General features: G+C 39.3%; 1 protein-coding gene and 3 long non-coding RNA genes across 7 annotated transcripts; 3 read left to right on the top strand and 1 right to left on the bottom strand.

Moving 5' to 3' along the window:
• The first annotated feature begins 16,626 nt into the window (after window positions 1-16,626).
• LOC147753632 (uncharacterized) lies at window positions 16,627-20,059 on the top strand. Of its 2 annotated transcripts, none has more exons than XR_015310598.1 (3): window positions 16,627-16,853; window positions 19,257-19,400; window positions 19,527-20,059. It is a non-coding gene; the product is annotated as an uncharacterized LOC147753632 (long non-coding RNA). The 2 variants fall into 2 exon arrangements; XR_015310599.1 differs by having other exon boundaries at window positions 19,254-19,400.
• Window positions 20,060-33,358: 13,299 nt separating this feature from the next.
• LOC111259465 (uncharacterized) lies at window positions 33,359-40,730 on the top strand. Of its 2 annotated transcripts, none has more exons than XR_002679641.2 (3): window positions 33,359-33,445; window positions 34,687-34,795; window positions 39,857-40,730. It is a non-coding gene; the product is annotated as an uncharacterized LOC111259465 (long non-coding RNA). The 2 variants fall into 2 exon arrangements; XR_002679642.2 differs by having other exon boundaries at window positions 39,852-40,730.
• Window positions 40,731-45,855: 5,125 nt separating this feature from the next.
• On the top strand, window positions 45,856-60,105 carry LOC111259466 (uncharacterized). Its single transcript, XR_002679643.2, has 3 exons — window positions 45,856-46,066; window positions 47,463-47,643; window positions 59,236-60,105. It is a non-coding gene; the product is annotated as an uncharacterized LOC111259466 (long non-coding RNA).
• Window positions 60,106-69,090: 8,985 nt separating this feature from the next.
• Window positions 69,091-71,473, bottom strand: LOC111259467 (uncharacterized). Of its 2 annotated transcripts, XM_086967917.1 has the most exons (4): window positions 71,236-71,473; window positions 70,623-70,732; window positions 69,638-69,767; window positions 69,091-69,503 (listed from the first exon to the last, which is right to left on the bottom strand). In XM_086967917.1, the coding sequence occupies exons 2-4, from the start codon at window positions 70,682-70,684 to the stop codon at window positions 69,468-69,470; spliced, it is 228 nt and encodes a 75-aa protein (XP_086824043.1). In that variant the 5' UTR covers window positions 70,685-70,732; window positions 71,236-71,473; the 3' UTR covers window positions 69,091-69,467. The 2 variants fall into 2 exon arrangements, with proteins under 2 accessions (XP_086824043.1, XP_086824042.1); XM_086967916.1 differs by lacking the exon at window positions 71,236-71,473 and having other exon boundaries at window positions 70,623-71,177.
• Between the last annotated feature and the right edge of the window lie 616 nt (window positions 71,474-72,089).

Raw genomic sequence — 72,089 nt, 5'->3', positions numbered from 1 at the left:
AAAGCTATTTGAATGCGCGTATTCAATTTCAAGATAAAGCGCTTTGAAGATGGGTGAAAACTGTGTAAAAATTCACTATATGATACGATTTTATTGTAATAAAAGCGCAGGTGCTGGCCAGGCCTAGTGGAATGTATTGCTTGTGGTCAAGATGCATCATTGGCAGAAACGGCCTAAAAATAGTCCTATTGCTTTCGTTCAGAAAGTTTCGGAGTAGAACATGCTCCTCGCAGAGGTCAACAAAACACAGAAAAATGAATGAAATTATCACGAAAGTCGAGCAAAACGAGAGTAGACACGACATCGCCAATAGACTAGATGTCTACCACAGCAAGATTTAAAACTATTCATAAAAAAAAGGTTCAATGTCTAGGGGCCACACGGAGTAACGCAGACAAATATGCTCGACCGTATTTGCATCTCCAACGTAACGATATCGAGCCATTTCTACAGCAATCGACAACGAATGCAGAGTGGATCATATAGAGCAATAATGTTTTATCCAACATTGACGTTATGGCAAAGCCCCCAGTCTGATGCTGAGGAAGATGATGCTATATCTTTGGCGGACGGGATCGTCCATCATGAGTTAGCGTCGTCCGGCAAAAGGATTGATTTACAATCTTATTGTCGAAAGTTAACAAGGGTGCAATAGCCATCGAAAAAATTGAGATTTTAGAACGTCCGCCGCACAGTCTCAATTTTGACTCACTTTGTCACACATTGAATAAGCTGCTAGGTACGCAGTGGTCAGATTTCAGCTAACGAGCGTGGCCGAGTAAAGGTGAACAAAAAAAAAAACTCAAAAATGACTTCTTGAAGAAAGACCTACTCTTCCCTGTGGACGAACTTTACGCGGGCGTGCAAAAAAAATATGAATTAAAAAAAATTATTAGAAAAACGTGCAATTGAATAAAACATGCGTTACAGTCTGAGGGAGTACAGCACCGATCGGAAACCGCTAATGTGTCAAAAGCGAAGCACTAGGTTTTAAGTAACGTTTGTCTGAAACGTTAGATTATAAGACGGGAACACAGTGCCTTTTTTCTTTCGCAGTTCCTGTATTGATTCTGGATGTGGTTGTTTATGCCCTCGGTCATTCTAGTTTTTGCACCTGTTTAGTACCTGCGGGATATTATGCTCCACCAGTCGATACGAACAATTGTACAGAGGAAGCAAAACGATAGTTCCGCTGACGTGTTGTCGAATAAATTGGAGCTTATAGAGGCTCTGGAGCCGACACTGTGGGACATAATACTACAGGCATGTTTCACACGGAACGTATCGAAAACAATGAAATACGAAATAGCTGAGGTCAACCGGATCAGCCAATGTGTTTTCCACACGAAACAAGGCACGGTAAGCCTATCCAGTACCAATAGCCGAACGTACGATTGCCTGATAGTATGACCCACTTTGTCTAGCCGGTACCGCAATCAGCTCGTACATTTTGTTAGATATGTATACATGCGGTTTGACTTTTGGAACAATTACTTTTTCTATTTAGCTCAAAGCTGCCAAAAAAATGCGTCCGTGCTCTGGCTAGTGCAAATTCCCAAAGGAGCTAAATACATATCGTTCGGGATCGCCTGCTACAGTCACTCACTCGTAGTTTAACGGGGCAGGACTCGTTCAAACAATATGATTATTGTATATATTGAAATCCTAATGTACGGCGTACGTTGCTCGAACTAATACATTCGACTCTCACTAGCTCGTCCGGAGGCGTCCAGTGCTATGTTTCATATTGCACGGGTTCCTTCATTGGCATTGTCTATTGTAGGTGTCGTGCGCTTGTTGAATATGCAACGGCTAAATGTTTAGCAGGCTCAATAGACTGTCAGCATAGGAGCCAGCTATGGTAAAGCTCACGTGTATCAATAGCCCCTTAACGCCCGTTAGCGCAAATGGATATCATTTTTTTTTGTTTCAGATAGCGAAAAAGTCTGTAATCGCTACCCAGCAACCTATTGGATTAGTGTCATCAATAGTTTCTTTGCGCCTCCGCACTTACTTATGGTGGCCTGAAAATCTTTCGAGCGCTATGTATATATGCATTTTGGTCGAAATCTAGCTCCTTGTGACGCTTCTGACAAAAAACGGATCACCAAATAAATCAACCAACCTCGTCGCATTGTAAGTTCTCGAGACGAAGCGCTTTCATTCCCTAATCTCTCTTTTTACACACAATCTTTTGGCCAGCATCGTTCCTCAACAGAGTTAACTACAATAACTTCGTTTAAATTCCGCTATTTTCACTAGTAATTCCAATTTGTTAGCTGGCGCTTATCTTAAGTTATTGCTGCAACTTTAGGCTAAGCTTCTTGTTTTGCGTGGGCCTTTCATCTTCGCTTCCTTCACCGTACAAGGTTTCATCATCGATCGCTGCTCCGCCAGCATGGAAAGTTAAAATGTGATCCTGATCTGTCGTCGTGCGACGCTCTTTCTTATCATAACAGAAGCCCACAGCCTCTCTTGATTCCTCAGATATATTATAAATCCACACAAATACACGTATGTACGGACACAGGCTGAGTGCCCATTTGGCTTCCGACCTCTAATCCAGCTGCTTATACTGAATTTAAATGTAAAAGATGAATCTCAATCGTTATTTCTATCAATTCACCTCGTTATTGTTGCCTCCTCTATTCTTACCGCGTCAATTTTAATTTAACACCAACGACTCGTAGATGTTACCAAAGCTCCTATCATCAGTTCACCTCTCAGCTATAACCGACACGAAAGATTAAACCCTTTGCCTCTAATAGGTGCTATAACGATGACGATTTCTAAAATGGCTTGTTTTCATTTTGCTTGCACACGAGATCGTCTTGGCATTTACTATTATATTCAGAGAATTCCATTATGGAAACTGTAAGTGACTCACTCTCAAGGTTTCTCGCTGCTCACGGATTTCGTTTTCAGTTACCAGCCATTTATTTCCAGTTTGACTAGGTTATAGGGTTAGAGACTACAGGCGTGTAAGCGAAATTGAATTGGCTATCGAGTGAGAAAGATTCACTTCTTTTCTAACTTGAGCTTGAGTTCGTTTGCCTGGGATCCTGTAGAGGTTATTACTCCCACAAACAGTAGGTTAACATACCTCAACCTTCATCTTATCATAAATGGCTAACGTCTGGCGTTCAACTATTGCGCGCCATGCCTAAACCAAACTTGGCGCATCCGCGAAATCAAGTAAGCTTTCGACCTTTCAATTATTATAGCTTCTGAAAACAGGAATAAAAACAACTATTTAAAGGGATTACTATTTTGGCTAGAAATAATGTGTACTAAAATTATTTTACTTTGGGTGAATCTGTACTATGTTAGGTGCCCCCGGCTTCAGTCCGTAAGACACACACTTAACGGCACGTCTCCTTTAATTGTGTTACAAGATATTTTGCTTAGTTGAAACGAGTGTTGTCAAGAGCTGATTAAAAAAAATCTCAAGTTAATTTTAGTTAAACGGGCAGAGAAATGCGATTCTCTAATGATAGAAGGGATGAACTTCTAAAGGCTCTAGCATCTTGTAAGTTGCCTAACCTATTCCAGGTGTTGTCCATATAACAATTCGACGTCGGACGACCATGTATCAATACTGGAATCGTGGTATTCAACTGGGCATGCCCATTTTTGTATGCTGTACAATACAAGTAATAAGCAGATCAGTTCCGGTCTCTTTGAGTCTGATACCGCCCAATAGGGACAGAGGGATCAATATTAAACTGATCCCAATAACTGCCTTAATTTGCCGAGAAAACAAGTAATTTGTGCCACAAAAACATGTGTAGTAACATAACTTGTATATACTAAGTTCCTTGGGAAAATCAATTGATTTACCATCAAAGCAAAGTAGACCTTTATTGAAGTTCCTAAGAAGCCCGATTGATGTGTTTGCTATTGATCGTAAGTAATGTAAGGAAAAGTTCAGTTTTAATATACTGCTTTTTTTTTTTCGATTTATCTATTTTTTTTTTTCGATTTAGAGTGGACAAGTTTAGTATATAAAGAGCTCTGTGTTCAGGGTACGCGGCTAGTACACAACCGATATTTTATTGATAAGAACAAGTGGTAACTAATGCCAGGTTTATTAATGAAATCTTTAGCTGTCGTTCACAGATTACACAAGTCGTTCAAGGGCACGGAGCTAGTTGATTGTCGGGCAAAACTGTGGCATTAGAACAAGTGTTATAATCTCCATGGGTCTGTCATACCGATACAAGCGCATATTGCTGAGATGATGCATTTCAGCTATCCGGAGCCATAAAATTGTTGGACCGCCTAAAAAATTAGGTTGTTTCTGGTAGAGAAAATGTTCACTATTAGATATAGTAAGCTAGGACATTGTTAGTGGCGGTTTTTTTGTATATTTATTTATTTATTTTTTTTTTAATATTTTTACCTTTTGTATTGACGAGCTCGTCTAGCCAGGTTTTGAGGCCAGACACCGGCAGCTGTCCGCCTACAAATTCTATTCGTCAGCCATCGAAAAAAACTAGTACTCCATTGCTGCGAAATCCCGAGACGCAAAAAAGTTCTTTTTAAGCCTATAAAACAGCTCTAACGACATTTGCATTCTGGCATTGTCATGAAGATGAGTGACTATGCTTGGCTGATTAGATGTTTTCTATTAGCTAGTTTTGTCTACCCGACGCAACGAAGTCACATACAGACTCTTGTCCACTGTTCTGTTTTTGGCAAGCATCTTCGTGTGTATATGCCTCTTCCGGTCTTACCTGACATAAGACATCTAACTGTGGGCTTAGGCGTACCTCTAGAGCTACCGATTCATTTCTACGCTTCAGCTTAACGTAGAGACATAACTTCCTGTCCCCCTAAGATTCGGATGTAAACACTTTATATTACAACTAGGCGTATTTTGGTGTAGGACGAGATGCTCAGAGACAACGAAAAGTCAGGTTTCTTTGGGTCTTTCACTTAATTTATGGGCATTTAGACTTCTAGGATGTCTTGCGACAGTTCTATGACTGCGCTTCATCTTCTCCGCCAATTCATGGATCCAGTCCTTTTAGGTATGCAGGCCACATAGCACACGGTATGAATATGCCTAACTGCTACGGTACAGCAGCTCTTTGACATCGGCAAAAGATCAAATAAAGTAGGTGCCAAAAATGGACATCTACCCCCGGAGCTTGTACTCAAGGCGACTGTGGAACTGTCTGCATAAGCAATAGAGGCTATGACACTCGCTCGTCTTATATCGAAAATCTGTGATCACATCATGGCTCATGATGTTATAGTGGCTATAAATGAATAAATAGCTACAATAACTGATTATTGCCCTCGAAGGCACTCCACCAGCAACTTCGAGTGACCAATACTCTAGCCTATCGGGCATCCACACTTGATACAGATAAAAATGAAAAACCTTCATCCGTTCATACATAACTACCCTATGACGCGGCATGGTTCCGAAAGATACCTATTTCAAATCATGTATGTTAAAAAAGCAGACTATTAGAAACATAAGCCTAGTTACATAGTAGGACTACTTCTACAAAAAGCTAAAGAATTCCTTTTATCGTGTCCTTCGGGTCGTTTTTGCAAGTTAGTCTCGAATAAATTTTGCGGATCGTCTACACTATTACCCGTTTTTTTCTTTGTAAATCTTTTGAATAGCTGACAGTTCTGGCGGTCTGCCAAAGTTGAGCAATACGAACCCAAAAATGACAATAACACAGCGTAGGGTTTTGAGTATAGCGAAGCTATGGCAGATTTCGTCGTCTGGTTCCTACTCTAGTGAGGAAATCTTACGAACTTAACGAGCTCAACCGACCTTTACTCACAAAACGATAGTTCACGAAATACGCTTTAGAACAAAGGGACTACTATTAAAAAAGTCAGCGAAGCTAGCGCCACCGAAATTAGGTCAGTCATTAATTTTTTTTTTTCTAATGCTACCCCACAAAAAGCAGAGATCTTCAGAGAAGATTGTTTAATAAGTTCTCTTATCGGAGGTGCAGAAGTGCGAACATTCATTAAACAACTTCGGAGTTTATAGCTTTTACCTAACAGTTATGATAGGTGTCGATTGTCTAGCTTCATACTTGGATGAGGAATTTAATAATGGACCAATTATTTTTTGATAAATAGATGATGAATGGCGTTTATGCACGTATAGACGGAAGGGAGATTGCTTGCAGTTCTCTTTTAAAGTCTTCGTCTATTTTGCCAGACTCAAGATAAGTACAACTTACCTCCCTACTAAGCTATTATAATACAGGGCAAGTAGCAGCAACGTCTTTCGCATAATATTGCTACCGCGTACAGAGAGGTAGAATATATGCACCGTGTGCTTGGAGTTACTTGCTGCTGCTAGGCATAAATATTTCATCTAGATTTGTATTTTAACTTACTAGTACAACAGGATAAAAGAACTAGCAAGGGTCCAAATTATACATTATCTGTGTGTAACATCTTCTCAGAGTTTATTACTGGCTTTCGTAATTCAAACTTTCCAACTCATAAGACAAATGAGAAATACTAATCGCAACTCAGCACTCAAGACGTGAGCTTATTAAACTCAGGTGGGCTCCCATGAGCCGCGATAGGCCAAATCGTAGGTTTCCGCTTTTTTTCGTTATCAACAGTACCAATTAAGCACCTTCGTGCGCATCGACAAATTGACTTGATTTTCTTTCGAATAGACAGCCTCGACTTCTTTATCGACTTTTTGATATAATACCCATACCCCACTTAGTATTGAGGATTCAACACACTACCATCGGTGGCTGGTGGCAGTAGAGCGTGAGGTTGCCGAATGCCCCAAAACCAACTCGATATTTCAAGCTCCGCGATGTCAACATGGTCTCAGGTTATTGATTTCAATAGAGTTGCGCCCTGTTTTGCATTCCCACACAAAAACGCAACGATGTTCCAATAGAAACATAACTGTACCATAGACTCAATTTAAATTCAATAACTCAATTTTCAAACTATATTTATCTTAACACTAACATGTATACCAAACGTAGCAACAACGGAATTTTCAAGCTAGCTAGATATCTTCTACTTCTGTTACTATATTATATCATGCGATGGATGTATATACATGTATACATATCATACGGTAAATCTTACTAATTATCCATAACCACAATAATTACGTGTACGTTTTACTATAAAGCATTGCAAAACTATAATAATATGGTAGACAATTGGCGTACTGGCGAGACGTATACATTGCGGGGTTTACAAGGGGTCCGATTTCGGCGCTAGGTTAAAATTTCTTAAAAACGCGCACATTATATCAAAGTGGCATTCAATAGAAGCCATCTGATTCTAGCGCAGAGCCTCTAAAACTCATTTATCTTTAAGATTAAGCACTGAAATCAGACTCTATAAGGCAAATCTGCACTTTGTTTGCTTCTTCACTAACTTCCTGTCATTTTGGCAGAAAGGCTTTGTTGCGTTCAGGACAAAGAAGCTATTTATTATGTCCAGCGGCCGGTACGATTTCAAACAGTTCTAACTAGCTAACAATAACGGCAGAAAAAGAAAATGTTAAAGTTAATCAATGTCTGTTGTTGTACAGAGTTGGGTTTGATTGTGGCAAAATAGGGCCGCCGGCCAAGAATAGGGTTCCTCAAAAATATAGTTCGCCGGTACTACTGTAATATGGGCTATGGTGAAAATAGAAAACCATCGCTCCGGCTCTAGGAAGGCTGTAAGTAAAGCAAGGAATCTGCAAATAGAATGGCGTAATGGACCATACTATGATTTTCAGAGGCTATAACTAGTGTCGCATATTTTTATTACCTTAAAAAACAAAACTTTTGCGATTTGTGCGCATGCGGCCCAAAGGGAGCAAAGTCTATTCTTACGTTCTTTATAGAGTTTTTCAGTTTGCTTGGTGCTGAGATTATTTTCAATGCATTATTCCTTAGATAAATACAGCGAAGCTTGATTCTACCGCAAACTGAGTCTGGCTTTCAGAGGATATTCGGGTGACGATGACAACCAAAATATAAGCAAGACTGAATGCGCACAGAAAATGCTGGCGAGTTTGTGTACCCCTCGCCAGGGGTTGTCACAATGTCTGCGGTTAATCAAAAAGCCTTCCTTTAGGAGAAGTTATCTAAAACTCGTGTATACGCGAGCAAGGGGCATAAAGCAATAAAAGGTCAACTTTAAGGGTCCTGGTACATCCAGCCCCTGTCGCATTCACCATATTGTTTGCTTTGTTAGTGGTAGCGCCAATGTATATTTGTTCCTATAGGCTATAGCGCGGTTATACGACTCCTGTTTCATTGTTGGCTGAACAGCCAATATAGCCACAAACAACACAGCCAAAAACTTCTTAAGGACCTGAACAATCTAGGCACAAGTGCCGCTGGTGTTTGTGTGTGCCAGCTTTGAGTGGCAAAAGGATGCCTCCGACCCATCGACACTGTGCGTCGAGCAAAGACAGAGCGGGCAGGCATTACCTTGTTCTTACCCCTTTTATAGTTCTCCAAACGAACAAGCCCGTCTGGCGATATTCCAGTACGTCTCGTTTCCTATTTTGATATTGTGTCGCGCTCTATGTTATATATGTACATATATGCTCCGTTGTAATGTCTGATGGCGACAAGCAATATCCGTTGGTGGCGAGCTCTCAGTTAAATGTCCATGGCAGCATGACACAAGTAGCTCAGTCGAGGCTCTTTCTGAGGGGCATACGACTATCGCTCGGTCTAATAAACGAGCCTCCCTCCACTCGCTGTCTTCGTTTCATCGCCGTCTCCTCCCAAAAAACGTCAAGCCAGAGTTCATTCGGCTGGCCTTGCTAATACAATAAGAAGGCCCACTTGCCTCAGTCTACTTATTCTGTTTATCGGGGAACATGGATGCGGAAAGCACGCATATGGCACGATCCGCTTATTGTGGACGCCACGCATCCAGAAAACAACATACAGCATTAAAACGCTAAATCCGTTTTATGTTAAATATACGCCTTAGGGTTAGTCACTGAAAGTGAGAATAAAATATAGAGGAGCATTTAGGATGAAAAAATAGAATAGAAAAAAAGGTTACGATTTTACCTAGGAATCGAGTCATTGATTCTGCCTTATCTTGTATAGCTCAAGCGTTTTTTTGTTTAATTTGTAAATTGACGTTATGTAAAAATGATAATAAAATGATTTAACGGTAAATCTTTCATATTAAATCCTGCACTCCTTCTGCTTAATGCTTACATCCTAGCTTAAGGAGTAAGATCAATGGGAGACGCATTCGAACCCTTCGCCTCATTTTTCGACGACCAACCACATCGATTACCCTAAATGACACTCAGTGCTGTCTTAACTTTGATTTGTGCCACTCGCTTAAGCAAAGAACTACTGGAGTCTTTGAGCCTGTCAAGTGGTGTATCATGTTTATAGCTGAGTGGTAATTGCCAATAGAAACAGAGGCACCGAATCACTGATGTTGCCTGTTGTTAGACCTGTCTGGCAGCCTGAAGAGGTGCGGCAAAGTGGCACTAGATGAAGATACAGGTATGCTTGTACGCAGGTGTAGTTCTCGACTTGTGGAACATCGGTTCGATGCTCCTTATGGTTGAATAGATGCAACCTGAGCGTAGCACAACGTCGTCCGAGGGCCCTAGAAACCGAACAAATACCGTCTATCTATTAGACATCGAAGCTTCGAGAATGCTTACCTGAACGCCAACAAATGGCCTGGCCTCTCTTCAAGCGTCATTCACGGTCCGAGTTCTGTATCGGTTGATCAGGTAGAACCAAATACATCTATAAGGATATATACACGCAAAGTGTTCCAAAAACATATTCACTGTTTAATGGGTCGTAATCTCATTAGCAGGGCGTAGTTAGTTGGGAATAAAAAGAAGACCAAACTTTGCTTTTAAACAAAGAAAATATATTTCGAAATGCTATTCAAAGTTGAAATAATTCAAGGAGTTTCAGGTAGACTTGCCCATTACCCAAGCGATTTACAATTAATCAGATAAAAGGTAAGTAATGTAACTGTCCGGGTCATTCATATAAAACGTTCCGAGAGACCAAGTATGTCGGTCAAAAATCTCAAAAAAAAAAAAGGCAGTCAAACCGTGAACTTGGCGTAAAACTTGGCAGGCGTTTTAGAACGTTATAAGTAGAAAAGTTACATTCTAGCAATGGTACATACAATCAATGAGATGATCTGGACCAAAAAAGAAAGACTATTTTTTAACTAGTTAATGGAAAAGTGTGAATAAAATGTACATTTTTAGGGCTTAGAACGACAAAGTTATATTCAATATAATTAGCATAATTAATCGACCCAATTGCGCATACACGCCAGATGCGAATCTACATACTAGACAACGACAGCATATAAATTTATCAAAGATATGAATATATATATATAACAGCACACAAGCTAATTACAATTACTTAAATTTGCTGCAAGGAAAACTTTGGTGAAGATAGACAATTTTATTTTCGACAAAATGGAGCATCTGTACACTTTTATCGGAATATAAGAATAAAGATGAAAATCTTTTTAACAGATGGATAGGTGAAGGGGTCCTATAACATATCCTGTCCGTTTCAGACAGGATAGAACAGAATTTTGGAGGGTCTCTCAAACATAAGATCTAGAGGCAAGAATCAATGATAGCTAGAAATTTAGAAACCACAATTGAAAAAAATGCGCTATAACGCCGAATAAGGCGTTTGTCGAAGTTTATGAATCGGTAACCTATAATTACCAACTGTGTATTGACCAGAACGGTAATAATTTTAACGGTAATAACTGAAGGAAGAGTAAGACATCTTGCGTACGTACTGTAGTAATTTAGACGTAGAATGTTACAATTAAACAACCTGTATGTAAATTTTTAGGATAGCGTGTCTCCGTGACTTTCTTTAGATACTCAAGGGAGTTTTATTATATATAAATCGGATTTTTCTTAGTCTTCTTAAGCCTTGGCCCTTAACTAATTTACTTCGAACTAAGACATGGTTTATTTGTCTACCATTATATAGTCGACGCCTTAATGTCGGAGTGCTTATAAAGCGCACGTCACAGGTGGCAAGACTGCTCTCGCTTAGCAGCCTTTTTGCGTTTCTGAGAAGACTCGACGAATCACTAAACGCTAAGCGCGTGGTAGTATGGAAAATAGAGCGAAACGACTTCATGGTCCTTTAGAGGGTGATCAACACCCCCCGCAAGATGCACTGCACAGCCACCATAAAAATGCTCATACGGACCGAAACGTGAAACGATCCAGCTTGTAACTAATTGCTTCTTGATCCTCTATGAGGGGAGGACGCAAGGAGGACGTTGAAGGAGGACGCAACAGCGATACGAAACCGTGGCACGTTCCTGTTCCTTGAAAAATATGGAACTGGATTGAGACTATAATGTCAGCTGCAGCATTCACAGAGATTTTAAGCAGGTAGACTTGGAAGCTTAGCTCGTATTCAGCTATATCGTCCGAGCTTCAAACAATTATGCTTAATTTACACAAAATCGTTCTTTCGAAGTTGGTAGCTTACTTGCACCTCTGTTCTGGGAACTCAAACAATAAAGCTAATTTTTGCCTTTAGGCCTGAAATAAGGCATACCTCATTTCAGATTAGATATAATATATCATGCAAATATGAGCAATAATTGTATCTTCCAGCTGTCCTTTACTCACGCGAAGGGACGTTTCGTTTGACTTTGACATCTGCACTGTGACATTTTCTATTAATACTATGGCACATGTATACATATGTTATCATATATACCTAATATATAGTGAAGGGTAATTTTATTGTTGGAACTTCAGAGACCTTTTTTTAGATTACGTATGTTTCGACCAACCACAGCAAACAAACAAACAAACAAACAAACAATCTATTACAGTTCAGCTGCTACTTGTGTTTGGCACATAAATAACACGTCTGGCAATAGGCTATAAGAAATTCAATGGCTGTATCAAGTATTTCGTCTGATCAATTCTATAATACATTACATGAAACACTTTGTTGGCTTCCGTTTGTGTGTGTGTTCCTGTATAACAGTTATTTTCTCCAAGATGTAGTCTTCATTAGCCTCTTGGACGCGTTGGCAGGTAGAGCTGAACAGCCAGATTACGCCAGCCTATTCGCTGCTGGAACGATACATAGCACGCGTCTTAACCGTAAAGCCTAATGGGTTGCAGTTGCTTGTGGGTCGTGTGTCGGATTGGTCCCTAGGGATGATGATTGCGGACGAACGTAACTACCACGTCGCTCCAGCAATGCAATAGCCAAGGTCGGTCAGAGCCAGTACAACAGCAGACCCCCGCCTGCCATTAGTGCCCGTTTAGACACTCACCGGTCGTTGAACAGGAAGCAAGATTGACCAAGTTGCCTGCAAAAAAATAGAGAACGACAACGTGTTTGTTTCGTTTCAGCGAACGTTAACTTGGGCCTGCGAGACACGATCAATGAGGCATCATTTATTTGTCTAGAGTCCTTTTTAGAACTTTGTTGGCCTTGGAAGCTTTGTTTCCTGTTAAATCCGTGATACAGCTAAAACAACAATAGTAGTGGATAATTCCGGGGTTATAATAAACCTCTCAAAGATCTCTACTTGCGATAGCCGTTCGTACCATTGTTTTGAAGTATTGATCTTAGCCATTATGTTTCTTTTCAATTATATTTCTGTTTCGTGCGAATTTCTACAAAACGATATGCTATAAAAGTATTACAGGGTATGGTATTACAGAAGTATATGTTGAAAGTGCAATTGTCTAGGGTTTAACTATCGTATTCAACTAAGCGATGATTCCATATTGTATCCCTTGTATATATCATATGTTTGGGTTTATGCAACTCTCTAGTCAAATATCTTTGTATGGGAAATTGTGAAAGATTGTTGAAAGACTTTTGCCTCACCCTTTGTACGCAATATAACAAATGTATGATTACGCGTTAGCTTTCGCTAATATTTTTTTTTGTATGAAACTTAGTTTGTATATAGTTTCGGCACCGCGCCGTCTATTACATATTGATCTATAATGTTGTGGGATGATTATATTTGAGCTTCTGGATATACTTTTAAGTGCGTTTCGTGTAGAACGTTTTTTAAAAAAGAAAAAAAAAAGTTTTAGTCACAACAGCTATATTTTGAGTGCATTGCTGAATATTATATTGTTTTAGAAGTAAATATAGAGGCACGAACGAATATGAAAGAAGTTGTATAATTAGTGTTATTAGCAGTTGCAATGCATAATATTAGCCTACTTGTTTTGCAGAATATAGTGCGGCATATGATGTTTAGAGTTGGTACCTGAATCTTTCTATCCTGAAAAATGGCCTAATTAACCCTTTACTTCACCAAAGGACACATTAACTGGCTTAGCCCAATGCACTTGACCCTAAAATGATACCCAAACGAACATTCTAGCTAGAAATTCGTAGAAACATTTCGTAGCTGAACCCGTGCAGTCACACAACTACTGCTACTGCCGGGAAGGTCTATGGGATGATTCGAAGGATGTTGGATTCTAAGGATAGTCTAAGGATGATTAACTCATCACTTGCAAAGCAGTAAACTGGTGTTTCATATAGGTCCATTTGGTATGAAACGTGACATAATGAACTACTAATATTCCCTCAGACTAGCTTCTTTCATTCTCACTTCAAGTGTGCATCACCGTTGGCTACGAACTTCTGCAACTTGGATGGTAGTTTATTTCTTTCGTTGCTGTAGAAGTTTGGAGTGCAAGGGTCTAAGAACCGCTATTTCGAAATCATGTTGCAATATGAATTTTCTTGTTAATAGGCCGTCCAGGGAACAAGGTCATGCAAATTTAATGGATAACAATCGTAGCTCGTGTATTGTTACTTCTTGCGACGTGAAGTCTAGCGTGGTCATGCAATCTCTATTCACTCATATAAAACGTTTATTATGCGGTTTGCCATTAATCCGTATTCTCAATGAAAAAAAATTTCAACAGCTTAAAGTGTGTTATTCTAGAAAAAAGGTTTCCCATTGGAGGTGTACTATGAGTGAGCCTTTTCGTCCGCGATTTTTCCCTAGAGGAACATTTTCACCGATAGAATTGCAAGATACGATGAAAGCTGATGATGCAGACATTTCAGAAGAATAACATGCTACTCGCTTCGGGTCCTTCCTTGGAATACGCTTTTCTTGAAAAGGATAGATTTTTCCACGGGGCTTACATTTGCCACTCCTAGCTTGTGAAAGGAAACGGGTTCGGGGGGTGAAAGATGCATTGAATTTAAATAAGATTTGCCTGAAGTTAAGAATGCTATTATTATGATGCGTCGATAGTAGTTAATGACAAAAACTTATGTTCGTAATAATAACATACCCCAAATTATATCAATGACTAAGTTGTATTGAAGCAGATGTTGCATGTAGATCTACATGAACATATGATACGTACAAAAAGCACAGAGTACATAAACGCAGTCCAGGCGATAACTGAAATACATAGAATTACGTATGATACACTGGTAAATGATAGAATGTTAACAGATTAATCACTTCATAGAAGCTGACATCGTTGAACTCGTCGTGGGTGTATATGAACGGAGGCGTCCGATTGTCAACAGTATCGGAATGAGACTCTCGTTGATAACAACTACATTCGGAGCGGTCCTTTCATTCATGTAAGTGAAAGTACGCGGGATTCGCTGAGGGAGTGGCGATATATGTCAGAAAGCGACTATATAATGAATGAATAAATGAATCGTTTGGTCTCTAGAGACGGTGGCAATTTTCAGAGATACTAACAAGTTTCACTTATTACCCCAGTTTGACATTGTCCAAGTTCGACACCCCCTAAGTTACTTGCCTCTGTGATGAAGGTATGCATGCTCCGGTGAGATCTAAGTACCTCGCCATTCGTTATACTTCTTTACACGGTAGTTAGTTACACTTAATTGATCTGCTGCACAACAAACGCTATAGAAGTTCAACCTGTATGTTACGATAATTAAATTAGGAAAAATTATGAGAGCTCTTTCATTTTGTGCTTAAGTCCTGTGCGTTATTAATACTGGTTCGCTATTAATTGCAATCAACTAATTATGGAAGTTTGTCGATTTTATCGGCTGTACTGGTGAACATGGACGACTACCAGACATTAAGGTAAGCTGTCAATGAATAATTTGGACGTCTCACGGAAAGGGGTAGGTGACCATTTCAGTGCCTGATTAAATAAACAACACAAAACTCTAGTTAGGGTATGGCGTACTTCTCCAGTAACTTTCGAGGTACCTAACTTTCTTTTCGAGCATACTGTTCGCCTTTAGGACGATTCCATTCAATTAAATGTTCCATATAAACATCTTAAACGGAAGCTGCTTTTCCACAGGGTTAATGTTTGTCTAATTTATACCAGTAAAGCTCGAACAGGTCCAAATGCGAGAACGCTTTCGTTGACAATTCCTCTAATTTTCTCGCAGCCGTTTAAGGCGTCTTCGGCTCACTCTGCCGAACTTCTGAAATGTTGTGCACTTTTCAGTAGTCGGCGAAATCCCCTAGGCAGTTCTCGTTATAGCAGCTACCGAGTAAGCGACGGGCTGTATAGGCCCTTCGAGGTCTTGGTGTTTGGCTTGCCAAGGACTTTGACCAAGCCTATAGGCGATCTTATTACCTAAAATCCACGCAAATCGCAGCGAGGCATTTTGCATCGCAGCTACTTAAGCTCGGACAAGCTCAATTATTGAAGAAAAGAAGATAATCAGCGACCATGCTACTGATGAGATACTTTTAGTTAGCACTGCCCCATTAGATTGTATGAAAGAAAGTTGGCAAACGGATATTGCCGTTCATGCTAGAGATGCTCGCTAGTTTATCATAGCTCTCGGAATTATCCTATTTTCGCGTCCTACACTAATTTTAATTTTGCAGAAGTAGAACGATGCAGAAATAGCCAAACTGCGTTAAAAATGAACGATGCATATCACAACTTCCTTGCAAATCACTACTTAGAACAAAGTCTCAATTATAAAGGGTAGCATTTTAGCCTTTCTGTAGTGGTATAGACTGAGCGGCTGAGCTTGGGTAGCAACAAAGGCAGCGAATATTGAACACAGTGGAAAGACCAAAAAGTTATTCCGTCCAACAGGCAACACTGCTGTTTAGGCTTAAAATGGCCTCCGGAAAGCGGAGGGCGGAATAGCGCCCTTTACCGAACGAATCTGTTGTACGATATGCCAAATGTCACGCGACACGCTTTCCTAGTAATAGATAAAATATAAATATAAAAATATCTGCAAGCAATTACTAATACAATGCTCGTCATAATAATCCAGCGATAACCGTAACACACGTTCGTTGGCTGTGCACTAACTTTTTGCGAAGTTACGCTGTTCAGCTTACCGGTTTACTTTAATCTAATAAAGTAATATAATAAGAAGTCTCTCTAACTTAATTCAGACCAATAATTGAATAAGTCGCTTTACATATATATAGCTAGCTGGGCAAACTGGTCTGTCCAGCTAGCTATTCATTGCGCCTGCTCGTGACCTATTAAGCGTATGGGTGTGCAATGTCTAAAAAAGATCTTGGGGCATTTCGACTCAGATCCAGCATTTACTCAAAGTTTATTCCAGAAGCTCTAAGAACAATTGACGCTCCGTATATAGGCCGCAAGCAATAGTGTTTGACAGCGTTTCGAACTAGTGACGAGAGGTTCACGTGCTATTATTTAGCACTATGAACGCGCTAAGGGAAACCCACTGAAGTTATAGATAACCACCAGCTTGTCAGCTTACACATAATCGCCGGCAAGCTCGGCCGTGTGTTCGGCCCAGACGGATGTAGTTCGCACGACAACGCCTACTAGCGCGTGCGTGACAGGGACGTGACAGCCTCTTACGACAATGGGATCGAAGGAGCACAAGGTAATCGGTGTAATTTTCTCCATTTTGTATATAAAGCTGCACCCATTGTCATTAATGACGATATGTTTATGGCAGCATTAGTAAAACGAAATAGTAACAGTATAAAAGCTATAAGTTTATAACATTTTCAACACGTGTTCAACTTTAGTTTTTAAATTAGTATTATCGAACCAGTTCCTGCTATGATCTATTGTCCTGTTGTATCGATCACCGGCTGTTCTAGCCGAAGCAATTAGAGTCAGTTTTTTTTTTTGCGATAAACATATTACTCTAGATAAATAGCTGCTTGTAAGTTAGTAAAAAGGCGAACTGTTAGAAATTGAAACTTACTTAGTTGGTAGTTTTCGGCTGTGGAATGAAGTAGAACCGAACGAGCAGCAGCAGCAGCAGCATTATTACTTGAATTCGTCACCTCAGAGAGAACTTTCAAGCCCAACTGGAGCATGGTCTTTGCACGCCTTCATCTGAACTAATATTTTTGTGGACTCGAGCGATTTCAGCTACACTTGAAAGCCGAACAATATTCAGTATTTCAAATGATGCTCTCGGAACTTTCTCTTAATACCTGTCTCGTTGCTAGCAGATATGAATACCAAATAGTGTGAATGTCTTAAAACACGTACAGCAATAGCGAAGCAAAAGAAAACGGTCGAATTAGAGAGTGATAAACGTTTTTCTCAGAGATCGTATACTAAGCGAGCCAAGGCTTAGTCTGAAAATGCGCATTACATAGCTATGTATCGTAACATGGAAGCCACGGCTGAGAAATCTTCTTTGGTTCACCCGTCCGTTTCGAGGCGTATGCTACCATGTATCGACGGCGAAGTTAACATATGCTCATGCCCACAGTCCTGGTGTTTCAAGACAAATCCAAGTATGTTCTTTTTTTATCAAACGTATTAGAAAAATCATGCACGTAGGAATAAGGCTGAAAAATACATCGAGTAATTGCGAAACATGTAAATATCTACAGCTCTAAAATGTTTAACTAGGATTTCTTTATTGCATTTTGAACATCTTCCTTATCCTTATGTGTAATGTAAGGCATTTGTAAGACACTGAATCTTTGAATGCGTTTCCAATTGACCCAAACTGAAAACGTACGTTTCTGCCATCTCAGGTTAGAAAACAAAGCGAGTAGAAATCTCCGATAAATCGTTAGGCTTTTGCCAAAAGGATCAAATACGCCAAAATATAAATCAAAATAATCTGACTACATTCAGCCGAACCATCCATTTATCAAACGTAAAATATAGCTGTGAATATGGCGTATGATGAGACGACCCAGTCCCGTTGATTCAGCTTCATGTGATTTGTAGACATACACTTCATAAGGTAATCTGTTAATGTGCTCCACCGTACCCTATCAATAGTAGGTTGGACTGAAAGCCCTTAAAAGCCTTCGCTAGACATGCGCTTTACGATCAGTACCGTTCCGCGCAATGTTTTTTTTCAATAAAAAAACTACTGATATAATTAGATAGGCCTGGAGGTACTAGCGTTTATCTTAGATTAGAACAAACAGCTGTTAATAGAACAAGTTGGAAGTGCTCATGTTATGTTGTGACTACACGACCCGATCGGTTAATAACATCGACCAGATGTCTTCGTTCCTATTTAGAACTTGTCAGAAATATATTAGCATATAACATCAGGAAACTAATTAAAATGTGCGTGTAATTAGCATCCTGTAAGATTGTTGCTATGAGCTCGATATAAACGTCTTAACAGGACAACGAAGGCCGCGGCAGAAATATAAGATTTCCACCTAAAACCGCGCCATACATTATCGATTATTGACAAGGCCAACCAACGTCCCACATCTAGACTTAGGACGAGTTAGTTACAACTTATGCAAGATATTCTTAGGTCGTTTTCGTTAGGTAGCATTTCACTCGAGAGGCTGTACTTGTGCTGCCCATAATAGAAGGAGCCAGTGAGAACTATTTGTATTTCAACGCATCAACACGTCTTTATTCGGTGGTTTTGGGAAAGCGTCATTTTATCTTAGAATGGTTGCGGGCCTTGTGCGCGATAATTTCTAAATTGTTCCGTAACTGATCTAATTTATTCGATTAACTTGTTTATTAAATAATCGAGCGTGATCTGGCATTTGTAGTTATACGGTATTTCAACTCCACGTAATTTTTGTGGAACTTCTTCGTAATAATAGTAACAACTGCGTCTATAGGTTTACAAATAGAAGACCATATGGCACTAAAGCGAAAGATTTTCTTATTCCAAGTCATTGTGACGTATAGAATCTGCACTGTTGGAATATTTTCAGAAGGAAACTTACATTTTTACTAGCACTTTTGGCTACTTTTTTTTAAAACTGCTGGATAGCTAGCTTGTCGAAATCACTTCTTCCGTATAACATCAAAGACACGCGCCCACTAGCAGGTCTTGCAGAGTGCGTCTGAGCCAGCCAGGATCTTTGCGGCCCGCCTAGCTTACCTAAGCAGTATTAGCTCATGCAGCTAGGAAGCTACCGTCATCCGTTACTACAATAGCCAACACTCATCAGGGATTATCAGCAGTCATCATGTAAGATTCATTTTCGTAAGTACCGTATGATGACTAACATAGTACGCGTTTAGTTCGCTCATATAATTATGGAATACATCATTAATAGAAATAGAAGTATCGATGAACTGCAATCGTTTATTTCAGTTAAAATTGTTTTCCGCTCTACGTGCGGCGTCAAAAAGTTGTTGCATTTATCACCGCCATAACTGATATCGAGTTCGTATGGAGATTGTCAGCACAAAGATGTACCCATTTACATTGACATGCGATAATTATGCCTTCGACGAAAATAGCAACCTTCGGGCGATTATGGGATGGCTGTTGGGTCGTACCTTCTAACATCGTGGCTGATCACGCCATCTACCGCCGCCGCCGTTATTCCGACCTAAATATAGATGCTCGTCACTTTTTTGGAACCCAACTACCTGAAACGCTCTAGGTCTTTGGCAGAGCAGAGATAAGGATTCTCTTACCTAGTCTCGAGCCCATACTCGGTCTCTTCCATATTCGTATTGAGTTTCATCTTGTGCTAATAAAATAACATAAATGCATATTATTAGATAAAAAGCGCGAAAGAACATGTTTATTTATCGTTCTCTGCGTTTTATGTAAAAAAAAAAAACAAGAAATACGCTGACTAAAGGAACTTTGGTTTAGCAGCTTTTTCTATAATGCTTGTAACCTGACAGAAGTATCCATATAAACTTCGGTGCACGATATTCAGTCTTAGCATTTACAGAGAACACTCATTCTAGGCACTTACTTAGGTCTTGAATGCCATGTTTAGTAAGAAAGTTACATTTTGAGCAAAACGTTTAGTCTAAAAAATTACACGTGACTACTGATGGGTCTTTCGTATTCCATTTATAGTATGTAGTTAGATCGAATTGCACAAATTGTTTAGCTGGCAATTTTTAAGTATAGTGAGGTAGCGACCCAAAAAATATGGGTTCCAATATTTTGATGATTTGGCCGATCCGAACCCGAATTTTTCCTACAGAGACGCTCACTGAGCTACGAAATACTATTAAGTTAAGCTGGCTTTACGTATTCCACGTATGGGTAAACCAACTGTTGCGAGCTTTATGTCCGGCACCGCCGTCAGACCTACCATCACACGGGTGTTTTCCACCATTAGACAAACCGTGTCTACGCCTGGCTTCGATCTTAGACCATCACGTATCTCCAACATTAGCAGGCAAATACGTCACGCACTAGACCATCACGGGGACGTCCTACGTTTACTAAAGAAACAGACATGGAAAGGTCATGGTCGTACTCGTAAGTCAGTTAACTGGCTGGGAAAGGAACGCGTCGAAAGCGACCGTGTTAAACCAAGACTTGCGCGTTACTTTAAGATTCAGTACTAATTTACTAATCAGTCCGAAGCAAGCAAAGCTTTCCAATACTTTTAGTGGAGATATAGCGTTGTTAAATGGGAGAGAGAAAACCAACTTGAAAATGTAAGCTCTGGACAAGTTCGTCGTTCTCGTATACCAGCTGTTAACAGCTGCCCTGCTACGGATAGCCAAAAAAAAGGGTTTTGAAGAAAGTATAATTAGATTGCTTGAATAGAGCTATGTAAATGAGATGAAATCAAATAAATCTAGAAATTTTGAAAACTAATGGAGGAACATAGTAGAGATACATCAAGAATGAGCTACTCTTTTTTGCCGTTTCATGTCATTTGATTGAAATGCCCTTAAGAAGCCTCTCAAAGCGACAAGCTGTTTAACTAGTAAACGTTATTTCGTAAAGGTTCTACTGGATAAATATCAATCAATCGATGCTTACATTAAACAGTTGTTTTCCCAATCTCTTCCATTATTTTGTTTACGCTCCGCATCTTTTTTAGCATCAACTCATGTTCATAAATGATAAAAATCGTACGGTACGGCTTACAGTAGCTTTCGCCTCTTGTCACACGGGTATCTATGTATATATATATATATATATATATATATATATATATATGCATTATGTATACTCGTATATTCTTATTGGCTTTATATTATGACAAAATTAAGCTTCACAAGAGACTGATTCCTTGAGTCGGTGGGCCGCTTCGTTATCGATTTCTTGATAGGTGGAGCTTTTTCTTTCGCGCGCGAATTCAAGAAGATATAAAGCTTATATATTATGAGAGAGTGATTTACAGGATTGAATACCAAATCATTTTCACTTATTTGAAGAGCTAACTCATATCAAATCTGCTTTCATATCTGGCAGCACAATGTATTGTTTTCGTCTGACAGTGTTATTTCACTAATTCAGCATAAATTCGGTGCACCTAGTGCGTCAGCAGGCATAGCGATTTACGTCTACGTCTAATATATATACGGCATTAGACAATTTCATATGTATTTAGTTTTTTTTTCGCTATTTTCAACAAACAGGGTAAGGAAAAAGTCTCTTACCCTGACGGTTTGCGAATTTTTACTTTGTTTTTTAATAACTCTCATTGTCAGTTCATGCTACTCTCGTACTACTTCCATAAATGTAAAACGGAACTCTTATACTAGCGGGAAACGTTTGCCATCTAGACCTAATTATGTTTATCTTTTTTGCCTAGCAGAAGCGGTTACTTTTACAAACAGGAAACTGCATAAAAACATTAAAAATAACGTCAATGCGTTTGCACTAGTTGTTGCTTTTGACAGTTGTGAAAGTCTCTGTCGACGAAATCTGGCACAAGGGATTTTACACACACGCTTGTAGAGAAAAGCAGGCTTTGTTTTGGTAAGTAAGTTCGCATTTAGTAGTAATCCAGACATCTCCGTATGCCTCCGTGTTACACCTTCTGTAAAGAAAATAAATGTGATATTTCGTTTTTCGAATTATTTTATAAATAAAAATACATGAAAATTTACTTCTGTTTGTTATAAAGTGGAAATTACCCTGACTTGATATAGTGCATCGCACTTTAATCCTTGGCATAAGTCATCTGTTAGTCGCTTTGGCAAAATTTTTTATCGAAGACAGAACCGACCCGAATCTGGCATTTGATTAAACGTCCATCTTAAGACTAAGCTGGCAACGTATGTTCTCGGCAACTCAACATCGACATGTTATGAACCACCGTATCGTCTCTACACAGTCGCTTGGAGCCTTTGTGAGCTCCACAATGGATTTCCCCGAAAGATCTAAAACGACATGGTGTACACTTAGAGAAATATTCTTCAGGGCCATTAACGTCACCCGTTTATTTTCAAGGTCATAAAAATTTCGCTCCACAGTAAAAAAAAGAAAATCTATATTTATCGTCAATAAGAGTTTCGTTAATTTTGGGCAAAAATGCTACAGTGGACCGCATCGTTGGAGCGCGACTCCTTACAATACGTTTCGTAGCTGTGGAATATCAATAGCTCCGTATACAGAGTGTTAACTGCAAAAAGATAACCTACTCCAAATTTGCCAGAATACAATTTGTAACACTCGTCACTGGACTGAATGTGGACTGTAATAAATGAACGCCAATTTTTTAGTACATTTTATTTCATCCAAATTGTAGAAAGCTCGCCTGCGCATACATTTTTAATTTCAATAAATACTTTCCTGTGCCCCTAGATATCAACCTACAGACAGCATTTTCTGAATCAGTTTTCATGTATGGATGTTTATTGTACACTATGTTGAATGCCTTATCTTAAACTGGACCATGATCAGATTTCTGGTTCACAAAATCTATAATTTTCGAAGCTGTTACTTGCTTCCATGTCACTGATGGAACTTGTAGGCTTTCTATATATTTGCTTCAAATTTTGTAAATGCTCTGAGTGGAAAAGATTTTCACCAGCTTTCGTGTTCGGCCTACCCACGATGACAATATTTTACGAGTCTTATATCTTTTGTGGTCTTGCCTTTCATTTCATATGCCACATCTTACGAGACTTCCTCTCTCTGCCACCTCTAACTCTTATCCTTCCTTCGCCTTTGCGTTAACTAGAGGCTCAGGTACTTTGTTAGTGTAATGGAATCCGGTGCGCCTCCAGCTTTATTTAGATCTCGACTGGCTTGCCTGATAACTATTCGAAAGTTGTAAGCGTATCCTGGTGGCAAAACTGCGTCGCAGGACAACATGTCGGAGCTAAAAATGTCTCCTATAGCTAGGCCGGTTTTTTCATTGGCACTGGTAACAATATCGAGCAGACCTGAAGTTTGAATTCGAAAAGTGCTTGGTTCCTTTCAGTGATAGTATTAGACTCATAATGCTGAGAAGTTATCGTTTGTTTTGCTATATAAATAATATCTCGTTGATTCCGTTAATAATAATTCAAAATATTTTTTTAGATAACTAATTATTGGTCGTTTTTGCTGTAAGTAATTGCAATATTGCTTTAGATTAGGGATTTCTCGGGTCTTAATAAAACATCTAGGTTCCATTGATAAAAAGGGTATTCTCAAAGAAATTAAAATATCTAGAAACCAACGTAAGAGACAGTGGTAAAATCCAACCGGCAGAGGTGAAATTTTTCAGTCTCGTCAAACATTTTCAAGCATTGGAAATGGATATCTGGGCTACGGCAAAGGCCACGGTTACAGCGGTTTAGATTCCGTTAACGCCAATACGCAATGGCTGTTTGACTAAAGCTACATTATGTATGCACAAGGCAGCATAATATTTCTGTTATCTGTCAATAAAGAGATCAGATCTCAGCTTAAAGAGAACAGTCAACCCCTTAATAAATATATGTTTCCTGACTAGATAAGGATACACTCGTCCTTGCAGCCGAACCTACTGGCCTCTGTTGGTGGTCCCTGGTGGCCTTCTGCGATTTTTGACGAACTCGACACATGACTACAGGCCGCAAGCATCTTTAATGATAGGAGCGCACAAGAACGCCTTCGCCCCCAGTGGTAACTTCAACGTTCTATATAAATAATATAAATAAATCATAATCACTAAATCAATAGATCATCACCTATGAGATCATGGTAAAGAGGCGATTAGCCTGCTTCTGGCTTCCAAAGAATACTCGTCATCAGGAAGTTGCCGTTGTCCAAACAAATCAAAGCAAGTAAGGCTCTTTCTACCGCGACTCATTCTTTCCGTAGCCTTGGTCATGCGATACTTTTTTTTTCTACCCAGATATCTCTGGGGCACTGAGCCATATCTTTGTTGACTGTTTTGATAACAAATATATAGAGCTTTACTAAAGTGATCTCAGGTTACTAGAGACTAGAAAAAAGTATATAGCTCCAACGGTTTAATCCTGTGTACTAGGGCAAAGGTAGAAAATTTAGCGACTATCTAAAAATAAAGAAATGTTCGATGATAAGTAAATGAGTTCCTTGGGTTCATGCAAATTGTTTAGTTAAAAAAAGTTTAAACATCTATATTTTTTTTTCGAAAAATCGTTGTTTTCATTATATTTTTTCTTTAGTTGTAAAGGTGTGATGTATGTAATGAAAATAAATAAGATCATTTATAAAAGAAATTTTATAAACCAAGGAATAATAAATGGTTAAGTGAAGAACCCCCTGAAGCTTGCTCCGTGCTATAAATTATTGGTGAATATTATAACTGTGAAATCGAAAGGTTTCCAACTAATGCGCTTGTGGAATAATTTCATATTGACTTTATCTGGCGATCGCGAAAGCTTCAGCGGAAGTAAACCGGTGTGCCAATTTGTCCGCCCCGACCAAGTTGCCAGCCTTTCCTTAGGTGCTTATGGAAGCTACTCTAAAGATAGGATTGGCAAACAAGATGGAAAATTTGGTATTTTAAGTTAGACGAAATTTAGCCATTACTCTTGACAATGGCATCTCGGCAATCGATGTTTTTCTTTAGGTCGGTTAGGATAGCAGACCGGAAAATAGTGCTGGCCCTATCATGACTACGCCTAAGGCCTGGTTGAATCTTGTCTGCAAATAGCCCGTGAACTACAACAGCTTTGTTGAAAGTTCGACGAACTAAAACCACTTCTCTCACGTACGCTTCACGTGCGTACGCTTCACGTGCGTACGCTTCACTGCGCACGGTAAGGTACGCTATACTGTTTAATAAACGTGATACTAACCGCTCAACTGGAATACTTTATTTGTTAGTCACCAACAAGAAAGACTCCACCTGGATATTATTGTTGCTTAACCCTATATAATTAGCTCCCTAATTTAGCAGTGAGAATGCCAGCAACTAAATAGGAACCATTGCTGACCAAGAGAAATCCTCTATTTCGTATTAAATCTGATTGTTGCCATGATCTGGGTCCGAATGCAAGCAGTAACATACTCTCTCATCCAGTATAAAGCTAAGCAACAGGAAAGCCAATTAACAGGATGATAACTTTTCCCCTGTTCTCTTTTTTTCAGATATTTCGTATTAAGCTCCCCACCCCGTCAAATGTTTGAGGCAAACGGGTACGCCGATTTGTCAACCCTTCGGTCCCGATTAATCGGAAAGCACACGTACTAGAACCGAGTTCTGAAAAATTAGGTGAAGGTCAGCTATGGAAAAAAATTCTTAAATTTGAAAGAGGACCTAAGCGCACTTCGTCTAACGGTGGAAGCCAGATCAAAGGTTCGAAACATACTACACATAGTGCGTAAATAGCTGAATCAGGCTACGATTTATTACATTTGCATGCAGTCGTGGCCAAGTATAAATAAACTTTTACCAAGCGTATGTCACGTAAGCAACGATGGTGGCACGTTACGTTTCTATGTGCTCTGTTGTTTGCACCTATTCCCAAATTGCATTCATTGGAGTTAATGGTCAACGATGGTCGCGATGCGTTTTAAGCCTGAATGTATTGACTATAGTCCTATGAATAGCTTCATTATATTCTTCACGCACTGTACGTTTTTATGTTTCGGCTACCGAGCGTAGTCATATGTAGTTTATGTATGTAATTTTATGCACTTATACATATATAAGTACATAAACCAAATCTTGTATATACATATATGGGACAACTGATTTGCCTAACAAACAGCATCCTAAATATCCATATAGATAATTAGACCAACATCTGCACTGTCGCTTTAGACAAGGAATATAAATAGCTGGCCAGTACTTCTAAATCGTCTTCACTCCCATAGCTTTCGCTTTCTACCTCTTGAACTTTAAGAATCCATTTATAAAATCAATGTTTCTATATATATATTATTATTTTTTATTATATTAATTTTTATATACATGTATATTATTAAGTAGTAATAATTATCAATTATCTGCATAGGCAAGTGTCCGGTGTCTGCGAGGAACGAACGAATGAATAGTAGCGACATATTCTAGACGCTCGCCGTATGCGGTATGTCCGATCATAGTGTTCCCGTTTGCATTAGCTTCACCATTTGTTGATGGTTATTATAAAGAATAGGGACAATTGTTTTTAAAATTAAAGGCTCACCCTTAACGCTCAAGCGGAACACGCTTTATAGCCAAGATGAGCTTTTCTAAATTCAGTCACACACATATATACTACTCTGTCAAAAATTAGGCCGAAAGCAAGATAACTAACATCAAGACCGCTCGGAAGACTTCACTATGATACCAGCTATGCATCATGATTCGATTTTCAGCGATGACATGCCAGCATTACGTTATAGGCAAACGTCAGTTAATTTACAAATGCCACTTCCGCTATAACGATCGAAAAATTATCGCTGCAGAGTATTCGAAATTTGGAAAGCTAGTGGCCCGTAAACGTCGTAACGTCTCGGTAACCTTATCTCGGTAACCGTCGCAAAACGGTTACCGAGATAAGCCGACCTAACACATACATAAACAGACGATTTTTATAGGTTTTACCTGTTACATGATTTCCTCCTTTGAAAGGCTGATATAAAAGTGCCATCGTCTCTATAAGGATTTGCAAGGGAAAGTACGCGCACAACTCTTCGAAAGATTAAGTTACAAAATATTTGTGTTTTATGTAATGTAGCAATTTTAGCGGCAATATTCAATAAGTCATCTCCAGTCGTGGAGGGTCGAGCATAGGGAGCACTTCCTAACCTAGTTGCTTACCTAAGCTAAATGTAGTTGTTTGGAGGTAACCTGGAGACCAGAGAAGTTCACATTTTCTCTTAATTTAGACATAAATTGCTTTACGACGAAAACTAGTCGCGAAAATAATGCGATTCAACAAATGAACCCCTTACGTAGTGACATATAAGGCGCTATAAACTTTGAAGGTAAATGTGCCAGTTTTGTAAATAAATGATAATATATGAACTAGGATGCCGATATTAGGTGGACAGCGTTCTATCTAAAGAGAAGATCGTCGGACCCACGATGACGAGTAAATCTGCTGTGTATATGGCCTGACTAGATCAAACTGGTTCAAAACGATCAAAATGGTACGAGGACTATGATTAACACGTTAAGTTCTTCTCAACGTTTCATTTTAAAATCGGCCTTCTATTTACTGTCAATGTCTAAATGAGTTCAAATGTTAAATAATAATAACTATTCGATCAAGGTCTAATTTGACTGGTCGGAAGGCTTTAACACACGAAGGTTAGCAAAGGAACAAGTCACGAACAAGAAGTGTCCCTCTATGTTTTGGACCAAATATGCAATTTCGCTACAAAATCTAGGACATTCTGTGGCCTTGCTTATCATTTAAAATCCGCACAGTCCACTTTTTTTAGAACAAGAATCTACTTGAAATTTAGAGTACTATTTAAGAACACCCTGTTGCTGGCATTAACCCTTGCAATAGTAATTTATCAATTTTTTTAAAGCATTCGATAGAGCTTGGGTACTCTGTAGTATATTTTTATATAGTAGGATATTTAAAAATGTTCGCATGTTCATCTACAACAACTTGTTTAATAGCAAATATAATTTACTTAAAGTAAACTACGCAGTGGATGCTGTACAATTGTTCTTGTGCGACCTGTACACTAGAGCAGATGCTATGGAAAGACAAGCGGTACTGTGACATCTTTTGCGCCAGGTATCGCAATACCTTCGGCATCTTAGTGGGTTTGTTTGAGCTCGTTCCATAACGGTGAATTAATGGCTAGCCGACGCTGTAAATGTTCAAGCAGCGAAAACGAAGGTCGCCTCTGTCAGATTAGGAACACCTAGACAACATTTCTCGAATTCTACGCACGGAAAAAACTGGTGCAGGTATTTCGATTTAGTCGATTTTGTCTAACACAATGTATTTTTGTGTGCCAAGTTAATTCTGGGTTAAACCCAATCTGCAAGCAACTATTAACCTCATATGCTTCGTCACTATTTGTATATATACGAGCGATGTGATATACATATAAAAATAACTTTATGCTCTGGCCCTTCTTTTTGAGCCCACCACGTTATCTACGCACCTAGAAGTTACCGGTATATATATTCAGTATTATTTAACGGCGCTGATAGAAGGTATACGTTTTCGTGTTGAAAGGAGCCGTAGACTTGAAAATGATGACACTTAGTGTTTAGGATTACCTTCTAAATTACTAACAAATGATATGGATGCATGTGAAAATGCCTATATGAGACTAACACTGCAGCCTTTTAATACGCCTCGACCTTTCCCGTTGTAGCAAGTTTTCCTCAAGTTTAAGAATTTTTTTTGTCGTCACTGTCACTTCGCTATTTTTTCCACTGTCACCTAATTGCCTGTGTTGACCACATTTTCCTTTGCCGTCGCCTCCTCGTCCTTCATGCCTCTGGCCAGTGTTTGTTTCTACTAAAGACGTAGGCTATTTGTTCAGACGAGGTGCACGAAGCCGAAGTTGAACAGGCCAAAGATAGCTCATTCTATCATGCTATGTAAGCGGTACGCTTAGCCCCGCCATTCTGGTCTTGCTACGCATGTGACTTACATGATATGGGTAATAGCTATTCCTGAATAAGCAGAGAAAGCTGCGATCTCCGCGTCATAGGAACCCGTTACCGTGACATCAGCAACAGTTGACGTCCCGGTCCATTGTGAAGTTTCTTCGTTGTCGAATGCGAAGAACCAAGTATGGCATTGTAAGATAATGCGAGAGCATGGCTGGCCGGCCGTAGCTCCGCCTGTGTCGTTTCGAACGAAGATACGCCGAGGACGACGCTTGGCGATTCACGAACAAAAAGAGGATGGCACATAGATAACATGGACTATGGTGTCGACTATGGCGACATATTATAAAGTCAGGAGAGAAAGAAAACGGCTGAGAGCTCGGGAGGACTGCGAGGCAAGAAGAAGGACAGGCTGCAAACTGACGAACCTGAATGTCCTTGGCGTGTCCGAAACTATGCTGCGGTGCGTGTTTAATTGACTCGATGGTCCAGTCGAAACAAATAAAGGGAAGCTAAAGTGACTAACCGAAATAACGCGACTCCATCTTGCTATGGGTTGTTTTTTATCTCATAGTTAGTCGTACACGTGTAATAAACAAACTTATTCTGCCTGCTCTTTTCGGCTCCGCCTTACATCAGGGACACTTTGATATACGTTTGCCCTTGTTCATTAAACTCCATCAAACTGCAACAGCGCGACACCCACACAAGAAAACGAAAGCAAATAACACGAACAGAATTTCATAAGTCGTCCATTTTCTTCATAAAAGAAAAGGGGCAAAGACAAAGCGTCATTTTCAGCTCTAGTTCCGTTACAGCAACCGATTGATGTTTTGCTTTGTATGCTGTTGCCGATAAAAAAAGAAGTAGTTTCTTATAGAATGTTGTAATATCGACTATGAAAGGGAGAGAGAATTAGAGTAAAACTGCTTAAAATCACTTCAGTAACTTGAAAATAAATCATATCAAAGCTGGTCTCCATACAAATGCGGACATTTACTGTACACAAATGTACTCGCTTACTGCATCCGTAGTACAGAACGAAATCTATTTCTGCTCCAGGTCTATGCGGAGTCCCTTGAAGATGTAGATTATTTATTTGATTGATAATTAGATGACACAATTCCACATCACTCCATCAGCCGTCAGGTATTCAAATGCTTTTCATAGAGCTTCATGAAGCTATATAAAATGTCATAGCTTTGTTCAAAAAATAATCGACTAGCGGAGTTCTGCTTAGAAAACCTGTCGCCGCAGGCAACCAGAACACTCGAGACGAACAAATAGGTAGTATTTTTAAAACTATATCCGTTCTGAGTTTCCTGCCGACTCCACATATTAGACAAAGGGACTACGAAGTCAGTTCCGCCTGATGAGCCTGAAGGTCACGTTGAAATGTGATGCTGCAAACTTCAAGTGGTCTGATCTTGTCTTTTATGTTACTTTATACATACTAGTGTTTCACATATCCCAAGCAATTGACTATCGGGCCTATAGGGCCAAAGCTGTTCTTTAGCTGATTTAGTGATCTGGTTGGCCCTCTTGGATGGGCAATAGCTAATTCAGCATACTGCAATTGATTCAAACGCTTTTAAATATTTTTAGTTGTTTTTAGTCTGTAGACACGGTGCTCCTTCAAAGGAGCCAACTTAATTACTTTTCGAGAGTCCTGAGGACGGGGCCTATAATGGACGCGTTGCCGCTATGCCAAATGTACGCTTGTGGCTCAACCTCTCACTGAACCTAAACGCCGTATTGGTATGTCTATCAAAATAACTATACGCCATTGAAGCTAGGTCCATGACGAGCAGTAAATCTAGTTTACTAGTTCTGTAGCCACTTTACCACAAACCGCATTGATTACGAATATACCCTGCAAATTGCAAACTTCCTACTTTTTATTTTTATCATCCTTGCTCGCAAAAAAGCCTCAGTTTATTATTGCGACACCAACTAGATATGTTTTTTCTCTTATATACGTGTATATATAATTAATCTTCCCCTGTCGTATAATTCGCTTAAGTTCTCTCGATAGCCTCGAAAATTTGGCGAACTATCCAGCTGAAATTCAGGGAACATAGGTACCTTAAAAGATTGCGGAAACCAAAGCGAATGTAGACAGTGATATAGCTTTCGGTCAGGCGGATTTTAGCACTTTAAAAGCAATACGTACCAAATAAAGCCTAGATCCACTAGACGCCGAGAAAACTAACCAGCTCTTTTATTTATTGCTCATGTAAAAGAAAACGATATTGTTAGTTTCATCCGAAATGGACAGTTGTTCTCCCATACTTCATATACTGACGATTTCGGTTTACTGATAGAGGGTCTGCGAGATTTCGAAGTGGAGTGCGGGCCTCCCTTACTATTAACCGTTCCAATGCTTCCTCGCATGTAAAATGACCATTTTATCGATAATGATCTATTGAGTATCTTTTTTTTGTATCGCAAAAATACTACGTGTGGGACTGGTCTGAATCGATATACGATCTGCGTAAGCGTTTAGCGTACAATAAATACGTCATTGCTTGACAAGCGTCTCTACGTTATCTACAACTTTGTTAAACTATTCAATTGGGTTAATACTCGGATTAACTTGCCGTTAGATTTAACTGGGCCACACTTTGTCGGCACGGTCGAATCAACAATCAGCAACGTCCTTGCTACCCGGACAACCGCTGCCGTTCGTCTGCTGCTTGCGTTTCGTCCCTGTTGCCCGCGTCTCAGTGGTCTGTCCTTTGATTACAATGCGTCTACATGCGTCGTATAGAAACGTAATTGATGGTGTAAGGAAGACATAAGCCGTCAACGCCTAACGCAATAGATAGCTATACAACAATGCACCGCAGCGTTCATCCCGTCCCTTCTCTCTATGCCGGCAAAAAATACATGTCCGATATTTTTATGTTATAGAAATTATTACTTTATATGTATTTGTCCGCATGGCGACGATCCATCTACTCAACGGTGAGTGACAATAATGTATGAAATTCTCAGCCTTTTAAGCTGCCTTCTATCTCTGATAAATGCCTTTCGAGTTTGATATTAAATCTACAATTTCCTGTGTGACAGACATTCCATAAAGTAATCAATAAAAAAAATCCGACTTTTCAAATATCCCCTTTAACCCATGACCTGGTAAATTTATTCAACCCATGCAGTGGAACAATGTTCGGTGTTTTGCTCTGTTAATAGTTTTTGAGAAATCGAAATAAGTGCAATCCAATTGTTACTCTCTATAACCCAGTACTGTACCATATACGTTAGGTAAATTAGGTTCCAAAATTAGGCGTAACAAATACGTTAGAACTTCTCGCCAAGAAACTGCGTTCGCTCATAACGAGTAATCGCCTAGTTAGCAGAAACGGTATGTATTGGAGTACATGATCTAGTAAGACATGCTCAGATCTGGTACACACTGGTCTACTGGATGGTAGTCCCAGACATTCCTTTCTTTAATATCGACGTTTCTACCAAGACCCGAAAATAATCCGAAATTGAACTCTTTCTGAACGCACTTCCCGGCGCCAAGCTCAACGGTTAACCATGTATTCAGCTTTTCATAAGCGATGAACAAATACTCTATTCGGTGCAGCATTAACTTTGGATCATATGAAACCCATTTTCCCTACTATCTTATTTGTTAGTGGGGGGGGGGGGGGCAGTTATCCTCAAACGTCCCCATTTATTACGATTCATGATTTTTAGTGGTTATTTTCACAGTGCCAATTTCGATGCTATTCACCCCCTATGTATACTAATTTAGTTATCGTAGTTTTACTGTATAGTATCTTAGGTTTCACTGCAGCCATGTAACTTGGCAAATGAACACTTTATCTTATTCCAATGTTTGTCAATTTTTTGTCTTCAGTATACAACCGTCATTATATTATACATAAGATAGTTGTATTCTATGGATCTCAATCCAGCCTGATAGAACAAAAATTATTGTTCGCTTGTACGTTTTAACCTAACGTATTTAAAATGCTCGACATAGATCATTCCTGTGCTTCCGAGTTTTTTTTGACAGAGATTTATTCACGCTTAATCATTTATTTGTCCAAGCGCTAAGGGAAGTGGCGAACGAAGGGCTGAAATATGTGACAATTTGACAGCTGCCTGCAAAAACAGGCAGGTGAAGAAAATATGTTGTTGTTGTTGTCGTCCATGACATGGTAACTTGGTACATGTCTTTTTTGCGTGTAGAAGTTGAGCGAACGTCCGCGCACAATCAACTTTACTGAAACCTACGGCTCTGGACCTGACATTCCAGGCTGAACGGCACAGCCTAGAAACGGACAGACCGGAGAGAATGCCCGAAAAAAAGGTAATATTGTCAAAAGGGGCTGTGCTCCTACCTCTTACTCCAGCAAGGACTTTTTTTTAGCTCTAACCACACTCTTTCAATTAATCTAGCAAGATCCCCTGTGAGGAGACAATTCCATTTAAACGATCGGGATCAGTCACCAGCAGAGAGGTGACCTGAAATAGAGGAGTATAGCCAAATGGTAGATCGAGCACGTAAAATAAGCCAATTGCTTATTTCGTGTGTTTAACATGTGTGTAAGTGTAGCGCCCCATAGTTTTTGAGTTTGTTTTTCAGGTGTTTATACGTTTACTTTCCTCTTATCCTTTCGCATGTGTAAATTATACGAGGTGGTCTTCACCTTGCCCAGTTTTGATTGCAGCGGGGCAATCACATTTTTTTTTGTACAAGGTCGATTTCAAATATGACATCGGTTTTCCTCTTCACGTATTATAATACTTAATTAAATGATTCATTTCAGTAAGTGAACGATAAATAAGCGCCTCGACTGTATAATGCTAACTATCTGCTGGTAGTTTTTTGGCATCATAATAGAATGTAGTATACTAGGAAGCTCATCACTACATACGCGGCTAAATGTCATGTTTTACTTGATTTGTTACTTAGATGATTTATTTGGACATAATAATACATTCTTTCATAAACGTTTATATGTGTTTGTATTTAGTTCATAAGTAATCATGCCGTTAGAAAATCATATGATCTCAGATTTTATTCACACATACGTATAGAATTTTCCAACTTTTCCTTTTATTCCTATAAATGTGCTGCTTCTTGATTGATTCAGTTCTTCATTCAGTATGCATGCATTTTTCTTCCAAGATTTTGAGAATTCCTCGATCAGTAGGTATAAATATTTCTACAGACTATATAATCTACCAAACGATAGGACGCGTTCCTTTTAGAATATAGCAAGAGATCTTTTTTTCGTCTTTCTAATGCGGGCAATATTAAGTCAAATTTGATGTTTGAGTTGTCTAGATCTGACTGCGTCCTGAGACTTTGTCATTAATGAACGAGGACGCCTTGGAGAGGTGTGCTACGAAGGCACATAAGCAATAGAGGTGTATCAAAGGCCCTCCTAAAACGACTATCCGGTCGTCGCGATTCATCTAGTTTTCATTACCGAACCACACATTACAAATTCAGCTGGATGCCCAATATATAAAATATAACGTATGTGCCATTAGCAATTTTGTTAACTTTATTTGTCTAAATTGTTTTCCATGACGATTGCCTAGGAGCTCTATTAGCCAGCTGCGTTTGAAGGCAGAAAGTTCAAGTATAGCGGGGTCGCACGTCCACAGACAACATGGATGGAACCTCGAATGTCTTTCACAATGCGCAAAGGTATTATTATCGACTATACCTATTAAGGTCATGGGGGAAATCATGACAACATGATTGACAAACCTTGTTTTCCATCCCTACAAACATATTTAGATCATCGCCTTAGGCTGATTTGAGCACTGGATAATTTGGGCGTCATTGAGTGGCATCTAGTGATGGACTTGTAATAAACCCCGGTTTTCTTCTGATTTTTTTCAACTAACTTAATCGGAATGGACGCAAGATGTTGCTATCCCTTGTTGTCCTATGTAAAGTAAATTCCAGTTTCAGTTTTCGGTCTGGATCATGCGTGTACGCTCTTGAAGGCCTCAGGATAGAATGATAAAATCGATCAGCAAAATGCAATGTTCTAAAAATGTCTGTAAATGATCCAAAAAACCGAGAGATACAATTGTCGCTTGTGATAGCGGCCTACACATCAGAAAGTGTCAACGCCAAAAAGTCAATGCGGCAGTTTAAGATAAATGCCCTCGTATACACAGTACTTTATTATTTCTCATTCTTACAAATTCACTATGCTACGATGGAGCGTTAGCTGTCATTTTCAAACAACAGTAAAATCCATTAAGGTGCATGGCATTTTTGGACTAAACAACTAACCACACAAACTAGAATTATTGTACTCAGATTATTCATCGACAAAAAAAAATTCGAATGACGAATATGCACGTTATTAGAAAACAGACAACATTGAACGGTAGATAGAAAAACACTGATCACAAGTTTTTGTTGTTGTTAGCAGGCGTCTGTTTGGCTGTGTGCTTGTTAAATTTCAAACAGCATCAAAATTAAGTTTTATGGACACCGTTTCAACTGTTTTTTTTTCAATGATTAGCTGTTGAGCGTTTTTCGGGTTCAGCGTATGCGTTGTGTAAAACGCGCTGGCGTTCGGCAAAGGTACAAAAAATCCCGCGGGGTGAAGCAGTCGCCTAAAATAGGCATAAAAAATAGTAAGGGGGAATCCATATCGCTGTTACATATCTGAGGATCAGTTTTTTTTTCGTATTTCGCTAGTACTGTCAATGTTGCTAAGAGACGGAAGTCAGTCTTCGTAGAAGCCATCTATAGTAAAAGAGGTCTATTTTATACAAGGTTTTCCAATTTGAAGTTTTTTTAGACAGTAAATTCTTAGAATAAATGCAATATAGGGCTAGTGAATACCATTTACTTCTCCGGCCCGGGGATCTCGTTACAACATATCTTGCACACATATATGCAACCTACTAAACCTACTAGTCTCTTGATTACACGGTTAAAGCTAGCACATCCTACTATGTAACGACTACAGTTGTAATGATGCAATAGTATATTTCGGTTAAGTTCCAGTTTTTTTAATAGCTATCAAATTGTAAAGTTAAAGACACAAACGCTTAAATCTAATGTGATAAAACACGCAGTGAATCAAATGAAAGTTCATGAACGTTGAAAAGCAATTTCCGATAGGGACAAATAATTTCGGCTATCCACCAGCATGGACTGCTACGTTCTGCTGATTGACAAGGCTAGTCCTTATATTCTCCGTGATGCACCGTAGTTCCGACTAAATCAACTTGTCTCTCTCTTTTTTTTTTTTTTTTTTTTTTTTTTTTGTCCTGATTGGAGGCAGCGCCATCGTTCGATCCTCAGACTTCTACCAGCACTGGCTTGAATATCTGCTATTTATGATATATCTTACAGGGACTGTTTTAACAAAAAAGCCTTTGTAGCTAGTATTATGGACGTGGCAGTTTCTGGAGGCGCCATGCTTAAGCCTGTTGTCGTTGCCTTCATTTTATTATCGCTTGTGTTGGCATTATATTTTTGTAGCTGTCAATGGGGCCAATAGGTTCAAGATGTGGTTGGGATGCATGTTCATAGCATCCCTATTCATCAGCGACAGTTACAATGGAGCCCTAATGCTTGTTGTTGCCGCCTAATGTAAAGTGTTTTCGAAGGAAGAGCTAACAGTGTTGCTTACGATTCCCTTTCCCTATCTTTCTCCCTCTCTCTTGCAACGGCGGTTCTTCTGAAGAACTCCAGACCATTCTCTGTTCATCAGACCATAGGGAATTTGTAGCAGTACCGCCCAATGATACCGAACGCCCACGTACCTCACTTAGCTTTTCTAAGTGAAGTTCGTGAGCGGTTCCGTTACGACCTGTGCTCTAAAATTTAGCGAACAGTCAAGCCGCTGGATATAGACGCTGTTTAGGTCACGACTTTTAACTAGCACATGTAAACTCTGCAACATTTAAAGCAGTTGAAATCTTTGATAGCTAAAACTTGATAGTTAACAATTTCCAGCGCGATTCTAAGCGGCAGAAGTCGGCGTTCTCTTTAAACGTCTCTTCTGTTCAATGTGGATTAGGTTCAGGATGTGTGTAAATCGACATTGCAGACGAAAAAGTGTTTGTTTTATTATTTTAAGGTATTATTATAGCACAGTACCAATATTTGTATTTTTTGAAAAACGCGCCACTGCAGTGGGATTGGCATAGAAATGTCGCGATAAGCGTGTAAACATTTCCATTATTGTAAACAGTAGTCCATTTTACGCCGAATAAAGCACAAGGGATTGCTTCGTCCGCGTAGCAGTCTCTCGTCTGCATGTGTTTTGAGCTCAAGATAATATATTTGGATAAATTAATCTACTGTTTATTGCACAATTGCCATTACATTATGTGGGGCAGGCACCTTGGCAACAATATGTGTCATTTGTCTTCCGCTAGATTTCGGCAGTTTTTGCTGAAAGGTGGTGGATGTAGTGTTAGTCAGTTAAGCCAGGTAGACTAGACTCGTTTTGGCGCGATTACATATTTAAAAATGGAACAATTTTTTTCTGGACGAAGTATCCTGACAATGAGGACAATGATATGGCTCACTTTTTAGCCAAACGTGACGCAACGGTTTGCTAAAGATTTAGGAAATCTAAAAATCATTTACAAGTATATTTTAAAGCCGATTCATCCTACCAGAAACAAGATATGAAATAGAAAAACATACATTCTACAAATGCTCAGGCTTGAGGATCTCGAACGTAGGGCAAATTTCAATTGACGATTTGTGGACCTCTATAATAACTGTCTGTAATTGTACATAATACGATAACAGTACAGTGATCACTCTTATTTGTCTCTATGCAACACCCCTCATGCTCAGCATATGTTAAATAAAGTATCGTTATTGCTATGTGACAGACACAAAAAAACCCTACGAATTATTTATTTATTATAAAATTACCGTTGCGAGATAGTGATTTAATTAATGCATAAATAACGGGGAACTTATCGCGGGAACAAACATGTTATGTTAACCATTCAACCTACGAAATCGGAAAATTGCTAACTCGTTAAATGCATGTAGCTAGCTTTAGGCTGGCCCATAATCAAGCTATACGTTTTACGTCAACTAATTTCATGCATATTGCGATTTGCCCCTGCTCTGTTACCAACCTTCCCAACTAAGCCTTCGGCGAAATCGAGTAAATTTTTACCAGGCAGCGCTGGCTACACTTCAGCATGCTATGGCAGGCTGTCTGCTATAGCCTGAAAAATTACCGCCAACTTAGCCAACTTATTAGTAAAAACGCGACATTCTCGCTGATGCATATGCCAACTTCATCTGCCAGTTCATTAACAACCAGCCAAGGCTCAGGCATCCAAATCGCGAGGGAAAACACGCCGTATGTTGACACGCGTTCAAGATGTCCGCCCACTGTGAAATAGCACCTGCATATGATGTTTTGAGAATGACATATTCAAAAAATATCCGGGAAGGAAGGAAGGAAGGGCTCCTGTCGCACTTTTGGGTTAACCGAAATGTGTAGTATGAATATTTATGTGTAAAGGCAAATTTTGTTTCCACAGATAACATAGGTCTTCATTGCCATGAGTATTCTTAACAATCGGAGCGGTAGCTTGGACAACGAAGCTAGAAAAAGCTGGCTGAAAAGCCAGAGCTTGCTGCTTTGACACCGATGGATTTTACATATTTTATACGATTCAGTAATGAAAGCTTTAGCTTTCATGGTAGGTAGACAAAGCATCTATAAAAGCTTTACGGAAACCCAGCGCCAACGATAATGATAAGTCTAGCAACAAAAAAACGGCGCATACGATTTTGCACCCTGAAAGACACGTTTTTCGATAATCGTCTTATAGTCGGAGGATCGGATGATGGGCCGCGCATAATTTTTCAAAGGTGTGATGGTGCTTGAGCCAGCATCGGAGTTGACGACAGAAAAAAAGCATTGATCGATACTCTGCATTTTGATCGTACTGCTTTATGTTCGTAGAATATAGTTTCGCTTTGCTTAGTAGAGCATATACACCAAAAGGTTTCAAGGACATTGTTGATTCTCAATTAGACCGCTTAATCTCCCTCTGGTTCCAACTCCTGCGTTCATACAACTTCTATGTTTCGAGTTTTACGTTCGGTATCGCCGTTAGGCAGTCCATCGGACAGACGGCTGGCTGGCTGGCTGGCTTCCAGTACGAAGCATTCATATAACCTTAGTACTTCGCGACAGTCTGTACGTTCGAGTGTTAGAAATGAACGTACTGTGAAAACGAATGACACCCTATGACGTGTTAATGAAAAATTCATTTACCAAAATTCGAATTTTGTAAATGTTTCGAGCAGTAAAAAAAGGGGTGGCATGGTTATATCTGAAAAAAAGCTTACTTCTCTTCTAACAGCGACAGTTGGAGAATTTTTTTTTTCTAAAAAACTAGTACATTTTATACGAAAAAGGGTGTTAAGCGGCCACAGCTTTGCCGACTCTCCTAAGCTCGACAGACAAGGGGACGTTATTTTGTACGCATGTATATTTCTCAATACAGTGAATTCCCTTGAGTATGAGACTAAAGTAAAGAAGAAGAAGAGTAAAGAACAACTGATTATTTGTTTTATACTACCAATTATAAAACGTGTCATGTGGTATATGCTTTTACCTTTTAAAGTCGCTTCGACAAAGCATGGTCGAATACATAATTTATTTGAATTACACAGTCATAATACAGCCGTAATACTGCACTTTATTAAGTAATGATTTTAACATGTCTAGTTTCTGTTTCAGAAAAGTTCGCAACAGTTATTCGACGTTCTGCCAAGAGGCTTTACAAGGCCTCAAAGAAAAACAAACAAGTTCTATCCTCGTCCAATGTTGTTTTGATGGGTGTAACAACCTCACTAAACATTGAGCTCGTGTCGAATGATACGGACAGAATTCCTTCGACAGCGGCCTTCCGTGGGTTTAGGTGTTTGTGCGTGCATGTATGGTTAGGGTGAGAATCATCCCGGATCAAGGTTGTGTCTACTGCCGGAATGGTGGAATGCACACTTTCAACATTGCTACTGTCACTGGAGACTCTATGGAGGCTCGTGAGATTTAGGAAACTTCATGAATACCAAATCAATCTGGCCTACGACGACTGCGCTGGAAAATGTATGCAGACGCCTGGTTTGTTGCTACTTTTTGATTTTCTTACGTCGCTGGCTGCCTCGATACTGACTTGTTTAGTACATAGATTGATCATAACTGACAGTTTCAAAGAACGAGGGTCAATAGCCTATTTAAGGACATTTGTACGACTGTCCTAGATTCTGTCACGTTTGTTTTCCGCATTTGATATGTAATATAAGAAACAAGGCATTTCGCATTATACGACCGTGCACACGCTGGCGAAAATACAGGTGTTTTTACAGAGTATCATAGCCTTATGCCTTTCATCTTGAAAACTGATCGATTCCGCAATATGTGATGGTATATATAAAGAGGGATTATTTTTAACGATCTTACATTGAAACAGATTGAACTCATTGAACGCAGTCGAAAAATGAATCAAAAATTCTTTAGCGCCAACTTGCAACTCAAGTGATTAATCTTATCTTTGAATGGCTGTTAATTCCGTTAAGTGAAAGCTTGATTCTTTTACGGATAATTAGGTACATTATCTAGCGGTTATTCGTTTGGGGGGAGCCCTAGTAATTTCATACAGGTAATCAAATATTGAATATGGCGTCAGCTGTAGACAGGTTTAAATCTGCTCTGGCATTAACGGATAGGACAAGGCCTTCAGTCATTCCAAATCGACTTTGAGGGCGTACGTCATCGATTTCACCTCACGCTACCGGTAATACGTAACCAATATTGTTCGTGTCCAATAGGAACACGTGGGTCCTTATTTAAGGCGTTTCTTTGCATACATACTTCATTTTTGATATTAATAGTAATTATTTTTATTCTTTTGTTATTATATTATATGACATTCTGTCGTGCCTTCTATTATTCCCTTTAGACCTCAAACCATTTACGATGCATTCTTCAGACTCGTACGCTGAGTAAGCTACGCTTCACAGACATTTTCTTTAATATCCTTCTCACTTGTACGAACCTATCAGTTTAGACGGGTTAACTTATAAGCTTTCTTTTCAGCCCGGAACAATGTGCCTTGCGACGCTTCATGGTAGGATTTAGATGGCACGCAAACGCAATCAATTAGTGCTGCACGTAGGCAACAGTAGTTTCCTCACAGCTACAGCGGAAAATAAGACGCCTGAGGTACAGGACGCAAAATCGGATCGAGTGCCGGCTGGCTAGATTAGATTAAATTTTCTCTTCTTTTCATAGAGATGCCACGAGAACTCGTTTGTAGCATTATATGCTGATGGGGGGAACCTATATGCATGGATAACCGGAGTACTCTCGAGACTCACAGCACACAGAAGAAATGTGTAAGAACGTATAGTAAAGATATAAACGCCGTGCAGACCTTGGGGGTGCTCTGTTATGCCGTATTGAATTTGGCAGCGATGTCCATGACTATCTACTTTCGGTACCACTTTCAAGATGTTTATTCTGCAGAAATACTGACCGATACCATAACACGCTTGGTGATTTTTTTTGCTAAAGGTATAAATCGTTTAAGTTTCGTATCGTCGTCAGTACAGAATACAATATTTGTTGGGCGTCAAAACAGACAGTGACGAGTTACACTGTGTACAAGAATGTATTTTTTCGTTTACGCTGGATGCTACACGGAGATGCCATAACATCTCACAACAATCTTTTTTTTCGTCCGCCTTGTAAGGGGTTCTATATCCGTCAGTTTAGCTTCTTCCCTTAGTGGTCTCTGGATCAGGCTGGCCCGATCTTCTTTTTCTTTCAAGGAAGTAAATACATAACCACTGTCAGCCCTTCTCTCTGGTGACTGTCCCGTCAGCGGCTTCTCGGCACTATTTCTTGGTGCGACCCGCTATAGCCGAACCCAGAGCTTTCAAGTCTAGCGTAACAAAAGCAACGCCGTTATAACACGACGACTTGCCCTCCCGGCACCCTCGCTGGTTGCATTACATCTCGTCGGTATCTTTCTTGTGTTTTCTAGCCACCAGCGGCTTCTGTTTGGGCTGCTACCTAGTTCCCAGCCCATTTAGACAAACGCTGTCCTGGCACATCTTAGTTAACTTACACTTCCTTCTTTTAACTGTTGAGCTGGCTACTAGTTGACAACCTTGTATTAGGTTTCTCGACCACTGACTCACCTAAACTGCTACGTATGACACTCATCCTATGTACCGCTTCCGCATTTTGATTCGATTTTAAACTAGAAGCAGGACACTTAGTTCACATACGTGTTCTACATGGGGTAGGTTCGCCTGCGTCTTGAATGTATGAGACACAGACGACTTAGAAAATACGCCAAGTATACTAACTCTGATCACTTGTTTTTTTTATTTTGGGTTATTACTTTATTTGTACTCTGTTGAATGTTTCTTGTCCACTTCACAACCCTTCTGAGAATGGCGTACTTTCTTTAAAGCTAATCATAAGCAGATGCGGAAGTAACATTGTCGTCCAAACTATTTAGAGATAACGTTTATATGAGGACCAACGTTAGCATGAAGTTTCTGGTATTTACTCTAGATGGCACTTCTCTTTCCTAGTAAGGTGCCCTTAATAGCGCGGTTCATTAAGCTAGTAAGTGTCTGTGTTGTTCTATTTGTATAGAAATGTATATTATTATATTATATATTAGCAAACGTACAACGATCATACATTTTTCAATAGATAGTCTGATTAATTCTCGTAAGTTTTTTTGCCGCTGGAAACAAGCCTGTATTCTGAACTAAAATACATAAAATAACATCATTGCAATGTAAACTACTGTTGGTCTTCATTTTACTTTTTGCTCTTGCCATTCCGACTTCCCCATATCGGATCGGGGTTCTTTGTGTCCTGGCCTGCATTGTAAAAATGCGTTGCTGTTGAATCCGGCATATTAGACAATGCTACTCTAAATAAATCCTTACGGCCATAGTGTTAGCAAACCTAATTTTCCGCGCAATGTATTTCGTGTAACTTGCTGGCTCCTAATAGCCACAAACTTGTCGTCGAAACTAAGAGAAACCGACCAGATGCTAGCAAGGGCCGACGGCCAACTAACGTAAGAGTAGATAGCAATCGCGCTAAGGATGTGCTTTGGAACGTTACCACAATAATAAGTCTAAGCAAGTTCTACTTAGACGGCGTCGACACGAGAGCCTTGGATCCGAATCCAAAGGTGTAAAAGAAACAGGAACACAAGCTTGAGACAGTTGAAAACACTTCGCACAGATTTTTGGTTTCCCGGAATGGCATTGAATTGCGTTCAGCCTGAGAAGTTGCAACTGAGAGAAAGCAAGAGGTCTCAGATATTTAGGTTTACCACTGCGGGAAAAATCGTGAAAATCGATGATGTTATTAGGTTAAAACTAGGTCCTTGGTTCAGTACGTCGGCACCACGAAGGAACTGCTTCGAGTAGTCGAATCAGCCTAAATATTTAAGTGGTTTGTTAGTTAATCATAGATATCTAAAATTCGATTTGTTTCTAATTTACAAATAACTCTTACTGCGTCTTGTTTAAGTACCCGTTAACTCGTATTGAGTCATGTCTCAGATCAGATGCAAACGGGTACAGTCAGACAGCTGATACACCTGTTTCGGTTTCTTAAAACCAGGACCCCCGCGCCAGCCAACCGTACGACGGTTAGACGTTGCAATCTGTACGCTGAACTGATTGGTTAGGGTTCTTGGATTAATTAGAACGATGATGAGACATAGCTTGCGCTTTATGCCTTTACGATCCAAATTCTACCGGTAATTATTGAAAAAAAAGTATAAAAGTTTCAAATATATTCAATATATTACATACATCAATATACAAACAAATAATTTCAATTTGTGTTAGTCCACAAATTGCCTTAAACTAAGTTGGTAGAGTCGCAGTATTTTTATACGCTAAATTATTCAGTCTGTCTCAATGATGCAGTATATTCGAATATATCACTAGTAAGTTAACAATAACTAAAAGTATGAGTGGTATCTTTTCTCGATATTGTTCGAGATGTTGGATTTACAGTCAGTCTAGCTAAAAATATTGGGATTGTCCATTGGTTCCATGCGCCTCCGCGACCCAAAATGAAATTGAATCAGTAATAGGTCACAATAACGAATCCACTAGTAAGTTGATTTTTATATTTTTGGCAAATACGTGATGTTACAATATAATAATATTTGGTTGAAGGTATCCAGAATCACTCTTATAAATCCTGCACCAGTGCCGTTTGTATATAAAATATAATCACTATCAGATTTACTATTATAACTCTTCAGTCATCGTCTCATATTCAGGTGACGTGATACGGGTCGTTTGAGCCTTAGGTAATACGTCGTCATTATAACTATTTCAGTACGGGCGAGAAATGTGTTCAGGCCAAAACCGTAGCATGACCTCCTTTCTTCTAGGACAGATTTTTAGTGTCGAGGTTAGCATATTGGCGGCGACGACCGATCAAAAACACGACCATGGTCCTTCAGTAATATACGTTGTGAACCTTAGGTAGACCGCTCCTAGTGTGTATTAATCTTACTGATCAAATGGAGAAAATAATAAGCCAACAGGGGAAAAAAAATTACCAGGCATCGTACGCAAATGTCCCTTTCTTCTTTGTGAACAGGCTTTTACACTATATGGAAAGCCCTGTCATGCGGTAAATTATTAGTCAATAAATAAACGTAGATGAGCTGCTTAGTTAGGATAAGAGCACAATAAAACTGATACGAAATAAATACGAAGTACACGTTTAACGATATCCGTTTGGGGTAGTTAGAGGTAGAATTACGTTGCTAACTGGAGAACGTTGCCTAAGCCATAGTGAAACAATGAGGTCAAACGCTGGTGTTTGATGACAACTATTCGTGTTATAGCAGAGGATCATGTTGTACTAAATCGTTACATTATGCGGTTCACTTATTCATGTTGTAAATCCAGTGATTTGCGGCGTGATCTAATGCGTACTAGCTTCTGCGATAAAGAATTTCGATGGGTATCATGGTGCATCGGATAAGCGTGCCTGAGCTTCTGGTAATCAAAACAGAGGATCGAGTATTTAATAAGTAAATCGATCGCCGTCGGACCGTCAAGAGCAACTGAATAAGATTTATGCGCTATAAAATAGACAAACAAGATGTAATAATCAGACCATATCATAGAGATACATCGATAGAGAATCGTAAGCTTATGAGCACGTCATCAAGGGACCCAGTGTAATCAAAAGATATCTATTAGACATGAACTGGCTTTTACAGGCAAGGACTATAAGTCTATAATGGGTTCTAAAAAGGGTGCAACGACCCAAAATTGGTTACATTTATATCATTGTTCCAGCATATTGATCAACTAATAGATCAGCTATTGAAACGCACAACTACATAACTGTCTAGGGTGCGCGTCCTTTGAGAAATCTTCTCCTAGTTACTATATTATATTTCTCTCTTTATTTATCTAATTACCTTACCGGCTAGCCCCGCAGTTGGAAACCGAGCTATTCTATGTGCATACATACTTAACGGTGCCTCGAATATTAAAGACGCAAATATGCAGAAATCTAAGCGACGTACATGTATACGAGGAACTATCCTTATCTCCTTGCCGTGTGGCTTTTTTAAAGTATATTGGCTTCTAGTTTGCTCTATCTGGTCGTCGTCGCTTTAAACTATAAAAACGGAAACAGGGCAAGCGTAAGATAAGAGTCGCAGATCCTCTTCGAAGGTAGCTGCTATTAAAAGCAAGGTGATTCCTCCGGGGGCAAAATGCGATTAATTTTTCTTTTGTAATAGGCACGAAGGCAAAACGCCTGGAGAGAAAACCGAATCGTTATCGACTTCTGATTTATTATCTTTTGCTAACTCGCGCTAGTGGAAGGTAAGCGGATGATGAGCCCAGAAAGCGCCTAAAATCACCATACATAATGTAAGTTAATTATTTAAGTTCCGCCATAGACGCATATTACGTAACGTAATAATAAATATGCACATTCAGCTTGACGAACGATCGCAATCAATTTCACTGCATTGGTCCATGCAGCAGATGAAAAATTCCTTCCCCCTTTCGATGCAACGCATCTACTTAGACATATGTATCAAGTTAGATAAATATTCCCGATCAAAGTGGTTTGGCCTGTTATTGAATCGGCTCATCACATGTTTTAGAGAGCCTCCTGTTCTGAGGGAGATCGCTCCTCTTCGTGTTTCCTTATGCATATGAGCCTACAAAATATAAATAGATAAATGGAAAGTTAGCATTTATACGGTTTTAACATTACAAAAGGTAATGCTTCTCCAATTTAAGTGGGCCCAAAAAAATATGGTTGTGACAATTATTCATCTATTTATGATTTTGGGCACGTTCAGCTGTGATCGGAGGCTAATTCTTCAACGCCTCTATGCCAAGGCGTGTGAGCCCTGCGTTTTTTACTCATAAGAAAGACATTTTTTTAGAAACAGGTGTACCGAGACCCCTCTTGGTCATTCCTTAAAAGACACAAACTATCCAGTGTAAAAGTCGCACAGATTGATGCTAGGAAGGTTTCCGCTATTCGAGCATCATCACGAATCTTTTCCAAAAAGAAAACTACCTTTTTAAGTAATAACTGTTAGATTTTTTTTGAAAAATTTCGAAGTGCGCTTTTTTTTATATTGATTTTAATAACGATACGAAAATTACGTTAATACACTTATTAGATATTAGCCCACTTTACTGAATGGCAAACTTCTTAGAACTAATCATAATGCGAAGCGACAATATTGACTACCTAGGTCTCTCCATTCGGCTTAATAAATGTGTTCTGTTTGTCACAAATGTCAAATTACGTTTATTTTTTAGGTTTTAGGAAATTATTTAGTAAATTTGGAAAATCGACAAAAGTTATCGTTTACGGCCGTTAAATCATTCTTACCATTCTGCGGATGTAGCTCATACCTACACAAAACAATCTGACCGAAGAACTGGTTGGACCCTTTTTTAACAATTTAAAAAATAAAAAGTTATGATTTTGGAAGGAAAAAACCAGAATCGAAGTTCGTATCGGATTCGTTAGAGGAAGCTATTCAAGTTGAACAGAGACTGCTTCCTTACGACAAAAAAGATCGGCGTCCACTTCGTCGCCCTTACATAGCACAATCGAATGTGAGAAATCTAAAAATTTTTCTCTCTTATTTCTATTAACATCTTGGGAAAAATCGTTAGTCATTATAAAGCAAAGTACCGTGTTTTACTATGTGGCGTTTCGCGACGTTTTTACTACATGCGGCCTTTGTTTTTGCTTCTTTGTTTGTCAGCTAAATTTAGTGCTTCTTACTATATGCAGGCATAGTCTGTTGCGAGCAAGACAAATAACAGCAAGAAGGTCATCACTAGAAAACCGGACTCTGGTGAAAAAAACTAACGTGGGCAGACACCATCGGCAGGTAGGACGCAGAGGCAGGTAATCAGTGTCGGCTTCGAGAAACCGATGATGCGGCTCATCGGCTCTAAATCATCCACCGTCGGTAAGAGAAATATCAGGTTTTAAATTAAAATAAAAAGAGAGTTAGGATTAAAATTAAAAAACGAACGTCTTTACGTTTGAATTATGGACACTATTCAAAAACGAGCACGCTAAAAGCACGTGAGTAAACTTGCTGAAAAAAGGATAAATTGTTTCATTGTAAAAATGTAAATCTAATCCCTAAAGCATGTACCTCCTGTAAGAGTACGAAGCCCGTATCGAGGTTCTGCCACTATCGAGTTCAACTGTAGAATTGCCAGTCTTCGGTGTAACGAGCCGCTTTAACAGCCCCTACGTTGTAAAATCTCCTGGGGACCAGAAGCAAATTTAGCGTTAATAGCAAGCAAATGCTGTTTATTAGTCTGCATGCGGTTATGTGTATTTGCACATAACAAAACATATTGATAACGTTCTCAGCTCTTCACTTAAAACCAGATAAATGACGACCAAATACCATACACGTAAAGAAACCTAGGGTAAAACATCAATATTAAGCTTTGCAGTTCTATTACAACCTACAATTTTATCAGCTAACTTGGTGCAAGATATTTTTACAGTATTCAAACAGATGGTTGAAACAGGGCGAAAAAAAAACGTATTTGAATCTAATAATAGAGCTATATTAACCTAGTATACAACAAGCCTTAAAATCGAAACTGCGAAAGTACAAGTGTACCCTATTCCCTGCATGTGGAATAAATGAGCTCCACTTCAAAGGAAGTCCGATTTTACTGGCCTTTTGGATTTCCTAATACACGATCCTGTTGTATTGGTTGTTCATTTCTAAGCTTTGTGTTCCCCATATTGGCCTCTAGTAGCGGACTTGATTGAGATTTCAGGATGGTTCTGACGGCGCGGTCAAAAAAAGCGTCCTAAATCTGTCCGCCTCTTCCGCAGCAACGCTGTATTGCGATGATAAGGTTACCTTTTTCCGAACATACATTGTTTTGGTATTCTGGTAATGGCCGCATCAGTATGAACTAGACAAATTTATCCTTCGCTTCGCTGATTTCTGCTAGGCCTTGGGGCAGGACACCGGACGGAGAATCTCTTTTCTCACGTGTTATCGTTACTTTCCATGCAGATTTGACAAGATCCCGTTCCTCCATCGGCTATCTATAGCCAAACCAGCTTTCACACACGCCTTCATAAAGCTTCTTGCAACGTTGACACATATTGCATAGGCGAGTAAGAGGCTGCATGAGCTAGAAGGCTCGTCATTATGCATCGTTGTGCGGCGTAGGTGACGGCAGAGCAGCGATACTGCTACCTCTAGTTGGCGTTTACCGATATAAGATATCTAGGCAGATTCCCGGCTAACATATGGCCAGCTTTCAGTGGAAATGGTTTAATTTATGTTAGATTTAGCTACGTATTTGTAATTGGGGTGCGTATCGATGCAGGGCTCCAAACAAATAACTATATTTCTAAAATACGTAGTTAAAAACAAAGTGTGTATGAGTTCTTAGTCTGGTCATCTAACAAACTTGAGCGCACTACGTATTACCAAAAAAAGTCGAATGTATCTCTTTTTTTTGAGCTCCCTTTCTGTCTAGCTCATTTCCTATGTAAACGGTGTGTCAGCTGCCAGTTCGATTTGCTATTATGTCGACACTGAAGTAGCATAAGACGCCTGCTGATTTTTATTGCCAAGGCGACATGTATACCACAGCGAAGCTGTTCATTTTTAGAACAAAAATTAAAGCGTCATCGAGCTATCCCATCAGCAGACAGTTCACCGTTTTGCCAGTACATGAAACTTTGCTTGGTATCTGGCGCTAACTTCTAAAACTATCAAATAGCCATTTTTGTAACAGCGGTTTAAGTTGAGCCAGTTTAAACATCTTGGACTTGACCTGCTGTGTTTAATGTTTCCCAGAGTTATGATTATCGAATTTCGTATCGGTAGATCGTGCAGAAGCTTTTTATTGCAACAAAAATTAGGCGATAAGCAAAATACTATGCCTTTATCTTTTTATGAATAGATACTTCCGCTTGAAATAGGTTAATGCTTATCCAAAATTAGCCGTATGATACGAGATTCTTTATTATACTGGTCTGCATAACGGTTACACGCTTGGAAAATATATGTTTTTCATACTTATACTCTTCAGGAAGACTGTGAAATTACTATGCCTTACATGGGGAGTTTTTGTGGTAGGATTTTATATTTGTTGCTGACAAAGTTTTGATGCGACGTTTACATAGTGAAGTGGACACTATGCTATTATACATTGTAAGTATAATTTTTTAAATAAAATTTTGGCATTTCCCCGCAAGATGGGATAAGCGCCCAAGCAGATCTATGGATCTATGCTATTTAAAATACGCAGGTTGATTTTTTGCAGGACCAACGGGAATTTGTTTATGTTTACAGATGAAGAAACCCTGCTTGTGTGTCCAATAGTGTGAGCAACAAAAGAGGGATGGCCAATCTAAAATGCTTCCGCTCATTCTTAAATACATTCTCTATTGACTTGGGCTAAATGTAGGCGCATAATTTGAGGGTTAGTGCTTTGAAAGCTAATGTGGTCTCACTACAAGGGTCGTCGTACAGCTCAATGGAATGGACTTCTCCGCATTTCATATAGCGATATGAAATGGGCAAGATCGATGCTGGTCGTGTCATAAAGAAGAAAGTGGCAGTAGCCCAACTAAGACGAATGTAGGCCAGTCGGTGAAAGCGAAAAAAATCTGTTAATTCTACGACTGTATTCGTGGAGGCTTTTTCCGCGTATGATCTTTTCCACCAGCTAACGGATTAGGATGGCTGTACACGGAGTCCGACCGGCCAAGCTACACAGGACGGCCATCCATCCTTTTTGTTTATCAGTCAATATTAGCTTGTCACGAGTTGTACGCTATATTTGGACAACGTTGTCACTCCATAGGCCATCACACATTCTCCTAGCTTCTCTACCCTACCGTCCGCCAGCCTTCTTTCCTTACTTGCCATTGCTCATCGCTACGTACTTGTACTCCCTGTACGCAGTATACGGGCGCGTCCCATCGGGTCTGCTCGCAGTTCCAGTTCCAGTTGCAGTTCGACCATAGCTATTGGCGGTCGTACGGTTCTGCGTTCTGCGACACGAACAAGTTCAGTTAATTATTTTCTCAAGAAACCACGTTACACCGACGGCTAAGGTCAGTTGTTTCGAGTAACAAGGGTACCGTTGTAGGGCTGTTCCGGATCCGGGCAGGCAATCGTTTTTCGAGGAAGGTTTTGACAAATAAAAAACGAACAATTTACAAACAACGTATGAGAACTTTAAAAGTATTTGGCGATCACACTCTACGAACGTTCGCGTTTTACTGTTCGATATCTGAATATCGTCGGTATAAATCTTTCAAACTCAATGCCAAGGATAATGCATCACGGGGCAAGCCATACAGGTAGCTTATGATACCAGAGAATATCGTCTCATCTCGGATTGGATCGCCTCTGCTGCTGTGTGAGTGTCCTATACTTAAACGTTGTGTTCCTAAGTGGAGTAGTTCTATACAGCGTATTTATTTTGCCTGTTACGGCCATATTGCATACTTTGCTCGGACAAGGTTTGCCAGCCTTCCTTCCAACAGTCCAAAGTCATTGCAGATGTTTTGATCATTGCATCACATGATCTTTCTCTGTCAGACACTTCTTATCTTCGCTGATTTTCATCGAGATTGATTATGTACCCTCTAAATTAGTGGGCATAGAGGCTAGCACCCTGATGTTTACGGTACACAGTTCACTACAAAGGCTACCACAAATGTTTTCTCTTTCCAGAGACAAGCTGGATGCAGAAGGCTCCATTACTTGTACAGCAATCGACGACTATCTAGTAGCCTTATTATACCATACAATATATGGTTTTTGGTAAGATTTTGGCTGTGATTAAATGTGTACAGAGACATAAATCCGTTGGCTCTTTTAGACTGAGCAACGCGCTGATGATACTGATAATGCTAATAGTAATAATCTCTTTTTTTTGCATATAGCTAGGCCTTCTTCTTACCCTGGTGTCAAAATATAATTAGGCCTAATTCTCAAGAGGAAGCGAAGCGTGTTCGCATCAAATTTACCTGTTTCTTGATGTACCGTGTTACTCAAGGTGGTTTTTGCAGTAGCTTATTTACTATATTTACAAATTATTGCTCTCATTTACTTCTAACGTCTCTCGACAATGAGCTTTGAATGAAACTTTTTGTTCTGAGCAAGCAATTGGATTTTGCTAGCCTTAGCTGTTAAGGTCAAATATAGGTATTCGGAAAACTTCTGCACACTGTCGTTGCAAGAGACCTGTTAATAGATATTTACTGGATAATTTTTATCTAGTTCCTTCTTGATCAGAACACTTTTAAGTATTTCTCATATCGGTGGAATTTTTTTTGAAAGCGCTTTGCCACAAATGGCGTACTCAAATTTGCTGCTTTTATTAAGTTGAATTATAAGTTGAAGCGCTATTAGTTAAATTATATATAGAGTAAAAGGATTGCTTCATAGCGGAAACGTTCGTATTTGCTAAAATCAAGCTACGTACTTCAATAAGCAACTCCCGCAATAAGAACGGTAGTCATAAAAACGGCTTACTTGACAATGAGGAAGAAGGGACGAGACGTTAATTAATATTGCATCTTCATAGATAAAAAAGTTCAGCGGAACTTTTAGCTCTATGGCGTTACTGACACACAGATAGTTGTTCTATTGCAATTTTAACTAATCTTTGCTTGTAACTTTCCCAAGCATATTCCTGTCTTGAGGCTCATATCAAGCGAGCAGTATGAAGGGCAAGCCATATAGAGACATGATGGTATGCTTAGTCAATACTTCGAGTTTTTCGCCCAGTTTCGCCTTTGGGCATTCCATCGGACGGCTGGCTCCCAGCACGAAATGCACCATGTGTCTATGGCCGAACTCGAACCTATACCACAATGTTTGCCTAAGATTACGGGCAAATATGCTATCCACAAAGACATTCGTCCAATACGTTTTCGTTATGACATCTGACTTTAGCCCTTGTTAACACGCCTAGAACCTATGCTTTGCGCACTATTGCTATTTTCGTATCGTGTGGCGAGGCCTATACCGAAAAACAGTATACCTTACTGGACCCGTAACAAAAAGCCTCAACACAATTAGAAAGAAACTGCTGAGCCAGGCAATCAAGAATTACCGTACATTTTAAACTAAAGCGATCAGCTGCAAGAACAAGCGAAAGCCAAACATATTCAGTACACATTGGTGCTGACGTGTCATTTTATGCTTTGGCTCCAAAAGCGTCCAAAGCGTGTTTGGCAAGCTTACCTTTTCTTTATTCTGATATAGATGTACCAGTCGATTTCGCATGTCTTGCATGGCCATCCAGCAGGAATAGCAGTCATTTTGTAGCAGTACTTTTGTACGCTTTAAAAAAATAACAAGTAACGAGACCGGCCCGAACCACACACGCAACAGCAACATAGAGATCGTACTGGGATGGGCATTGACAGAATGACGACCCCGCGTTAAGTATGTATAGCAATCGACACCACGCGATTTCATCTCGTTTGACATTTTCTAGACTGTTTACACGAAGGCGCTTGCTGTTCGCAAGGACACAATAAACCCCAACGGTTCCTGTATGGTTTCGGTACAATAAGATGCAACAGAGTCACTATGCATATTAGAAACGTGACATTTTTATGTCATCTAAAAGACGTTCAGAACGTAAGGTACTTGCGTTTAAAAAGTCTATATCAAATATTTTGTACCCTATGAGTAGCGACCCAAAGTTAGAATTCGACTTGTATATTGCAGCAAACACCGGCTACGTACCAATCTAATCCATTCAACGTTAAGCTAGCTACGTTTACAGGTGGTTTATTGCTTTATTTTGAATTATTAGCGGTGCTCAGGTCCGTTCGCATAAATACATTATAAATACATACATAAATAACTTACACCTAAATATACAAGCATAATTACTATCGTATGAGCACTTATCAGTGTCTGACACCGGAGTTCATGTGTGTAATCCGTTAAAAATCCGTAAAATGCCCTTGCAGGGGCAAGCACATCGTAGCGACATCTAGCGCACACGAGATACTTTTATAAACACAAAGCACAGAACAGGCGAAGGAAATGGTGGCTATTTACGCAAAGCACTGAGCTTACAAATATCAATGTCTAATCATGAAAAGCTAGGACTAGTAATTAGAACTGCAAGATGGAAGGACCCCGGGTCCGGGTATGATGACTTTTCGTTAATAAGGCGTTCGCATTTTCGAAGGGCCGCATATTTCACTAGCACTATAGCAGTTCATGGCTCTCTGTGTGAAATCGATAAGCTCGAAAAATGATAAAGAATCAGAAGGAACAGATACTACTATTGCTAACAGTATTGATATACATATATATATATATATATATATAAAATTAACAGATAGACAAGTACGTTTTGTACTTATGGTTAGGCATGCGGATGGCTATCTAGTATTGTGAGAGTTTGCATGGGTCCGAGTATATGCAGAGAGAGTATATTTACATAGTGGATATGATTAACAAATTGTTCCGAAGCAAGAAATCCCCCAAATGTCAGTGTAAGGACGACGTACATAGGTAAGCCTGATGATACTCAGGATCGGTATGATTTTGCAAGAGCGTACAACACAATTCGTAGCATGATTAAGTAAGAAATGCGATGTACTAATGCGTAATAAATCGCGAATTAGTGCGGAACGAGATTTAACCGTCGGCTCTGGACCTTACGCTGGGCACAGATGAAATAAAGGCCATCTTGTTTTGCTGGTTCCCGTGTGCGCAAATGTTTGACACAGATGCTCTTAGGTACAACATACCACCGTTCTGATGTACATTATTATTCTATAAACGTTTCTCGGATAACGTTTAAACGAACCATTTTAGGATCAGATAAAAAAAAAAACGAAAAACAATTTTGTTTTGAGACATAATACTTTATCTCTCTCTTATCAAATAAAACTATAACAATGAACGCGTCTATATTGCATTGTTTCCCTATGACAGACAACAACAATAATTGAAGCCTAGGAAACTCAATAATAAAAGATGCACATTATCTTCTACAGCTAATTCGTTAGACTAACCGTAACGTACATATCAAAGTCGGTTGGGTTTTAATGGCCTGACGAAACGGGCATATCTTTGTACAATAAAACAGCAAGTTCAGCATGATGGAAAACAGTATGGTGTTTTCGAAATTTTAGCAAAAACCAGCAGTGCTTATCCAACGTGCTCAAGCGGGATGGGTCATTAACTCCTCTCTTTGCCCGAAATCGGCGACCATATTTTACGCGGTTTCTAAAAAATCCGTGGAAAACTTTTCGGGAAATAAAACCGGAAATCCTCAATCAAATTTGACTCAACGGGCAATTTTTAATGTACCCATAGATTTTAGATAAAAATTAAGAGTCGTTTCGAGAGCAGGATATCAGTTGCCAACTGGGTCGCGCAGACAAGCTCTAATAATTAGTCTTTTTAGTACTTATAGGTTGTTTTGAGCCTTTGCATTATTGGAGCCTTTGGCCTGCTTTGAGTCCAAAAACTTGCTCCTGCTGGAATTTTTCGTTCGTAGCATAGGTAAGCCTTCACGACTTTTGTAATAATATTTATGGACGCACGGTCACTTGTCAAAAGCAGTAATAACAAAAAAGCAATAGTAATATTAAATGAGCGTGACCATCGTGAGTTACACTTTTAGTGCATGGTCAAAAAATGTCTATCTTTGTGTAGATGTCGTTTTGTTAAAATTTATAAGCAAATATCCCTAATGATGTATATATATATATATATATATATACGGGTCATCTATTCTATCATTAGTAAATCTCTAGCCTGCATTTGGACCTACGCACGATCTATATTTCTTGTTCTCTTCCTGTATCTTCCTATTTCGCCCTTCTACCCGATCCGATAGATACGCTAATGTATGTTGCTGTAGGACAGCTGAGGGACCAATCTTCTGTCTCTCTGATGACAAATTTGTACCACGTTCATCGGAAGCTAAGGTCGTCTGTTTCAGCAGACTCCTGTCAACCTCGATGATTTTTAGTGTGACCGTCCTTTCGGCGTTTATTTGCACCTTTTTTTCTGCTTTCTGACACCTTGCGTTTCTGCGAATGACCGTGGGTTGTTGCCATTACTTTCCCTCTAATAGCAGCGGTTTAACAGTATAGTGGAAGGTACCCCTATATTATACGAGCACGTATCCTGTTTTATCATCGTAAGAGCTGAACTCTACTTAGCTGGCTGGAGACGAATGTCTAGGCTGGGATGGACCAATGGCACACTTGAATCGAGTGAGTTATCATTCGCAGTTGTACGGACGTGTCGAAGGGTAACAAGATGCACTGAGATAAACTTGGTGGCCGGGGTGAATGCGGCTAGCCGATTTCTAGAGTCCTTATTGTCATCCGCTTCTGCCGATACTGCAATAGACCCTGCAGACTATTCGGCTGGCTGCTTACCTTGTTCACTGCGACTAAGAACATCCTGTGTTATTCATTTCTCTCCTCCAGACGGGTGCAGCTTTCTCCACCTGTTAATGGCGTCAAACCGGTTGAGCAGAGCAGAAAAAGCAAGCGTACCTTAGACATATCATTAATAAGTGACAGGGAATCTATTCCAGGGGTGGTAAGTAAAAATTTTCAAACCGCATCTCACCTCCCTTGATCGCTTTTCAACTGGACACCGGTAGTTAGCCTTGCTAATAATAACTAGCACGAAGGTCGTGCGCTGCGGCAGTATAGTTATTTGCTGCCATGTGATATTATCATTAAACTATAATAACAAAAGCCATGGCTACGGGCATAGAGACGTGTGGTATCGTTTTTAACTGAACCATTATAATACACAGTGGTAGTAGTGATTAAGCGATATTGGATTTTCTGTATCAAGGTTTTCCAAATATTTTCCGAGCAATGGAACGAATTTAACGAAAAAAAAAACCATCAAAATTAGGTAAACGGGAAGAACATGATTAAGAACCGAGAACGAAGCGAAAAGTGTCATTACAGAGAACAAACATTTATTTACTTCAAAATTTATTTTGAACTCTGCTAAAAAAAAAAACGCTAATATGCACAGAAGTCCTACTAAAGAAAATTTAATGAGAATTCCGTGTCCTGTAAACCAAAACTCAATACAGCGTAATTCGATTTAGATTTTGCTTCATTAACTTCGACAAAGGCTTTCCAGGGTAGTCGTTACTTAGCTTTTGGAAACGATTCTGATTGAACAAAACATTTAAGTGTTCCCTTTCTTGCCTTTTCCTTTTTAAGCAAAGCCAAACAAAGATGACGATACGTGCTGCGTTCGAAAAGATAACAACGAAGACGAATCTTGATTTCAACTTAAAGGGACAGTCTTTATTGCGGTGTCTTGAATCAACTAACTGTCCTCACAAATTCATTCATCCACTGAAGTGTCCAATCTTAACTTGACAATGAGAGAACTGGAACCGCTTTCCCTTGTGGGGGATCATTCTTCTTCGGATGCAGGAACAATAGCGTTTGAGGAGCTGAGGCTGCAAGCCGTAAACGTTGCCCTTGACACGGCCAAGCTTCGCCTAGCAACACGTTGTGTCACTTGAATCAGCGTAAAACTGCGCAGCAGATGACTGCAATGCAGAACGGGGCGATCCTCTGCATCGTTATGCTAGTTTTAAGAGTGAACAGCCCTTTCCTAGAGAGAATTAGACAGACAGGTAGCTGATAATGGCGGATAATAATAATAATGTAATGCACTAAGTTCTATTCAGCCTTGAAAAGTTTATTGTCAATTGTGTGGTACTGAGAGCCCACCATTGCTGAACTTCTTTGTTTTTATCAAAGAAGAAGTAGATTAATATGAAGCGACCTCGTGGTTCATACACTCGACCTCTCTCCATATAAAACACATTTGAAACTTTATCTGGATAGCTTTTTTATCTAATTATAGCTATTTAGTGACGATCTAAAAACAAAACTCTTCTAATTTACAGATGTAAATTATATCTGAATTCTATTAAAATTCACGCATTTTAAGGTAACACAACAATTAAAAGCTCATCTTATTATAAGAAAAAAACACCCACGACAAATTGCATTGCCGAAAAATATGTTTGTAGGAGACAGCACAACTTTCCTACTACGACCTGATCTAAAGATTGCAGTGGATTACGCTAAAGTACTGGAGGACTCAGTGAAGCGTTGTACTTGCCTTTTATCGAGGGTTGCTTGTTGTGTCGTATATAAGTACAACAATGCGTTTGCTCAACAGATAATCAACAGCAAGTCACTGCCTAACCCCAGCACCGAAGTTTCCCTAATGGGTTAAGGTTTTCGTACAGGGACTACGCTACTCCTTTCTATGATCCGATGGGCTAAAGGTAGCGAAACAGAACATTAAAAACCATTTTGTCATTTTTCCATAGACTTTGTCTATGCACTTTATTATAGTCTTCGGTATTAACTTGACGATCTCTTGTTAACGCGTTCAAATTTATCGTTACCTTTACGTTCGCGGCCGCACCGGTAGTTGCGGCAATATGGCGACTAAAGGCGACAACGAACGCAAAACAAGGAGATACAGAAGGTTATGGTGACCCAGCTTAAAGCTCTTAGGCCACCCAAAGCTGATACCTTGGAAGATGTTTGAGCCACAAGTTGGATAATTTTCTCATGAAAGGAATTGTTGAACAAATTGGACCTAATCTACCTTGTTTCACACGAATGGTTTCTATACTTGTAGTAGTGTGGGCCTCGTATTAGCAACGCCTGGTTTTTCCAATCAGAGCCCTAACCATAAATGGCAATGTGTAGAAAAACATGCCATTTTCTTTTGAAAAATATACTTTTTTTTTTTTTAATTGTAAACTTTTCGATTTTTAATGTTTGCAAATATTCGTCTTTTTGCACGTGTTACACTGTTTTGTTTTTTAAACAGGATATGCCATATTGTAATGATATCATTCAGTGGAACTTTTTTTTTTACTTACAATATGAATTAAATCTAACCAAGGTTAGATAAACGAAATTAGCTGCCCTTTCAGTTATTGTAGTTGAGTGGCAATGCTTGAAACTGAATAGGTTAGAATAAGTATCATCAAGCATAGAATCTTTTCTAAAAAACGGAAGGTAAACTATACATTCTATTGTGCTTTATCATTTAATACCGTATGCGAAATCGTCTGCATAACATAATCTTTTGCTGTCCTCTCAAGTCAGCGCTGGATAGTATGGCCATGACCATTTCACACATAAGAACCTAATAATAACATGTAAGATAATTAATAGGCTTGTAATGAAATACGTAAGGCACTTAATGAACGATTAACGATAAAATGTAATATTGTTAGCTTTACATTCACGTGATGATGAGATACGAGGGTGTTTGAAGTAAGAACGAAACCAAAGGCAGGGCAAACAGCAAATATGGTTATTTTTTCAAATATACTTCGACTGACCTATAGGACACATCGAGCCTTGCTCCGGCGAGGTGTAGGCGTCTGCCGCATTCGTTGGCGTACACAAGTTGCTATAAACTCGATATATACCCATGTAGGTAATGAACGCTAGGAAACTGAAACCTTGTTGATGAATGCTATCCTTGCAGATGGTTGGCCTGCATTATCCAGTCTTTCTGACAAGGAACGTTAATAAATTCTATAATGCTATAGGTCACAGCGACTTCGCCCACGTAGCGACAACAAGGACGATGGAGAAAAGCACCATTGTATACCTCTGCCGCGACCTAGTAACTGCTAATTTTTCAACCGGATGAACGCATTCGTAAGAGAAGTGTGATAGGAAAAATCCTATTGCAGGAATGGCTTGTCTTTATAACATATATATATATATATATAATATATAAAAACATATATTTACCTGTCACGTAATAGGCCTCACATCGGACAGTATGAAGGGTACACATTCGGAACGCATATTGTTTGTAGTAAAGGCTAATGGAACAAATAATTCGAGTCGATTCATCATTTACGCTGCTAGAATAATACATCGCTTCTAGGAGCAAGAATGCTGTAAAACACCGTTAATCCGAAGCGGATCTGGCGTATGTAAACCTAGACCTATGTAATGTAATAGTTTATCACTAAACATCCCTGCCATTTTTTTTTTCATTTAGTAACGCCGAGAATCGGCAACCAAGAATGTTCAATAAGAAAAAAGTATACCTGGAAACCCATAATGACTGACAATGACATCTTGATTTTCGGTGAAGGATGACGGCGTCGTGCTTATAATCCCATTTCTCCATGAGCATTTCTGGTGCATTATTCATAGACAAAAGGCCTATAGAACCTTAACACTGCTCCGAGCTATTCTAATCTAATAGCCTAGCAATCTGCATAATGCTCTCAATGGGTTTGGTACACAACTCTGGTTAGTCTGGAAACGTAGCTTTCCCAATCCGGTGTAAATAATAAATGTTTATGTCTCCATGGAGCACAAAATAATTCTAGAGAGTTGTTATGCGTTCAGAAACATCGGACACAAAATTCATATTTTATAATACATTAGCAGAGCATAGCTTCCCAAACCATGTCTTCCCTTTTGGGAGCTATGCAAGTGTACTTATGATGATTTTTGACTCGGATCCTCGCCTACTAGAACGTTGGCATTCCTTGCTTTATTAAGGTTAGCTCTTGTTTTCGCTGATTGAATTTACGTCCCCTATTTGCGCATGTCTTCGCTAGCTACAGTAGAAACAGAAACTTTATAGAGTGAGATCATTTGTGACCTTGTTTATCTCTCCTGACGAACCCACTTTATTGACTTTCGGTTGCCTGTGTCATTCGGATTCAAGTAATACTCGTCGGGTACCTTTTCCTTTGCTAGTTGATTGTTGACATGTTCAGCAATGACCACCCTCTAATTTGGGCGTCATAGTGAAAGTGATGAGCGTTTCTTTGGTTACTAAGCTATTGCTGCTATCCAAGAAACAGATACCACACTGAAAAAGACCCCATATTTTTGAGAAAGAACGGCGTAATCTCGGTGCCTGATACCTATCTCGCTGAGCGCGGTGCTACGGTAACCATTATACCATATACAACACTCGCTGGTTTAAATTACAGCATTGGCAGGTGTTTACGATGCTATACGGTTTCATAGATCTGTCAGAAATATGTCCAGCAAAACACACTCTGGCGAGTTGTTGATTTTACACGAAAGTTCGTTCAATCAGTAAGAATGACCAAAAATGCTAAGGAAAACAAATTATGTTTGTCTCCTTTTGAGGTAATATTTTTGACATCACGACTGGCACTGAGTAACTGTTTTGAATAGAAGCCGTTCGAAATGCGCATAGTTGATGTATCAGCTCAAAAGTTGGCCTACTTTCTATCATCTTTAAGCTTGGCCTATCTCGCAGCAAATGCCCTAGTGCACTTTCTTCGACGTGTCACAACGAAGAGAATACTGCAAAAATTTATGAAGCGGATATAGATAGTTCTGTGTTGAAACTTTGCTCTATCCGTAAAACGGCGATGAGCTATTTGTTTAGCCCAGCTGCTTGGAGTCTTTGACTTGTTTGTAGGACGCATGATGTTATAATCCCTGCGCAATAGGCGTATATTTTCCACACTCTGGAAGGTATACGACCCGGAGATTACAGATAATGCTAATACAACACAGTTACCTCGGATTTTAAAGCAACATTTTAAAACATTTAGGAGGCCAATCGCTACTTTGGCGTCGGGTTACCCGCAGAGGAGACATGTATTAAATGCCGCAAAATTACAACCCAGCGTTAAGAAGAGGGAAGTATAAAACATTATTGAAGAACCCAGGTTAATTTCGTTTCCGTAGGCAAGATGCTAATATCTTGCAAAACTTCTAATGGACTCAGGTGATCGTACCTGCAAAGCAGGGTTTTGAATTTCATGCAGCTTTTGTACGTATGACTATCAGTACGAACTACGAGTGTGTTTAGCCGAGGCACATACGAAAAGGTACTTCTATTCAAGTACCAACGTGTAATAACACACGTACTGCTAGCACAATGCATGTACAGAAAAAGCCAATTATTTCTTTCTATGCCGCAAGCCATAACGTTTAAACTGATATTTTTATGCCATTAGTGCATGAGATCTGGATTGGATAATTATAGTTTACTTTTTTACATCCAAAACTTGACAGTATATAGAACGATTTGCGACCCCTTTTTTTTAAACGACCTACGTTTCAAAGCAGGTTTTCTTCGCATTTCTGTTATCATTACCTCATATTGCATTTGTCGGGGTCGCAATCGCTTCGTTAGAGCTTCGTAAGTTTTTATTTAGCTAAAATAATGCTTCAAAAACCAAATAGCGTCTTCGGTGCAGTGCCAACTTCTTACCGTTAAAGAATTACTATGTCAATAAGAGGCAGACAAGCAGTAAACAACTTTGACATGACATACACCCTAGAGAACAAGACACATCAAACGGTTTGTTGGTTCAATTTATTCATGTTATACATCGTATTGTAGTACCAAAAGTTATTTTTTTGTCTATTATACGACATTATGCAACCTACGTTATTTAGTAGCCAATAGAAAGCTCTAAAGAGAATCCTAAACCGAAACAAACTCATAGAAAGTTATTTCAAAGTGTGTTGTGAGAATTTTGCAATTACTTTACCCTGTTTAGCCGTATTGCAGATGTTCAATAAGCACTGTCTTAACTTAAAGGCTGTTTATTACCGTCGAAGGATTTTAATGCGCAAATATAATTTTATTTTATTTACCTTTCATTACCTTTTTTAGCACTTACTTAAAATCCAAATGATATTTTTGTCATATCCTAATCACAAAGTAGAAGTTAATGTAGAAATGTTTAGAGGTTATCGAAAGGCCAGTTTACATCTAGAAGTTTATGTCACGACAGGCAAATAAATCGCATATGATGGTCGTGTTATTTTTGCACTATTCGGCGAAAATAGGTCTACGTTTAACAAAAACGTGTAAGGTGTAAAGAACAAACAGCATACCTCTTTTTCTCTCCTTCTTTTCAAAGCTAACTGCAAAAGAAACACTTGATGTGCACGCCTAGGTAGCGTCTTTGAAACTTTTTACTGATTAAATTCCCTTTGCAGCCAGTCTCACCCGTTCTGGTCTACTGCGAGCCCCATTTTTGCTTCAAAGACATTTCTACGTTTTCAAACGCATCGCACAATTTTCCACTGTAGTCGCTTTTTTTTTTTTTTTTTATTATTGCTTTATAGGGATGCAGTTGTGAAGCAAGCATGCACCAGGGCCTCGACCAAGATCTGAATTTACCTATTAAAGTAGTATTGACATGCTATGAATCTAATCGTTTAGGCAAGAATTATCATTAACTTGACTGGAAATTAACACAAAATAGAAGACTATTTTGGGGCAACATTTTCAAAAGCATTTAACGAATGGATCAGAAATATAAGAAAGTGCTAATTCATTAAATCTGAGCAAGGAATCAGCTCGAATTTTAGGGAGTTTATATCTGGCCTCGCCAGATATAAACTCGCTAAAATTAATACTAAAATCAAACCGGGTGCCTGTGATATCGATTTTCAATATCATTTTTCGCTCCTCCGTTTTCTAGCTAGTCTTCCCCTGTATATGCCTGAGCGTAGAATTCCCCTGAGACTTTTTATATATAACAAAAATCGTTTTCTACCTAGATACACCTCGATCCACTACAGAGTAGAAACGCGCTGTTTTTATACAATGTTTATTTCGTCACTTCTATTAGCTTTTAATCGACCTATTTTGGCTCGAGGGCGAGCTGACAACGGCGCATTGCAGGATTCTTTTTGTCGCAAAATGCGGTCACGAGAAGCTAGCTATATGAGATAGAGAACGGGTGAGAGAGACGAAAAAGTGAAATCTGCTATATCCAATGTGGTCGCGGTCCCTTAACGAAGTTTCCCTGATTTTGGTAGTACTCGACACGTCTCGGCTTTGGTTATTAGGTGGTCCTATTCCCTATTCCAATTTAGATAGAGACTGCTCGCGACACCGGCGCTGGAGAGCGGGCACGTTGTTCAGTCATCTGCTCGGTGGGTTTACGGACCGCCGTCTAGATAGTCTCATTGCTAACTCATCTAAATAGAACATTCGGGCGAGCTTCACTACTGGCCCAACCTATTCGGCCTAGCAGAGATCGTTCTGCGCCAGCCCCTGTAAACGGTATGTGAGAGCGCCAGTTCGTGTGTGTACGAAAGTTTGAATATGATCTAAGCTACCCTCACGGACATACTGGTTTCGAATTTAGATATTATTATGCAAGGGGCTGGCGAAACCAAAGAATGTCTAATACGGCGCAGAGTTGAGAAATGCGACTTGGGGTTGGAGACTGTTTTGTAAGGTGGGTACGGGTAATAAGAATAGCTTATATCATAAATCAGCGGAGTCCATTAGCGCCATATACGATTGAGACCGATAAAACCACCGTTATGAGCTATTTTGTTTTTCTGTTATGCGTTTCAAAGCTGGCCAACTTCCCCGAAGGAAAGAAGGAGCTGATAAGACTCCAGAGATATTTAGAAGAGATTTTTTTTGGTTACGCTGTTCAATATTTCATAACTCGTTATGGCGTGGCTGTTTCTGCTTTTATGCGACGCTATTTAGCATGGCCTGCCCTGTGAGAATACACATAACATTCAAATACTGTGCTTATGAATTTTAAGGAAATGACTACAATTAACATTGCCTGTAGCTTTGAGGCTCTTTTTTCGATAACAGCAGTTGGCATGTAATGATGTTTTTTGGGAGCGATTCCGTTATGCTCCGTCATCGGGTTTCTAAAAGAGCGGTCTCCATGGCTTTCTCCGTATTTTATTTTTACTACTATTAAAAATTTATCAGTTTTTTTTTCTTACCGATGAAAAGAACTCATCTCTACCCACCGCTTTAGTGGATACTCGCAAGTCAATTAAATAGCTTTAAACCAAATGTAGGTACCCACTGGAGCGTATACAAGATCTTAGATCCCCAGAAGAGGGAAACAATTTACTCACTTCTTTATCCATTTTCATGGTGGTTTCCACTTAGTTGAGAAAATGGAAATATGTAAGTACAACAATAAGATTAATTAGAAGCAGACAATAGTTTTGTTTCTCGGCTGGAATACATCCATGACCAAAAAAAAGGTACCTGTGGTGGAAGTCACAATAAATGCGAGTGACAAATGAACGTTTCTCGCAAGGAAGTTTTCCCCAGCTTTTCAATGGCGATACATATACTACTTGGACCTTGTTTCGCGTTGACCGGTATCAGTGAATATATACTTCGCTCTCCATATCGAGAAGTGCATTACTATGTTAAATATATTGCGAGGCAAGCGTACCTTTGCTTTCAGGCATCGCTGGCCCGCGAACCGGTAAGGACTAAAGCATCTTGTGTTTTGAAACGATATTTTTAATATAAAAAGCACATATGCGCATATGTAAGCAATCGATAACAAAGTGCTATAAAAGATTATCACAAGTAACACTGCAGAAATACCACCGTTCAAATACGTTACCAATATAGAAAATATCCACTTTATCGTAATGAACTGGCAATACCATTCGTGCGCATTGGCATTCTTTGCCCTAAACATAGTTCCTAAAAGGAAACGATAGTTATCGTCGCCTAACGACCAAGCGCGAATCCACTACATTGTCTATCAGAGAAACGTTGTATTCACTAATCGTTCAATTGAATATCCATATTGCATCTTGAAATGTTCAGATTTGGCCTCTTCCACTATGTAGGACTATTTATTAAGAGCACGTGGAAATATTCAGATGCTCTGTGCCGCCGGAGACAGTAAGAGGGCCACAAGCATGTGAACGTATATACGATATCGATGCTGATGGATCCTGTATGCGTTATACAAAGTGTGTGCGAATTGTAAATAGGACACTGTTGGCGTACCTCTGGTAACCATCTGCAGGCACAGCTGAATCTAAAAGTAGGCTTTATAGAAGAGCCCCTAAAGCCAGAAGAAGACGAGAATGAACGACAATAGAACAAAAGAAAGGCTTCACACAATCTATGGATAGCTGGAGAAGGTCACCATATAAACGAAAGCCAATTCTGGCGACATGTATTTGCGCTTTACTTTTCAATACTCGCACGGTTTTCACAGCGACTTTTTAAGAAGGCATGTGAATAGCTGATTTTAAGCTTCGCTACAAGCTTCTGCCACTTTAGATGGCCTAAAATGAAAGAAAACTAACTACTTGTTTTTTTTTTTTTTTAAATAAAAAAAGGACCCCTTGCTTCAGGCCTCAAACACCGAAGTCAGAGCGAAACACAATTACTCTAAAAGACCTTCGAAGGATATTCGGCACACATTTTCAATTCGTTCCTTACAATTTCGTCATAGCGATGTAAATTGGACAAGCAACTTTCGGAGGTTTCTTTAGCATACATTGGCCAGCTTGCTTATTTGACAATCAGTCCGTCACAGATGTCCCCAGGCTACATTCGAACTTGTTCCTGTACGATTTATATATACTTCTCGTTGTCGAAAATGACTTGAAGGATCCTTTCTCATAAACCAACGTAAAAAAATTCTATGCAACACTGACTGCATTACGGCAGTATTAAGTTGGTTTATCAAGCTAAAAGATAAAAGTAGCCAGAGTTTTTTATATCAACAAAAAGCTTACTGTAGTATGGCATTCAGCTTTTGGGAGTCAGAACCCTAGTAACGTGAGCTTCCAAAAGGCGATAGACCCTACGTACGAGATAAATATCATACAGCTTCTCGGGAAATATCTTTAATTACGGGCCAAATAAATTAAAACCATAAGTCATAAAGATCTTATTGGCAAACAAAGAGCAATAAAAAAAGATGCAAGCGACATGAAAATATAAAAGCGTCAAAATAGTAGCAAGAATAATGTATTATATGTGCATCTTCATTCGTACTTGTCTCTAAAGGTGTCAGTAATTTACCGCTTTTATTAAGCTCGATGATGATATAGCAGTAAAAGTCTGCTTATCAGTGACATCCGTCGCAAATAATAAATATACAAAATACACACAACAAACTACCGAAGCACAAGTGTATATTAAGCTTAGATAAGAAGTCTAATATAGTGCGAAAAAGAGTTATAGAGTCTCCTATAATCCACTGATATTTGTGTTGTGAACTTGCGGCGAATGTATCGTTTTCCAGCGTCGACACACACACACACACACACACACGCACGCTATGACAAATATTATCTATTTATCATCCTTACATACGTCTTTGATGGACGCTCAAACTTAGCAAGAACTCTTATAACAAAGTGACGATAATTGTTTTAGAGCAACACTGTCTCCATTCCAGCAAGTTAGAGTGATAATCATACTTCGAACGAGATGCGAACCAGGGGCAAGCCTTCAAAGTTGATGGCTGCTGTACTACCCTATTAATTCATAGATCGCATTCGCGCATGTACAGGTCTTTTGTGTCGGCACGACTTGGTACTATAGTTCACCTTTTATCTGTAGTTCCATTTGTTCGCTTTCTGAAGTCAAAAAGTAGTAAGTAAAAAAAATAGTAAAGTAAATAAGTAGGTATAAGTAGTAGTAGTAGTAAAAACTGCCCTTGACTAGGAAATGAAACAATTTCAACTCGACCATTAAAGCTTTCTCTCTTCTTGTCAAGTAGACATAACCCGCCGCGTTCCTAGGGCGTCCTAGGCCCTGGCTCGGCAGGCCGAACCGTTGCTGGACCGTGTCTGCCTTTAACGTCTTCAAATACCGCTAGGGGCAAATGTAATAATGTAGTATGTTATTGTGTTCCCGCAGCGCGTCCAAGAAATGCGCCACGAAACATAGCAGAGGGTGTAAATGAAAAGGACACGCTAATTGTGTTCGACTCAGTGTTCTACGGCCTCGGGGGTGCTACAGTAACGTATTCTGCCAAAGCGCGGAGAGCTTCTCCACATGATAACTTTGGCCGTTTCGGAAGCGGCGGTACTCCCGTATCTGCTGTTCTCGGACGAACGTGGAACGTAGATTACCATGCGTTATGTCTCCTGAGGACTACCCTTCGGCGCAACAAAGACGCATCTATGTGTAAGCAATGTCGAACATTCACGTTTGATTGTCCAGAAGTTTCAAATTTAAAGGTTCGGACCGTGTAAGCTGTATTCATGGGGACTGCGAGCTGACATCAGACTGTGTTTTACAGGGCCGATCCAAAGTACGATTGCTCTAGTGGATTATTGAGTTTGTTTATCAGTGTGCATATATTTGTATCCACTAGTGTCTAAATTCACCGTTTTTACGGAAGGCGTCAGTAAATATCCGTTAATTTGCGTGCGCCTAAAAAAAGCTGATAAGTGGTAGTAAGACAAGAAGTAAACAAATACATAATCAAAACAACCATATAGTCGTCCTACAATTTCGCTTTTTTCTTTTCCGGTGCTTGGATTTGTCGTATAAGAAAATAGAAAAAAAAACAATTAAACTTACGCATGCACTGGTCATTTGTTAAACGGACACGAATAACCAAAATGACGGACAAACATAAGATATTAGCAATACCATTTCAGGAAATCTGAAACATTGAAAAACGAGTACACCATATCGTCCGTACGTAGGTGACATCCTGTATCCCAGACCTGTTTGTATACAGGATTATGCAGGTGTCTATTCTAGCAATCACAAATTAACTATATCTAACTAACCGACCGATAGATTTGATTGACCGCGATTTGATAAACCATATGTTGACTAAAAAACAAGGAGATCATTGACTTTTTCCATAAACGGTTTCGCTGGTAAAATCATGTTTAACAAATAATTCTATTTGCTTTTTCTGTGTGTAGCTTGCCATTCGCCTAGTCACCCAAATGGGTCGTGGACCAACCGTGGTACAGTCCGATTTACACGTGCTACGAATATTGTTTAAATTCTTTTCTTATCTGCTTTCGTACGAATATTTCCCTTGAAACACACAAATTGCAATCAGTCCATGGTCCTTCATATCAGACCCGCCCAGAGGAGCAAAGTACAAAGTGGATCTATCACATATATTAAAAATGTATGCATGCATGTCTATACACCTTGTGTCAACGAAATAAACCAGTTGAGGACAGATTTTGCCCGATATCAACTTGCTAGTGGCACACTCGAGTGTTTTTATGGCTAAAAAAATACCTTCAACTCCAATGGCAATTGTGATATCTTCTACTTTTTTTTAATAATCGTGTCCGCGAAATACCCTTTTACTGTTATTTTCAAATTAATAATATAATAAATATGTAGTTTATTAGTAATTAACAAATGTTTGACCAAACCTTCCACATTTCCGGCTGAGGTTTTTACTCGGTCATTATTTTGTATTGTCCTGGTGGCCATTTAAGATGTAATTTAAATAAATGAGCCATTCAGAGCCTTAGCGTATATGGCTCAAGCTAACTACGCTGCCGAACGCCCGTTGCTACCCTAAACCAGCGAAGTTTTTTGGCGTTCTGGGGTCATCAACGGGGAGAACCCTCTCCTCATTGCTGATGATAGATAACAATTCGAAGTCCGTTTGTCACCGTTATCACAAATTTATCGAGGCGATGGAGTACGTAGTAGCGTTGCATAAGATATTGAACACTGAATTGAATGTTATAAATTAACATAACACCACTGGTCCCGATGGTAAGTTGTTGTGTTACCAAGTGTATTTATCTAAAGACAGTAACTTCACATATTGTATCTTGCTTTGAAAATATTATTATATTTCCATTCAGCGCTAATATTCCCGTTAAAAATTAGCTACTTTTGAACATGATGGCGTTGTTTTGAGTTAGTAACAAGGATTGTTTATCTTGACCATTGTTACAGTCAAGGTTGTCAAAGGCGTGACCAACTTTTTCGGGGAGGAATTAGTTTCGATCCTTTCTATCGACTACCAAACGTGGCTGAAAATTAACATAAACAAATAGAACGCTTCAAATAAAAGTAGATAGATAACCTTGAATACGAGTTTTTGAAAATTCGTACCTAGAGCGGACGTGGGAACCTATTTGTGCTGAAAATTAGCTATTGTATTTACAATGCAAAATATGTAGATGAAAGTGAAACGTATAGATCTCTGGGAATCATTTGTCTTGATGTCGTCGTCTACGGTATCTTCTCGCGGTGACTTCGAGGTAGCAGTTGCGGACTCGGCGGATTGATGATGCCTGGCAAATCATACAAGTATGTCACGCTTTTAATAGACACGTAGACAAAAATATAGGGGCAACAGAATTATTTACGGAAACTTGCTTGCAGAAAAACAACATTGAAACTGACTGGACTCTACGATAATTAAAAATCTATCGTTGGCCAAATATGACCTGGTGTGTAAATCCATTAAACAGAAGCACTACATCCGAGAGACGGAAAACCGCGGTGCACTGCCCCAGTCGCGCGACATGTTAAGCATTTCAAAGCCTTTCATTTAGTCTGTGCAAAGCCCTGAAACAATTGAAATAGCTCAATCTACAGCGGTGAAATGCTTTAAGCTAAAATGTTGTATTTAACACAAATCTTAATCTATAACTACTACTACTAACGACTGATAAAGGTTGTAAAATAAGTGTTTTTTTATTTTTTTTTATTTCCAAACAAATGCAAATATATTTCAGTAAAACAATAAGACTCCTGCTGGAGACCAGAGGGAGTAGGCTTAAGCTGTGTTTGTTGTATTCACCTACTATACGTTCAGTTATCATTATTACCTTCCTAAATAGAAAGATGTAGCCTACTGAAGCTATTTGTTGAATACCGGAAAGAGAAAATTGCGCCTCATGCACTGTCTGTATTCATAAAAGGGCTTAGGCCAATTGTGCCAATCGCTCGTCGATCGTCTTTGAAAATATGGGTCCAATACGAGCTTATCTCTGGCTGTTAGGCGTCAGTCCTAAAGGATCTAGATTAAGTCCATCTGCGTCAACTAGTGTAGCGTAAATGTCTGTTATTCAAGCTTATTGTTAGCGTGTGTCCTGTGCGCAGCATATATCTGTTTGTATATGCGTATGTCCATATGTACTTACGCTTCGTCAGCGCGTTGACTTTGTGGCCGGCAGTTTATGGCTTCCCGACTTATTTCATGCATACCGCTTCGGGAACCCAAAAATGTGCTACCAAAAGCAAAATCTGAAAACTTTGTAGCATTGGTATTCTTTGTAATTTTGGCTTTGTAATCGACAATGATATACGTCGTCATAAAGGTACGTCTCTATATATGACCGATATGACAGAACCGCATGCATAAGATCAGGTGCACTTGCGTGGGCCTACTCGATTTATTATCGATATAGTGTTAATAAACAGATATACATACAAATGTGTGGACAATGTGAATCGGGTGGAGAAACAGAATGTGATACGTGAATATCTATAGGGTAAAGATGTAGTGTTTACGGCAGGAGAAAAATTGAACACAAGGATATATATATATTTCTGTTGAAATCTATATCTCGTGAGTGAAGGAATGCGTTCAACAGCATGCGTCATTAGTTTACTTTTACATTGATCTTGAACTTGTACTTTTTTTTTGTAGACTGCACATAAAAGATTGCAGCTAACATGTTGCAACTTTGACTAAATCGTGAGAAAAATATACGCACACTAAGCTCTAGCAGATTTCAATACGATTTTTCGTACCTTTCGTCACGAACACTGCAATTTGTTATGGCCCATGATAAGCGAAAGTTCTTAGAACTCTGCCCGAATAGATTAGCTCGAGGCAACGATTGAAAATTCTGCTCGGTCTTCAACACGTAAAGACGCTGAAAGGTAGACTATATCTGGTATTATCCAGTGGGTTCAAACAACGAAAACAGTTTCTTCCTTAATAAATAGGTCGGGTAGGCGATACGGTCACCAAGGACCTGAAGGATGATCAAGATATAATTATTTTATTTTTATTTATAATTATTTAAATATAGATGTTTATCACTATGTATAAATAGCATTTTATAGATACGATTGTATGAATAGGATTTGCTAAGTAGGATTGTCGATATGTCTAGATATAGATTTTATCAGATAGCACTAACTGTGTTGATGTCACACTATCATAACTAAGTAGAGCGATAGTCGTATCTTATTGTCCGACTAAACTATGTTTATGATTCCACTACAGTATGCATTGGCAAAAGACTACCTCAAGCTACATAAAATTTTGGCTAAAATATCAAAGCAGTGGTAGGCTTTTTTTTTTTTCCACTTAATCATATCACAGTAATTGGGTAAAAAAATAGAAATTTAATGCATTAAAGGTTGCTTTTGAAGCTGTCGATTCTTAATCGAACAACTTCCGAATAGGCCGTATATCACTCTTTTTTCCGTTTCTACATGTTGAAATTCTCTAAGAAAAAGTTGCGGTTTTGAAGTTTGTAAGCTATTCCTGAACTTGTTTTAATTGTCCATCTAAAAAGAACCCCCTGAATCGCTGAATAGGCTGCTGGCTTCTTTGTGGAACCAAGTGTCCCGAAAATGAATTACTTCTGAAATTA

Source organism: Varroa jacobsoni, unplaced genomic scaffold (assembly GCF_002532875.2).
Source record: "Varroa jacobsoni isolate VJ856 unplaced genomic scaffold, vjacob_1.0 scaffold_335, whole genome shotgun sequence".
NCBI lineage: Eukaryota > Metazoa > Arthropoda > Arachnida > Mesostigmata > Varroidae > Varroa > Varroa jacobsoni.
Note: the sequence above shows the minus strand (reverse complement) of the source record. Positions and strands in the feature narration are given on the sequence as shown.

Coding starts and splice junctions, on each gene's coding strand:
- LOC111259467 (XM_086967916.1), bottom strand. CDS start 70,795: ATGACGACGTATATCATTGTCGATTACAAAGCCAAAATTACAAAGAAT. Junction 69,768..70,622: donor AGTCAACGCGCTGACGAAGC/GTAAGTACATAT, acceptor ATGATTTGCCAG/GCATCATCAATCCGCCGAGT. Junction 69,504..69,637: donor TCATCTACATATTTTGCATT/GTAAATACAATA, acceptor GTTAATTTTCAG/CCACGTTTGGTAGTCGATAG.